Consider the following 72,089-nt stretch of genomic DNA (forward strand, 5'->3'; position numbering starts at 1 on the left):
TGAACCCAAAAGTCAGCATAGGATATACTAGGCACTACTTTAGAAAGGACTACCCTTATGAGTCTTTTCCCCTAAAAGTTGTGTAATTGGGCAAAATACATAGATGTTGGATCAAATGGGCAAAATACCATGAGTTTTTGGGCATACGGGCTTAACCCCTATGTATTATTTACAATTTGAGAGACTCTAAAACAATCTAACAATTACCTCATAGTTAGACTCTTGACCTCTGTTGCAGTAGTGGATATGAGCTGGATCACCAATTTGGTTCACAACAGCATATAGGAAAACAGCTGTTGAGGACTGGATGGACTCCAACTCGATCATTTTTTATCCTTACTCATTGTAGGGTACTTCTCTTTTTCTTTTCGTTTTTTTTTTTTTTTTTTTTTTTTTGGTGGGTGTGTGGGGGGAATCTATATCTTTTACATTGTCATGGATCTTGGATTGGATTTCGCAATAGTGAATGGTCATTTAATTTGCAACTAGGACTACTAAGAACTGTCGATGTATAACAACTTGAAGAGCTTATCAGCCCTTCTTGGGAATCTATACCTTGTTAACTTGTAACAAGCTGTGGCTGTCCAGGTTCATAGGATATCGAGCTAGGAAATAAGCCTATAATTTCAGAAGTCCTTTCCCTGAAACATGTCATTGCTCACCCTGCCATAGTGCCATCATTGTCAAAGCCCCAGCATGATCATTGGCAGTTCTTTGACTCATGAGAAGAAGATTGGCAGTGGTTTTGTCAGCTTGGAAGTTTCTGATAACCAAGAAAGATAGTCCAGGTTCATTGCATTGATTAGTGCTTCAATCACTCTGTGAATCAAATGGCAGATCCTAAATCAAAGAGTATCAGTTTCTTGTATCTGCTTTCAATTCAATATATTCTGTAAATCAAACAGTTATAGATATTCAATTGTAATCGGATTCTATTACCTTTTTGGGTACCTTGTAACTCCCTATTTAAAGGGCTCCTATTATCAATGATAACACACAATTCTATTCTCCTACAACACGTTATCAGCACGAGTTCTAACCCTAGCCGAAAAAAAAAGAAAAAAAAAAACCCTAAGCAGCCTCACCAAGAAAACTGCCTCAAGCAGCCTCACTGCCGCAAAGCCTGCAGCCTCCTACTGAAGCCTCTGCCGCCCTAGCCTCCTGCCACGCCTCCTGCAGCCCATCCTCCTACCGCAGCCCCGGCCTACTGCCCCAGCCAACTGCCGCACGACCTGTAGCCATCTGCCGCACGACCTGCCCTCCTGCACTGTTGCCGAACCTGCAGGCCAGCAGCCCACTGCAGCCCCTGCTGCCCCCTGCAGCAAGTCCGCCTCCTGCAGCCTGCATCCCTCCTGCTGCCTCTCTGCAGCCCGCGCTGCACACCAGCCCACAGCCCAGCACACCCCTGCTGCTCGCCCTGCGCGGAGCCCTGCAGCTCCGCGCACCAGCCTCACCACAGCCTCCTACCTGCTGCATCCTTCCTGCCAGCGACCAGCGCTCACTGCGCCCCTGCCCAGTCCGCCTGCCCACGCTTGCTACCTGCGCACGCTCCAGCCACCCATCTGCCGATTAGGAGGAAGAAGAACAGAGGAAAGAAAAGAAAAGAAGACGCGAGAAAAAAAAAACAGAAAGAAAGAAGAAGAAGACCGAAGGAAAAGAAAGAAGAAAAAAAAAAGAAAAAAAAAGGAGAGGGGACCCGGCCGGCCCAGAAAAAAAAAGGAAAAAGAAAGAAAAAAAAGAGAAAGAAAGGAGAAAAAAAAAACAGAGAGGAAAGCCCAAAGAACAGACGGCCCAGAAAGAAAAAAAAAAACACGCCTGCTCCAACACGCGCGTGTCCTTAAGCCAAGAACAATCACGTAAGTTTTTATAATTAAGGTTGCTGCTTTCTTGTATTTAAATTCCTTTTATTTTCTGCAAATATTAGAATATATGCTGCCAAATGGTTTTGAGTATTTAACAAAGCGGAATTGTGGGGATTCACGCTTAACGAACTAAAAGTGTTCGTATGAACTAAGAGTGTTCATAATTAAACGAACTAAGAGTGTTCGTGTGAACTAAGAGTGTTCGTGTGAACTAAGAGCGTTCACAATGCTTGGACTAAGAGCGTCCGTAAGCATCAAATTGTGACCATATTAAAACATCATGGTTTGGTCTAATCCAAAAGAGATTCTTGGAAATTGATTTCTTGGTAGATAGCTCGGAAATCTTATTATTTTAGTTTTCGTGGAAGTTTAGCTCCGAAACTAATATATCTTCTCTTCTTATTTTCAGGATGTCGAATGAACCTAGACTCGACTTTCCCATGCTTGACTCAACAGGCTCGGAGTACCATAGTTGGGTAACCGATGTTGAGAACCATCTCACTTCAAAGGGAATATTGCCCATAATCCAGGCACCTAACCCGGATCTTGTGTTCATCCCAACACTTGCAAAACATGCTTAAGCAGTCATCTTGATGCGACGTCATATGGACAAAGCACTCAGATTGGAGTATATGTCGATCAAGGATGCAAGAGAGCTCTGGGTAGCGCTAGAAGAGCGTTTTGGCAATGTCCAAGATTCCCTCCTCCCTGACTTGAAGGTTCAATGGAACAATCTGCGCTTTGCTGACTTCAAGTCTGTTGCTGAATATAATTCAGAAGCTCTTCGCATACAATCCATGTTGAGGTTTTGTGGAAAACCTATCACAGAGCAAGAGCTAATTGAGAAGACTCTCTCCACCTTCCCCGTTTCAGCCATTGTGATATCAAAGCAATACCGTACTGAAGTCAATGCTGGACGGATCACGAGGTTTCATCAGCTTATCAATATCATATCTGTAGCTGAGAAACATGATAACATACTCGTGAGGAATTATAATTCAAGACCCATTGGAACTAAGAGCGTTCATGAGGCGAATTATAATGCACCCAAAGGAGAGCGCAAGGAGCGGTACCCTAAGAATGGGGGACATGAGGGACGTATGGGCCCATATAACCGCCCTAACCAGGAAGGAAACCGCAAGTTTGGTGTGGATACACGTGGTGGTAATGCCACACGTGGGAGAGGGGGTCGGGGTATCCCTAGCCGTAATGGTGGCTCAATGGGTCGTGGTGGTGGCACCAACCCTCCTAGGGAACGCCCGCAACGTGCACAACGTGCACCTCAATTAAAGGGAGGCAACCACAATGATGAGTGTCATCGATGTGGATCAATTGAGCATTGGTTCAAGCAATGCAAGGCAAGCGAGGAACTAGCTTCAAGATACAGGGCATATAGGGACCTGAGGGAGCAAGAAGTGTACCTTGCAGAAGAAGAAGAAGATGGTGGAGATGTCAATCTCACCATAGAGGACTTCAAAGCTGAAGATGAATTGCACAGGGATGCAGCAGACTTTGATTAGATTAGTCCTTTTATTTTTCCAAGAACTTTTGTAATGGCAATTTGCCTTAGTCAATAAATGACAATTGTATTAACTCTTTCTTATGTGGCGAACCCAATAAAATGTGATGTCTAGGAAAGTCATTGAGATTATTGGTACTTAAGAGAGCCTCGCTCCACCAACATCTCTCTCTACTTTCCTGGTCATATTTGATTGGAGTTACCAAACGGATAGAGTGACTACAATGTGTCTTAGTTTGATTTTATTTTGGATTAGATTTTTGGAAACTTTGATGTAATCATTGGCTATTAATAAAGTGTCAATTTTTTTACTTAATGTCTTGGACATACCTTAATTCGAACTTTATTATATAAGAGCCAATGGTTTTCATGTGGAAACACATTATGAGAATGGACAGAGTTCCTTTGCATCACCTCTAATGACTACGGACATAAACGAGCATTAGAGAAACTTATGTGTCGCTCTAGTGGGTTGTATGCAACCACTATTTGAGTTATTGAATCCAACCATGTCATGAGAGACGACTTATGGGATTCTGACACATATAGGCTTTGACATGATGATCCGTGTATTAAAGACTTTACACGGACATCCATTTTCAGAACGAAGAAAAGTAAGAACCAAGAATTGGTTCGAGGAGCTGCACATGCGCCTCATGGCGCCATGATTGTGCAAAGACAGGCCATACATGGCTGGCGCCGCCTACCCCCTGCGGCAAATACATGGCATTGACGCCATAAACTCCTCTCTCTACTTCTCAAGTCTATTGTGACATTATGGCTTAACCAAAACCTTCATTGATTGATTATAAAGCCCATGTTTCGTTCTGTAAAGCCTGTTATTTAGGATTGAGACCATCCTATGCAAAGGAGATTGAGGAAATAATTCCATTCTTACAAAGAATCTAAGGGAATTCTATGGATTTGATCAACCAACTTGCGGACCGTATAGATGTTTTATGGTGTTGGTTGATACGCAAACACGCTGGTCACGTATTGTGCCATTATCGATCCACTCGTAATGCTGCTTATACTACACTCCTAGCACATAACATATGGCTACGGGCTCACTACCCAGATCTTCCCATTCAGTCAATTTGACTTGATAATGCTAGAGAGTTTACATCGACAATTTTCGATGACTATTGCATATCATTGGATATTGATATCAAGTATCATATTCCCATGTACACACCCAATTGGTCTCGCGGAAAAGCCACCATTAAACGACTACGATGGTAGCCCGGACATTGGTAATGCGCACCAATATTTCCGCTTGGGTTATGCAATATCGCATGCAGCTATGCTAATTTGTCTACGACTCATAGCAGCCACTCAACTTTTATTTGCGTTACAGCTAGTGACTGGGTTCGAGTCTAATATCTCGTATTTATGCATATTTGAGTGTGCGGTTCATGTGCCAATTGCGCCGCCACAGCGCATCAACATGAGTCATTGTAACGAATGCATATATATATAAGTCCGCTACGTAGAACCCTTGACAGGCGATCTCTATTTCGCTGGATTTGCGAATTGTCACTTTGATGAGACAGTCTTCCCGTCGTTAGGGGGAGATTAGAACGTCAATGTTCAACAGGAACGACAGGAATTGTCGTGGTCTGTCCCCACTATGTCTCATCTTGATCCCCTAAAAGTGACGAGATCACATATACCTGCTGCAAACATGCCTGCAAGGATTGATGTCCCCATAAGAGGACATGGTGTCACCCAGAGAAGATGGGTACGGCACCACCACCATGGATGGTGGTATGGTGACGCCACAAGGTGGCATAATGGCGTCATAGGCCATGGGTTCCGCTAGAGAGCGTAGGAGACTCATAGGTTCGATGGATTCTCGCCCTAAGAAGAGAGCGAGTTTGGCACAACTTGATCCATTGATCATTGATACTCAAAATCCGTCTCATGAGAATATTTTGGATTGTGGTTATGTCCAAGAGACATCATTAGGGGACGCCTCAATATTAGAACCAATTCCTGATAATATAGAGATCTCTACGAACTACACTAGTGTACATGAGGACGTGGAATTATTGAGACCAATGACATCGAACCTTACTCCGTTGAAGAATGCCAACGTAGAGAAAATTGGCCTAAATGGAAAGATGCGATCCAGGTTGAATTGGATTCACTAACAAAGAGGAAGGATTTCGGGCCTGAGATGCCAACACCTCCTAACATAAAACCTGTTGACATTAATGGGTCTTCGTTAGATAGCGTGACGAGAAAAAGAGATGGTAATCTCACCTTATGGCGCAAGGTTTCTCACAACGCCCTTGAATCGACTACGAGAAGACATATTCTCTCATAATGGATGTCACTGCACTCCACTACCTTGTCAGTTTGGTAGTTTCCAAATAACTGAACATGCAGCTTACAAATGTGGTCACTACATATCTTTATGGGGATCTAGATACGGAATATAATGAAGGTTCTTGTGAACTTCATTTACCCAAGTCAAGTGGCTCTAGACCACGGAGCGCGTTTGCAACGAGGTTGAAACGCTCACTAAAGTGACTACTTGATTGGGAAGGGATATGATGAACTATGCCCACGCGTTTCCATGACAAGTTCCGGATTTGCAATTGTCGTGGTTTATGTTGATAAACATAATTGGAACCCTTGTGAGTTAAGGAAAACCGCTGAACACCTGAAATCCGAGTTTGAGAGGAAGGACCTTGGGAGAACACGGTTTTGTATACCGTGTCAATAGATGCTTAGGCATTTTGATAAAGTCAAAGATGCACTCCCATGGTCGTCCGTAGTCTTGGCCCTAAAAGGGATCCGTTTCGTCCCAGGGATGATGACGAAGACGTGTTAATAACAGAAGTGCTTACTTATGTACAATAGGCGCATTATTGTACTTAACACAATACAAGACCGGACACCTCAATTGTTATGAACTTGTTGGCTAGATATAGCCCCGCGCCAACGCAACGCCATTAGATTGGTATAAAGACAATCTTTCGATATTTGAGATGTACGATTGATATGGGCTTGTTCTATCCCTACAGAGAAAAGAGATAACGGAAGTGTGGGATCGGACCCCACAAGGCAAAATGCCATCTTCCGTGCTCCTCCTCCCCTCCATCAAAATGACAACAGGCACTTCTAAATATTGAAGTGAACCAAATCCGATCTGAGGATAATGTAGCGGACTTATTTACTAAGTCGTTACCAAAATCCACCTTCGAGAAACATGTGAAGAGCATCAGATTAAGGAAGTTATCCGAACTCCCATGATTGTAGCAATCAGGGGGAGATATTGACATCAGGGGGAGGTATGATGTCTACATGTTAGATCTCGAAGAGTGAAGGACGTGTTGTGCTCTTTTTGTCCTTCGACCAGGGTTATTTTTGTCCCACAGGGTTTTTGTTACCTGGTAAGGTTTTTAACAAGGCAACAATCAAAGCGTCATCACCAAGTTTGAGCGGCACAAGGGGGAGTGTTGAAGGATGTCGACATAATGTGTGCCTCTACAAACTAGGGTTTAGAGTTGTAATAGGAATGTGTTATAGATATTCAATTGTAATCGGATTCTATTACCTTTTTGGGTACCTTGTAACTCCCTATTTAAAGGGCTCCTATTATCAATGATAACACACAATTCTATTCTCCTACAACAGTCCTTGTATAAATCTAGGCATTGTACTGTAAGGCAATTATCTAATTAAAACAGATTATTCCAATCTCTTCCTCTGTTCTTTATGGTATCAAGAGCCTGCTTTCTATAATTTTTTTCTCAATCCCCGGTACCATGGCCTCCTCATCCTCCACTGAGAATACTCCTTCTGTTACCAACTTCCTCACCATCAAACTTGACCGAACAAACTATCCCCTCTGGCTTGCTCAGATCACCCCCATTCTGAAAAGTAGAAAACTTTGGGGTTTTGTTGATGGTACCAATCCGTGTCCCCCTTGCAAGAGTATCAGTTTCTTGTATCTGCTTTCAATTCAATATATTCTGTAAATCAAACAGTTAGTTCTTACCTTAGATAGAATATAGTCCTTGTATAAATCTAGGCATTGCACTGTAAGGCAATTATCTAATTAAAACAGATTATTCCAATCTCTTCCTCTGTTCTTTAGTTTCCCAGGGGCAAGACAGATGTTGAAATACATTCATATAATGTGCTATTCAATCTTTATTTAAAGTCCAATTAATAATCTTTTATATAGTTCAAGGTATTGAAATGCATATGTCTCAGGCTGTCAGTTTAACTATATCGCCTTGAGTTCTCAAATTCTCAAGGTCAGCCATTGCTTTATCCTAAGATCTTGCCATTTGCTACAGAAAATATCTTGGAAATTAAAACTTCTGGTTCAAGGAGACTTAAAAGATCCTACTTGGCTACTTGAAAGTATCATTGGAAATTGCAGCATAGTCAAGCGAGTTTTCACAAGTCATCAAGTATATATCTATATATCTTCCGATATAAACACCCTACACAAGTACCCGACTAATTCATGAATTTAGGTGAGGCATCTCGGCCATTGAAGCTTGGTCAACTTTAGCTATACCTTCCAGTTCTGCAATTTGCAACCTGGAATGGCCCGGCTGTTGGATTAAAAAAAAAAAAAAAACATGTGTGTGTGTTTGTGTGTGTAATTTCGAAACTTAATTAATATCTATCACAGAGACCCCAATGTTCATACAGAATTTACATTTGTATCTACTGATCTATTTTCTTTTCAACAAACACATCAGAATTTTTGAAACGAGAAGCCAATGGAACATTACAGGAAGGCATGTAAGCTGGGGGTTCGAGTATGCTAGTTTCAGCGGTGTCCCCATTCTTCACTATGAATGCAGCTTCCATACCCAAAGTCAGGTGTCTCTCCATATGACAATGCCAAAACCAAACACCTAAGAAAAAAATTACACATGTTCGTATTCATGGCAATGTAATTAAGTTCTTAATATGAACATTGGGAGGAAGACATACATACCAGGATTATTCGCTATGAATCTGATCGCCAACCATCCATTTTTGGGAATTCCAAATGTAGTGACTTGAGGAGGATCAACAAGATTAAACCCTTTTGAGTCGGTCTCATTGTCATAATTTCCGAAACCATATCCAACGACATAAAACTTATATCCATGCATATGCAGTGGATGATTCACAGAGCCTCCTTGCACATCAGTCCCTTGGAACACAATCTCAACTGACTCATTATAACTCAACACCTTCACGTACCTTTGTTCCTTGTACTGTTAACACGGTATCATTCGAGTAAGTTTCGTCTGTAAAGTTATAATAAGTAGGCGGTTGGTCTGGAAAATCAGTTGAGTAAACCCCACTTATGTTCCTTCATCATCAATAATGAATGTCCAGATTAATTTGCGGTACAGTGTTAACTATTAGTATATATAAAGATATAAACTAAAAGCATGCATCTACCTATATTATAAGAATCAATCTATTGGACCGCACATGATAGAATTTTGTCAATTACTAAATTGTAGAACTAAAGTTATTTAGAGATTCAGAGATTGTCTAGCATGATATATTACTTCTAGGGTCCACTAGTTGTCTAGCAAAGAGAATATAGGGAAAGCGTTTGGGAGAACCTGTAATAAGCTTGCAAGAGATCTGTATTCCTCGGGTTCACCCAGCTAATGTTATTTACGCTTGTAGCGATTGGTATCTCTGTGCAGCTCAAGAAACCTGAATCTTCACAGTAAAGTGAATTCATGGAAGCTGTTATAAACATTCTGGTAGTAATGTCATTGTCTGGTGGGACATTTATTGGATATTCTGGGGAAGCTAAGCTTTTAATTTGGTAAGTGAAGTTTAATGCTGCTGCAAAGTCTGAGTACATAGGAAGGGTTTTGGGAAAGAGAGGTGATGTTGGATAAGTGTAGTTGCCATTAATTGTATTCCAAGATTGCAGTAACATCATGGCCAAATTCAGAAACTTTGGCATTATCACTGGAGAAATGTCTACCAGCCATGTAATAGCGCCCGAGAACCTGATCTGCTTTGAGTAAAACATCCATAGTTTGTCCAGGGCTTATGACTATGTAGGTTGTGTATATGGGTTTGATATAGGCTCCGTCTAGTCCGACAACAGTGAGGTTGTGTTGAGAAACTGCAAAGAAAAGGGATGAATCTATGTTTGCATTGACTATACGAAGAAGATAGGTCTTGGCATAATCCACTTTTCGACGATATGCTGTCCCTGCAATATGAACATTGAAATTTGAGCTATTAATTATCAAATAATCAAACCAAACAGTAGAGCAATTAACAGTCCATTTATTTAGCAAATATGCATACCCTTGGAGCATGGAAAAAGATCCCCCGGCTGCCCATTTATGGTGTATGCATCAGAACGGGGTAAAGATGTGGCTTCTTTCATAGCCTCATCAACCCTTACTTTCAAATCTCCTAAGTACCAGGATGCTGAATGCAAGGATCAACATGTCATATATAATGAAATTGTAACAAGAATAAGTAAATTGGAGAAAAAAATGATCTCATGGTTCATACATAATATAATGACCTCATCTTCATCGGGTTGAGGAAATGGATATGTGCTTCCAACAGTAGGCAAGATGACAATGGCCCCATGAACGCTAGCTCGTGTCCAGTCACTATGAGCATGCCACCATACTGTTCCTTCTTCCGTAGATAACAAGACCTGGTATGTGAAATTAGTCCCTGGTTGGATTGGACACTGTGTGATATACTCAGGACCATCTGACCATGGATTTCTTAGTTGCATTATTCCATGCCTGGAACATTGATCATTTTTGTGTTAAACGTACAGCATCTTAAAGTGCATGTACTGAATTGAAATTAAATTATCTATGGGTAAATGATTACCAGTGAATAGTGAGACCATAATATCCTTGATTATAAACATTTACATAGACCATATCCCCTTTATGAACTCGTATCTCCGGGCCTGGGAAAATGTCGTTTACAACAAACATGCTCTTTGTTTCGCATAATCTGGTGAAGTTTTTCTCCCTTAACTATATAATTAAATCAAGAAAAGAAAAGAACTAGTTAATACAAGAACAATGCATGGAATTAGAGAGTTTAAGGAATGGAACTAAGCACTTACTACAAAATCGTAGAAATGTACTTCGCCTTGAACCAGAGAGATCATCAAGAACTGCAGGACAAGAAAGATATCAACTAGAATAGCCGTCCTTTTCTTTTGGGATTTCATTATCACGTTTATATGCTCTTTTTAGCAAGTACTATGAATGTTTTGGACTTCCCCTCATAAGTAGTCTTTACGTTGCGGCGAAGCACATTCGCCGGATTCGAGCAGCCGCCGTCCGGTTCAGAATTCCTACGGGAATTGAAATTTTTTGCTTCCCTTTCTCTATCTCTCTCCGAAATAGCTGAGCGAGAGAGAGAGAGAGAGAGACAAGGCAAGTCGTTGTCCCAAGCGTTTAGCCGTCACTTTCTTCTTTGGAATTCTTGTGTATTTATTGGCGTCGTTTGGCAGATGGTGAGGAATTGGATGCTGATTCGAGAAAATAAGATGCTACGTACGGCCTTTGTTTTGATTCGGATCCAACAAGAAGAAAAAGAATCCAACATGAATAGTTTGAAAGGTTCTTTTTTGTTTCGTTAGATCAATAAATTATCAATTAGTAGGCTTAGGATTTGTTTATTGGGGGTGATCTTATTTTACTGGTTTTCACTTCTTTGCTAATGGCACGTTTACTTACTTGGAATGGAAATAATCATGAATCGGAGACAACTGGAATGGGAGAAGAAGGAATCGGTATTGATTCCGGAGGAGTTGATTCCTAAACTCATCTCCCCCCTTCGGAATCAAATTCCTAAGTATTTAGGAATCGATTCCTTATAAAGAGGTGGGACCTACACCCATTCCGATTCCTTCATGTGTTAGTAAACGCAGGAATACTTTTACCCGGAATCATTCCAATTCCTTTATGTGTTAGTAAACACAAAAATAAATTTACCCCATAATCATTCCCTCCCATTCCAAGTAAGTAAACATGCCCTAAGTTTCTAGGATACTGTTCAATCAGTCTAAGTGTAAGGGGAAATGTCTATTTACTCAAATTTGAACTACACTAACCCCATTTACCCAAACATCTTATAAGATTGCCCACTTATAAAACAAATTACATATTTTTTGCTCTAATACCCAATTAAGTTATTTTTTTATTAATTTTTGGGACAATTTTGTCCTCTCTCCCTTTGTTACTTAGAGAGAGACTTCACCGGACTCCAGTCGTCTGCAGCAGGAATCCGGTGACCAGCGGCGGGACTCCGATCACCGGTCACCGGTCACAGGAATCCTATCTCCGACGGCCGAAATCTAGCCACCGGTATCCAGTTTTATTGCCCCCCAATAAACTTTTTATTACCCTCCAATAACATCCAACAAACTTTTTATTGCCCCCTAATAAAAATTTATTGGGGGGTAATAAAAGCCTCCGACAAACTCTTTGCAAACTTCCAGCAACCTCTGGTTCGATGACCAGAGTCCGACGTCCTATTTTATTGCCCCCCAATAAACTTTTATTGTCCCCCAATAATACCTAATAAACATTTTATTGCCCCCCAATAAACTTTATTACCCCCCAATAATACACAATAAACATTTTATTGCCCCCAATCAACTTTATAAAAATTTATTGGGGGGTAATAAAAGTCTTCGGAACCTCTTTGGAAACCTTCGACAACGGGTGATCAGATTCTCGCGGCCAGTGATCGGATTTTGACGGCCGTCACGGGATTCCGGAGGTCGGTGACCAGAGTTCCGCGAAGTCTTCAATGACTTTTTAATTATTTAAAAGGCAAACTTGTCTTTTAATAATTAAATTGGATAAGTGGGCACACAAATCTTTTAATGGAAGTAAATAGGCATTTGTGGGGCCCAAATTGAGTAAATTGTCAAGAGCTAAGTCTAATTCAAGCAACGGACCCTAGATGGCTCTCCGCCTCTCTCTCTCTGGTAAACCCTAGCCACCATGGCTTGGGACTCTATTAATGGTGTACGACGCCAACACCAAGCACACCGTTTATCTCTGCCTCCCACTGACTTCTTGCGGTAACCCAACGTGGATTTTGTTGGATGAATTTTCATTCAGTTTTTCTCTCCACAAAGACACACTAAAGTGAATTCGAAACATACAACGGGGTTGTCATGGGTAGCCTCTCGAATTGGCTATCAGAATAGAACCTGGATGGTGTCCGGCCATGCAGGAAGCGACTAAAGGATCTAATTAGATCGGTGATGCACAAAGGACGGCTTCTAGCTGTTGCGAGACTAGATTTGCAGGCGATGATCAGATCGATGCAGACGATCCAATCATGGCACAAGCAAGGATTCCGTGCCCAGAGAAAGGCTGTGGACGTCTTGATCCTACCTGCAGGTAGGCCTGGCAATTCAGCCCATGACTCGTTAACCGCTCGCTAAAAACTCATTTATTTCCGCCCGATAACTTAACGTGTTAATGGGCTGCCAACCCGTTAGTTAACGGGCGGAAACGGGCTGCACGACGGAACTCATCGAGGCCGGTTAGAAGAGAAAAAAAAAAAAAAAAAAAAAATTTTTGAGACTTGTGAGCCCAATATGTATTAACTTTTGATAGTTCGATTTAATGAAAATCAACAATGAAAAAGAGTTTTAATGGGTAATGGGTTGGAAGAGGGTTTTAAAAAAATAAAAAATAAAAACTTTTTATTTTTTTATTTTTTAGAAGGGTTTTAATAGATAATGGGTGTGAAAAAGAGTTTAAAAAAATGCAAAAAAAAAAAAAATCATTTTTATGTTAGCGGGTCTTAACGGGTTTCAATGGCCAATTTATTGTTAACAAGTATTAACGGATTTTAGTGGGTAATTGATTAGAAAAGAATTTTAAAAATTTCAAAAAAAAAAAAATAAATAAAAAAAAAAAAATACCTTAGCGGTTTTAACCGGTTCCAACGGGTAACCCGCGAACCCATTGGGCTCAACCCGTTATCTTAACAGGTTGAGCCCGTTAAGACCACCAACCCTTTAAGTCCGCCCGTAACCCGCCCGTGACCGCACTGTTGCCAGGCCTACCTGCAGATGTGGCGACGTAGGGCTATGGGCTCCACGATTGGGTGGCGGCGATGCAGTTTTGCCCCCGACCAAGATGTGTTCAGTACCCAAAGAAGGAAAGAGAGAGCCTTGGCGCTCACATGTGCATGAGCGCAGGCGGCGGTTGGCGTGGCAGATAACAGAGTGCAAGGGGCGGCAGCAGTGTTGGCCGTGACTGGGATAAGGGGTGCCTAAGTGCAGGGTGCCCAGATCATTTTGAAGGCCCAACTCTAATTGGTGGCCCAATCCAACCTGGGTGCTAAAGTCAATTGGGCTTTGGGTGTCCAAAATAGATAAGAGTGCTTTTTGGACTTGGGCTTTTTGTGAACCAAATCAATGAGCCCTGGTTTTCTAGGATTTTGTATTTGGGATCCGGGAGTAGCTGGGTCAATCATCACACTTATGTTTTTTATGTCTGTAGTGAGTCTATGTATGTACTATGTTTACGTTTCATAGTTTAATAGGCTTGCTAGAAATAAGTGAGTGTTGAATGTTTAATGAGTGTACCTATATCTATGTACCACTGTGGTGGTACCACAACTTCTTGTATGTCTATTGCATTATACTAATAGCAGCGGAATGGTATGTATTGGCCATATTGTCTTGAGTTGAATGAGAAATCGTTTTGATTTGATTCAAAAATAAGCCTAATTCTAGCTAAAATATTATTCCCAACAATTTTTCCATAATTCTCTTCTTCTTTTTTTTTTTTTTCTCCAACACTTTTTTTTTCTTTTTCAATTTATGTTTTATTTTTTGACTGTTTTGCGCTCTCCCCCTTTAGAGAGAGAGAGAGAGAGATTTTGTAAATTCATAATTGAGGTTATTAGAAAGGGGAATTCAATTTTGAGGTTTTATGTAAAAGTTAGGAGAGGAGGTCCAAACAACAAATTTAGAGGTATGAATAGAAGCACTGTATTAGAAAATCATCATTTTACTATGTTTTTAGATTAAATGGGCTCATGGGAAAAAAAATTTCCTAGAATTAGACTTATGGGTCAAGGACCCTTGTTCTATTTTGATGGCGTTGAAATGAAGAATTAAGTCTTTTTCAACAGGGTAAAATGGAAGAAGATGGCACAAGTAGAGTCTCTGTGGAATGAAATGTTCTTTCCCTGTGCACCCTCCCATCAAAATTTTTGTTGAAATAATGTGCTATCCAATCTTTATATTAGGTCCATTTCATCATTTTTTTATAATCGGTTAATTAGTTACAAAGATAGCTCAATGTATGGAAATGTCTCGATCAGTTTATTTCATCTCGAGGAAAACTTCTTGTTCAAGGAGACTTACGATCCTAATTCAACAAAGTATCATTGGAAATTGCAGTAATCCTTGGAGCATTAAAACCATATATAGTCAATCGTGTTTCAGAAGTTATGAAGTATCTATGAACACCTACCCGAGAACCCAACAAATTCATGAATTTAGGTGAGGCATCTAGGGCATGGCCAGACATATATTGAAGCTTGGTCAACTTTAGCTATACCTTCAAGTTCTGCAATTTGCAACCTGGTGTGGTCCGGCTGTCGGATTATTGATTGATTTCTCAATCTTCTTATCTGAGACCGTTGCAGGTTCAGACAATATGGCATGGCAGTGTGCATGATAACTTGATAAGCCATGTACATATAGTTGGCCTCTGGAAATGTAGTTGGAGGCTCCTTCTATTAGGTGATGAATATATAGTAGCTCGCACAATTTCCAAACTTAATATGTGATAGAGATACCCCCAATGTTAATATATAACTCGCACAATTTACAATTGTATCTACTGATCTATTAACTTTTCAACAAACTCATCAGAATTTTCGATACGAGAAACCAATGGAACATTACAGGAAGGCATGTAAGCTGGGGGTTCGAGTATGCTAGTTTCAGCGGTGTCCCCATTCTTCACTATGAATGCAGCTTCCATACCCAAAGTCAGGTGTCTCTCCATATGACAATGCCAAAACCAAACACCTAAGAAAAAAATTACACATGTTCGTATTCATGGCAATGTAATTAAGTTCTTAATATGAACATTGGGAGGAAGACATACATACCAGGATTATTCGCTATGAATCTGATCGCCAACCATCCATTTTTGGGAATTCCAAATGTAGTGACATGAGGAGGATCAACAAGATTAAACCCTTTCGAGTCGGTCTCATTGTCATAATTTCCGAAACCATATCCAACGACATAAAACTTATATCCATGCATATGCAGTGGATGATTCACAGAGGCTCCTTGCACATCAGTCCCTTGGAACACAATCTCAACTGACTCATTATAACTCAACACCTTCACCTTTGTCCCTTGTACTGTTAACACGGTATCTTTTGATCAGTAAGTTTCGTCTGTAAAGTTATAATAAGTAGGCGGTTGGTCTGGAAAATCTGTTGAGTAAACCCCACTTATGTTCCTTCATCATCAATAATGAATGTCCAGATTAATTTCCGGTATTATTGTTAACTATTACTATATATAAACTAAAAGCATCTACTTTACTACATATATATCTATATTATAAGAATCTATTGGATTACACATGCATATCATGAGTTTTTCAATTAGTAAATGCTAGAACTAAAGTTCTAGAGATTGACCGCTTGTCTAACATATGATATATTACTTCTAGGGTTCACTAGTTGTCTAGAGTAGAAAAGAATACGTTGATTTAGGGTTTTCAATAATAATTCTATTCATCCACAAAGGGGTATATATACAAGGACAAGAGGAGTCGTCTAACTCTAATAGGAAACAGATATTCCTATAATTACATGATAACCTACCTAAATAGGAATCATAATTACATAAGATTTACAGCGATTCTACACTCCCCCTCAAGTTGGTGCATAGATATCTATCATGCCCAACTTGTCAACCGAGCTGTCGAATATCTTCCTGGACACTCCTTTAGTAAGAACATCAGCTAACTGCTCTTCTGAGTTTACAAATGGAAACCGAATAACCTTTCTGTCAAGATTTTCTTTGATAAAGTGACGGTCAACCTCCACATGCTTTGTTCTATCATGCTGAACTGGGTTATGTGCAATCTCAATTGCAGCTTTATTATCACAATGCAAATCCATAGGTTGTTTAAGCTTGTAACCTAGATCTTTCAGGACATTACGAATCCATAACATTTCACAGACTCCATGTGCCATACCTCGAAATTCAGCTTCTGCACTTGATCTGGCAACAACTTTCTGTTTCTTGCTACGCCAAGTGACAAGGTTCCCTCCTACAAACGTGAAGTACCCAGATGTAGACCGCCTGTCAGTTTTATCACCAGCCCAATCTGCATCTGTGTATCCCACAACTTCCAATTCATCTTTTTTCTCGAACAGTAATCCTTTACCTGGCGCCATCTTCAAATACCTCAAAATCCGAAAAACTGCATCCATATGTTCTTCACTAGGACAATGCATAAACTGACTGACAACACTCACAGCATAAGCAATATCAGGTCTAGTATGTGAAAGATAAATCAACCTTCCTACAAGACGTTGATACCTTCCCTTATCAGTTGGAACTTGATCATGACAAATGGCAAGTCTGTGATTCATCTCAATGGGTGTCTCAATTGGACTGCAGTCCAGCATCCCCGTTTCAGCCAGTAAGTCAAGAACATACTTCCTCTGTGACAGAGAAATTCCCTTCTTAGACCTCGCAACTTCAATACCCAGAAAATACTTCAGTTGTCCCAGATCCTTCATTTCAAACTCCTTTGACAGATACTTTTGCAACTCATTCATCTCTTTCGGATCATCCCCTGTAACAATCATGTCATCCACATACACAATAAGAGCTGTAATCTTGCCATTCTTCCGCTTGATAAACAAGGTATGGTCAGAATTGCTCTGTTTGTATCCAAAAGCTCTCATGGACTTTGAAAATCTTCCAAACCATGCTCTTGGAGATTGCTTCAGGCCATACAACGATTTCCGCAATTTACACACCTTGCCAGCTTCACTTGGATAATTCTTAACACCAGGAGGCACATCCATGTACACTTCTTCCTCTAAATTCCCATTAAGAAACGCATTCTTCACATCAAACTGGTGCAAGGGCCAATCTTTGTTTGCTGCAAGTGAGATTAGGATCCGAACAGTATTGATTTTTGCCACAGGTGCAAAAGTCTCCTCATAATCAATTCCATAACGTTGTGTGTATCCCTTGGCAACCAACCTAGCCTTGTATCTATCAATAGTTCCATCAGCATTGAGCTTCACAGTAAACACCCAACGACATCCTACAGTCTTCTTTCCAACCGGCATAGGTACTAACTCCCATGTTGCATTCTTCTGAAGAGCCTCCAATTCTTCATTCATCGCCCTTGTCCATTTCGGATCCTTCAATGCATCCTGCACGTTACTAGGAATAGATACAGTAGATAATTGATCAACAACAAGTGCATGTGACCCGGAAATCCTATGGTTAGATATAAAGTTAGCTATGGGGTATTTAGCTTTGGCTTTGATATCTGGTTCATATTGTTTTTTTGGGATTCCCTTGGTAACCCTTTGTGATTTCCTAGACTCAACACTTTCTAACCCAGAAGACTCATTAAAGTTTAGGGGTACCTGAGGTGGATCATTCTGAGCGGAATCTTCAGTTGGTGATGTAGAAGGGGAAATATCTTGTGTGTGAGCTTCAGATACGTCTGGATTTTGATTCAAATTCTCCAAACCGGTCATATCAGGAAACGATCGATCGTTAGTGGTGTCTGCTTCTGCCTCAGTCCCTGTTTGTTGCAACGATCGATCGTTCTCTCCAAACGATCGATCGTTTGTGTCGTCAGCGTCTGTCCCTGGAAACGATCGATCGTTTGTCTCTGGCGATCGATCGTTTTGTCCACTGGAAGTTTCTGTCTCTGGAAACGATCGATCGTTTGTCCCTGGCGATCGATCGTTTTTGGCTGTGGCAGAATTTCGTCCTTCAAATCGCTCCTCCAAATTTTCCAAGTCTTCAAAGACATCAAAATCACAAATAGGATTCCCTTCACAACCTTTCTCCCCCTGAAGGGAAGACCGAGAAGTTCCCCATGGGTAATATGGCTCAGATTCACGGAAGGAGACATCAAGAGAGAGGTGTACTGTGTTAGTGAGCGGGTCATAACATCTGTAGCCCTTCTGAAACTCGGCATAACCTACAAACATACACTTCTTCGCACGGGGATCAAGTTTGCTTCGGTGTGGCTTTGGTATATGAACATAAGCAGTGCAACCAAACACTCGGGGTTCCAAATTAGGCAGAGAGGGGATGGTCAAGAGTGTATGAAGCTTTTGATGAGGATTCTGAAACTCAATTACCCGGGAAGGAGTACGATTGATGAGGTATGCTGCAGACTTCACCGCTTCTCCCCAATAAGACCGAGGTACATTCATGCCAAACAATGAAGCCCGAACAACTTCCATCAACTGTCTGTTCTTCCGTTCTGCCAAACCATTCTGTTGAGGAGTATAAGAGTTGGAGGTTTGATGACGAATCCCCTGTGACCGGCAAAATTCAAACATAGGGCCATTCACAAACTCTCCACCATTGTCAGATTGAAACACTCTAATAGATTGTTGATACTGAGTAGTCACCATTTTGTGAAAATCAGTAAACAACCCAAATACTTCACTCTTATTCTTCAGTAATGACACCCACGTCATGCGAGTACAATCATCAATAAATGTGACATAATATCGAGCTCCAGAAAGAGAGGGAATCTTTGCAGGACCCCAGACATCAGAGTGGATTTTCATAAAAGGAACGGGACTTTTATTAAGACTTGGTGAATATGAAATACGGTGGCTCTTGGCTAGTTCACAAATGTCACAATGGAAATCTAAATCACTGACAACCGAAAACAAATGAGGCTGCAGTTTCTTAAGATAACTAAAAGATAGATGACCTAAACGGCGATGCCATAACCATACAGCTTCCTTTGCATGCTCTACCCCATTAATCTGATTAGCTTGCCCCAAAAGATGCTTCTGTTTTTCTCCAGACTCTGTCAGATCCAGGTAGTATAATTTTCCCCTTCTAACACCATAACCAAGAATCCGCCGAGTCAGAATGTCCTGAAACACACAGAAAGATGGATAGAAGGTCACAATACATGTAAGTGCCAAAATAATTTGACCAACAGATAGGAGATTATAGGCTAGTGAGGGAACAACTAGGACAGATTCCAGGGTTAGGGTATCAGATATAACAATAGAGCCTTCGCCAGTAACCGGAGTAGGAGTACCATCAGCAGTAGAGACAATATTTTGAGGGGAACGTCTAAGGTTTTTCACAAGACTAGGGTCATTGGTCATATGATCAGATGCACCTGTATCAATTATCCATGTATTATTCAAAGTAACCTTACCCTTCATACCTGACTGTGCTACATTAGCGGAGGCATTGTCTAGATGCTCTTCCTCTGTAGTAGCAATAGCCGCCTTGCCCGGATTCTTTCGCGGTTTCCTGGTGAAGTCCCACCAATCAGGGTAGCCAATCACTTCATAGCACCGCTCTTTGGTATGACCTAATTCCCCACAGACAACACATTTTTTGTTTGCGTATGGGTTTGGTTTGTCGTGAGGACGGCGTGGAGAAGGACCTGAGAAGCCTGGAGGAGGACCGGGTCGGCGTTGAACAGCCATCACAGAAGATTCAGTTTGCACAGAACGCCCCATAGCTTGTTTCTCTGATTGCACCTTGCAAATGTAAGCATAGCTCTGCTCCAAGGAGAATTTAGGCTCCTTGCGCAGGATTTCTCCACGCACCTGATCATACTCTTGGTCAAGTCCACTCAAAAACATGTGAACACGCATCCGGGACATTGCTGAAGTTTCTTGAACGACAGCTGCAACATTATCATGTTGAGAGGCCGCCCTTTGATCAATCTCCTGGAACATTGCCACTAACTCATTGTAGTAGGTCGGGATTGGCCTTCCATTCTGTTTTGCTTCAAAACACTTTTTGTTCAACTCAAAGATTCGGGTTTCATCAGAATCATCATAAAAGGTTTTCTCTACAGCTTCCCAAATATCTTTTGCAGTAGGAAGACGAATATACCGGTTCATAAGAGAGGACTCCATGGAGTCAATCAGCCAACTTTTCACCTTTTCATTGTCCGTGGCCCAAGCTTCATACTCTGCAGAATTCATGGCGGGTTCAGCCTTTACTCCGGTCAGATAGCCAACCTTTCCTCGTGCTCCAATGCGCATTCGCATAAGAGGAGCCCATATGGTGTAGTTGGATTCATTCAAGACAACACTTGTGGGGAAAGCAGAATTGTCTTGTTGGGTAGTGTAGTGGTGGTGGATGATCGGTGAGGATGACACCATTGTCTTCTCGGGATTTGACTGTGCGCCTTCAATTTCAGGTCCGGCCATTGAGGAGTTTGATTTCAATGGTGGTGGTACGCAGCGGTTTGTGGTGTGCTTTGGGATTCAGAATTCAGGATTCAGGATTCAGGATTCAAAGGATGCAGGCAAGTTCAAAGGATTGAACCTGCTTTGATACCAAGTAGAAAAGAATACGTTGATTTAGGGTTTTCAATAATAATTCTATTCATCCACAAAGGGGTATATATACAAGGACAAGAGGAGTCGTCTAACTCTAATAGGAAACAGATATTCCTATAATTACATGATAACCTACCTAAATAGGAATCATAATTACATAAGATTTACAGCGATTCTACATCTAGCAAAGATAATATATGGAAAGCGTTTGGGAAAACCTGTAGTAAGCTTGCAAGAGATCTGTGCTCCTCGGGTTCACCCAGCTAATGTTATTTACACTTGTAGCAACGGGTATCTCCACGCAGCTCAAGAAGCCTGAATCTTCACAGTAGAGTGAATTCATGGAAGCTGTTATAAACATTCTGGTTGTAATGTCATTGTCTGGTGGGACATTTATTGGATATTCTGGGGAGGCTAAGCTTTTAATTTGGTAAGTGAAGTTTAATGATGCTGCAAAGTCTAAGTACATAGGAAGGGTTTTGGGAAAAAGAGGAGATGTTGGATAAATATAGTTGCCATTGGATTCCAAGATTGCAGTAACATTGACATGGTCAAATTCAGAAACTTTGGCATTATCACTAGAGAAATGTCTACCAGCCATGTAATAGCGCCCAAGAACCTGATCTGCTTTGAGTAAAACATCCATAGTTTGTCCAGGGCTTATGAGTATGTAGGTTGTGTATATGGGTTTGATATAGACTCCGTCTAGTCCAACAACAGTGAGATTGTGTTGAGCAACTGCGAAGAAAAGGTATGCATCTATGTTTGCATTGACTATACGAAGAAGATACGTCTTGCCATAATCCACTTTTCGACAATATGTTGTCTCTGAAATATGAAAATTGAAACTTGAGCTATTATCTTCCACTACCGTAATCAGATAATCAAAACAAACAGTAGAGCAATTAGTCCATTTTTGTTAGCAAATTTGCATACCGTTGGAGCATGGACAAAGATCCCCTGGCTGGCCATTTATGGTGTATGCATCAGAATGGGGTAAACTGTAAAGATGTGGCTTCTTCCATAGCCTCATCAACCCTTGCTTTCAAATCTCCCGAGTACCAGGATGCTGCATGCAAGGATCAACATGTCATATATAATCAAATTGCAACAAGAGTAAGTTATTATCAGGGAAAAAAATGATCACATGTTTCATACATAATATAATGACCTCATCTTCATCGGGTTGAGGAAATGGATATGTGCTTCCAACAGTAGGCAAGATGACAATGGCGCCATGAACGCACGCTGGCTCGCGTCCAGTCACTATGAGCACGCCACCATACAGTTCCTTCTTCCGTAGGTAACAAGCCTTGTATGTGAAATTAGTCCCTGGTTGGATTGGACACTGTGATATACTCAGGACCATATGACCATGGATTTCTTAATTGCATTATTCCATGCCTGCAACAATGATCAATTTTGTGTTAAACAGCATCTTAAAATGCATATACTGTAACTGTATTGACAAGTATGTATGGGTAAATGGTTACCAGTGAATAGTGAGACCATAATATCCTTGATTATGAACATTTACATAGACCGTATCCCCTTTATGAACTCGTATCTCCGGCCCTGGGAAAATGTCGTTTACAACAAACATGCTCTTTGTTTCGCATAACCCGGTGAAGTTTTTCTCCCTTACCTCTATAATTAGATCAAGAAAAGAAAAGAACTAGTTAATACGAGCACACTGCATGGAATTAGAGAGTTTAAGTGGAATGGAACTAAGCACTTACTACAAAATCATAAAAATGTACTTCGCCTTGAACCAGAGAGATCATCAAGAACTGCAGGACAAGAAAAAGAACAACTAGAATATCCGTCTTCTTTTGGGATTTCATTATCACGTTATATGCTCTTTTTAGCAAGTACTTTGAATTTTTTGTAGTAGTCTTTATATAGCATACTGTTTGTAGATATATTTCCATCAAACCGTCATACAAGCCTAGCTATAAACATGCATGTTTGACTGTTTGTTGTCCTACTGTATTTTCTAGCTAGTTAGCTCCATAATTGGGCATGAAAAGACTGGGGAGTGATCGAGTGATGAAAGCAATGAAAGAAAGGTGGGTGGTAATTGGTGAGAGAGAGAGAGAGAGAGAGTGAGAGAGACTGTGCCTCTACATAGGATAATAATTTGAAGATGCTGGTTACTGATACTAATGCTTCAGTACTTCAATTTAGTCTGTTGCATTGTGCAGTACTGTAGGGTGCCTTTTAATATATAAGACTGCATATATTGTGCACCACGTCTTCGTCATCAATAGGATTCAAACTCAGAAACTTAATATTTGAAATAAATAGTTGGAGGTTGAGCCCAAGTGTGATGGGGATGCAAACTCAGATCTCAACATTTGAAAATAAATAGTTGGAAGTTGAGCACAAGTCCCTGAAAAAAATGTGGCTTTCTACCCAATGAAAACACCAGCATCCCCAGTTAATTAGGCACTCCACGTCACAAAAAGTGAATTCTCTTAGTGCGACATCAACATTTACCAAGCAAAATTGATAGATCAGCTAACAATATTGGAGTAGGGATCAAATTGATCAATATAAAGGTGTTGGAGTAGGGATTAAATTGATCAGTATAAAGATGTTGATAATATTGGAAGATCATGGATTGACATGATTTTCAGTAATAAATGGTAGAAAACTGAATTTAGTCCTATTTTTAATATGTACATGCTATAATCACAGGTCCAGCAAACCCTGATAATCAAATTATTATGAAATCTTATGTGATTTAAGGCATTCCATCCTCAGAGAGGAAGAATCGATATCTGATCAGTGAGGAACTCACATGATCCACCCAGCTTTTTCAACCAGACATGAGTGCAACGAAAAGGTGTAAGGAACAAAGAATAGTATATCTATTTCATAAGAAGCTAGCTAGAAGGCAATACTTACATGCATCTACATCCTTTGCCGTACAATTCGAGGTCATTTCCTTTTTCAAACTTTTCCCAGGAAAGACGAGGTGGGGGACAGATTCATCACTTGAGAACATGGCTCTGAAAGCCAATTTCACAAAACTGAAAACTACTATACGCAAAAGTTTATGTGCACAACTGAGTACCTATGGGGCATATCCTATTCATTTACCCTTTCAACCATCAATGAGATACAAATAGACTTGGAGCACCAGCCCTCAGATGTTCACACATCTGGGGGTGTTACATACTTTGGCTACGTCTTGTCTTCAAATGCACCTACAAAAGAGTGGAATTATGAATGAACATAACGTTTAACGATGATAACAATGGCCAATGAGACGGGAAGATGACATGGATAGATGTCACTGTCAATCTCACTAATCAAATGCTTCAATCAGTCCAATTCCTAGAACAAATCATCAAGCAAATATGATTATGTGCTTGATGACTCGATCATGATACATTGGTTTCCTAAACTGTATTTTTGAACATCCTTAACATGACAAGTCCCTCCTAAGTGTAGAGCTTTCAAGGGAAAAACAACAATGAAGCAACTGTGTAGGTATCTGTAATGTAAAACTTACCAAACCTTTTCCTAAGCATAAGGGGTTGAACGATATAACATGACCACATTACAAATTAATCAAATTTTAAAAAATACCATCAGTTGTCCTGGTCATTCACTGCTTGCCATATATATGAAGTGTGAATCTCTGCTATATCATCACAAAATTTTAATAGCAATTATAAACCATGATATGATATTGACTTCATATAGTTTCCCTCTTTCATAGTTAGCCATAATGAGCAGCCATTTAATTCTCCAAGGGGACTGAATGCATTAGTTTTACACCTTTTGTTGCTTTATTTGTTACAGATTCTTACTCTTCAGACCTAAGCATCTGTAGATTGTTTAGATAAAAGCAGGCTATAAATGACTTTATAGCTGTTACTTGTTTATCTCCTTGGTTAGGTACGGACACAGAACCATGAAGAGGTTCTACGAGGGAAACCTTGCAAGCCCGTATCCACTCTTAGTACACCAATCTCTTTCATCTCAAGTGATGAGGATTTACTAGTTTTGTCTAAAGTCTAAACACACTCTCCTACATCAGTGCATCTTTCAATTTTGGATAGGTGTACCAAACATTATGTTTCTTAATGTAATATAAAATAAACCTGTTGCTTCCAGAATGAAGAAAACAAAAAATCACTGCACAGACTTTGTCATAACTCTAATGCACTGACAAACACATGTTGATAACTAAAACAAATGTACGAGGGGCAACATGGGAACACTAATATTTACCTTAGAAGATAAAGCCGGTAAAGAAGCAAGTCACATTCGATCTCTTAGCTTTAGAATTACAAAAGCTGATTCCTGATCTCCTCCGAAAGTTTTAAGGAGGCGTTTTGCCTTTCCCCATGCTCAGCAGAGGTTCCAAGCTGCTACAGACTCCAGAAGCCCCACATCTCGGATCTTGGAATCCATCCAAAGCAGCATAAATTGATGGCCTACTTTCTCCTCTTACTATTTCAGTTTTACCATCTATGACATGAATGTCATGAACAGCTGGCTCTGTATCAAGCAATGGACTATGATAATGGCTTTCAAGATCCCCACCTTGCTGCAGCTGTCCTCCATCACTATAGAAACTTTTCTCAATCCCTATCTTAGCTTGGACTGCTTCAGTAGTCATTCCTGGGCACATTGCATTATCTGCGTATTGTTTTCCTTCCCATCCTGAAAGGACACTTTTCTCAACAACATCATGTCCATTGGAATGGATTTGTTTTTTGACAAATGAAGCGTCAAACTGAGAGGTACTGTCTGCAATATTTCCCACTTCCATATGATTAGATATAGTTTCATTAGTCCACGGCATCATCAGTTGTGAATCTATATTCGAAGAAAGTGCAGTTTGTCCCCATTCACGCAGCTTATCATTTGAATCACCATTACACTGTTCATTTCCTAAAGAATTCATCTGTCTATATGCTTCAACTTCCTTCTCCAAAAAATGATTCTCCTTCTCCCTCCTAAGAAGTATCTCTTTCAGAACATCCATCTCTTCTTCATCATAAACAAATTTCTCTTCAATCATCCTTTGGTACTGTCTCACTTCCATTTCTGTCGATGCTTTATCCTTCTGCAGACGACTTATCATGGCCATTGCTTCATCAGCAGCAGTTGCAGCAGCAGCTCGCTCTTTCTCCAGCTCTAAATAGAGAGCAGCACAAGCAGCTTTCTCTTTTTCGAGTGCTCCTTCCAACATCCTGATTGTATCACTTTCATTTTCAAAAATGGGAAGCTTTTCTTCACCGTAACTCACATCCAGACCTTTACTCTCAGCAGCTGATTCACTCAGCTTAGAAAGTCCACTTATTCCTTCCCCTCTATCATCTCCGGATGCTGTTTTGACATCATCACAAATGAAAAACGACACAAACTGAGTAAGTATTATCCCCAATATGGTACATCTATAATTAATCATGCAACGACTCCCAGTTTTTAAGTAATTTTCGAATTATCCTCTTTGATAATAAAAATGATAATAAATTTGTTAAACAATACATTCTAACAATTAAACTAGTAAGTTAAATCCAAACCTATAGAATAATGCACAGTCTATCAAATACATGAACTTAAGTAATCAAAACCACTAAACAAATTTATATCTTTCTCACTCACCTTGAGGCTCATCGTGTCTTGTAGCTACAGCAATTGAGCTTTCACCAGATATCTCTCTTGTACCTCTTTCATCAAGAGGAAAGGGGAATATACGAGGAGATTTTGAACTATCCCTCCTAGAACGCCGAATTCCAGTCCTTTTCTTCAGAATCACAATTCTCTTCCCCTTAGCATCATACCCACTTTCCTTATCAACCAGACTTTGCAATCTCGGGCTCGAAAACGGACTACAACATGACTCACCTTCCAATTCAAGAACACCATTCCCTCCATTCACATCCCTAATCAAATTCTGACTCAAGTTGCATGTTTGATCCTTAAACCGAATATCAAAAGGGAACCTACTCTTCACCAACTTCTGAGCAGCATAAATCTTGGCAACAGGCCACTCATTAAGCAACTTATGCAAGCAAAGATCACGATTTCTATACCCGAAAACCCCATTACAAGGACAAGGCAAATACACCCAGAAAACCTTCAACAACTTCGATACGAAAAACACAAAAGCTGATATGCATAGCAGGAAATAAGCAAGTAAAAGGTCAAGAAATGCTACTGTAAGACCACCAAAGCTCCATGATTGAACTTCCTGACAAGCCATCCTTCCTTAAACAGATCAAGATCGTAGAATTCAACAGAATTGTGGGTAATCAACTAAGAATCCTAGAAGCTTCTGATGATTTAGGCACAAGTTGTTCACCAGACAAAGTAGAAGAACAGTAAATTAAAAAAGCTTCAAGATGCTTCTAATTGTAAACAGTGGATCCTGATGATTAGAATTCTTTTGAGGTTAAAATAATCCAAGATTCTCTAGAACTTGTGGGCTTATGATCCCATATTAAGAAACCACCACGTAATTAATGATCCAATAACTAAATACAGGTCAATCATGTAATACAATAATACAAGCTTAGTCAATAAGGAAGCAAAGTAGAAGAAAAGTAAAAGGTGTCAACTTTTACAGAGAAGATTGAGGATTTAACTTTTGGGGAGCTGATATGGAAAACCCACCAAAGCCCTGGTTGGATTAGCTGAGACTACTGCAAGGTCGGAGCAAGGAGACGACTTTTGAGTTTCAAGAAGAAAGACAGAACATGGAACTTGATGAGTAGTATGATGTTACGGCGTCGTGTTGAAGTTGAAAGCCAACCGCTTTTTGGTTACGCGCACGTGATTTAACAACTGCGCGCCAACCGCCGCCGACCACATCATTAGCTCACACACATTGTCCTACAAATGCTACGACGTCGTGCTGAAAATAATACCCCCTGTTGTTGGGTTGGGGGTCAGGAAAATTAGGCTCCTCAAATTGAAAGGACTTGAAACCAACTTTGGTAGGTTGTTTGATCATCATCGTCAAGAATTGATATACACGAATGAGTTGGGATCTTCAAATCTGCTCAGTTGATTTCACTCAATTATGAATTATTAAATGACATATATAACATTTTATAAAATGACTATTAATGACAATAATTATACCAAAAAAATATTATATTTAATTTATCTAGACTTTCCAATTCAATAATATTATATTGCATTCTTTATTATTTTCCTTATATATTTTCATTTTCTAATTTCACTACATATTTATTAAAGCATTTATATATATATATATATATATATATATATTTAATAAGAATTAAAACTATAATCAAGATCATGCATGTGACATAAAAATTCCTATCATCATATATGTTGAACGCATATTGGTGAGGGATAACAAAAGAAATCATATTATGACCTAAATCCAAGCCTATCCATAAAAAACTATTAAATAATTAATCATGATGTAGAGAAAATAATTAAACATTAAGAAAAATTACTCTTCAGTTTTTTTTTTTTGCACATCCACAAGAGAAAAAAAAGAAGGAAAAAAAAACAATTCTTTTTTATTAGAAATTAATTTTTAAAGCCCAATACCTTGTGTTTGAGTTTTTTTATTATTGGATAGGAGATTTATGTAATCTGGTTAATAGATTGTTTGCAAATTATATGAGTGATGTTATTTCAGAAACTTGAGTGAGGTTTAGTGAGTAAATTTAGCATTTGAAAATTTGATAGGAGGTGTAAAAAGCAAAGATGTCAAGTGAGTAAATTTGGAGGTTCCAATAGAAAAAATCTACACGAATTCACAATAGAGATGCTAATTTTAATTGTCTACGGATTTAATTTTAATTATGATTGTAATCGCAGAATAAATGATCATTATCTTCAAAATAAATAAAAATGCCGGATCCGCAATATAAGACAAGTTTATAGGACAACAGTGAGAACTCTAGTCAACTAGTCAAAATAAAACATTTTCATTTTCTTTAGAAAACGAATCATTGTGAACTTCTAGAGTGGTTTATGGGTATATACTATATAGAATAGGTAGCGTCACTTGTGTACAAGGATCTATATCACAGTTATCACTCGCCATTGGTCCTCCTTATCCACTAGAAGCAGTGTTGAATGACTAAGCTGTTCTTTTTTCTTTGTTGGGATTGTTTCTCTCTTTGGCCTGATCTATGTTGATTAGTTTCGGAGGCTACCTTCCTTTTTTGTTCTTTTTCAAGTACTGGGCATGTTCGATCAGTGCTTTGGTTTGGCAGACAAAAGGATCTATATTAATAGTACAATAACCCATATGATATCCTTACAGTTTTGAGATTCATTATACTTCACTTCGAGATTGAAGACACTACCTCTTTACTTTGTAGGTCAAGGCGTGAATTTGGTCCGCACAAAATTGTCGGTGCGCGCTATCCTATTTCTTAGTGAAGGGTGGAGCTGCTTGTTCTTTTTGGTGGCGACCTCTTCGGTGTTCAATTCGTAGTGTAGATGGTGTTGCAAGGCAGATTGTATCCTACTTACATACATGGGTGATGGTCCTTTGGAGGCATCTACCATCGACTCAATTACCGGTTTTCCGACATCGATGACTCAAACTACTAGCCATCTTTTCTTTTTTAGGGTAACTACTAGCCATCTTTATCTTAGGAGCTGTTGACGTGTGAGTCATTATGTTGACATGTCAGTCATTATTAGTTGACGCGTGAGTCATCTAGAGAATATGTGTATTCAGTAGTTTCCTTATAGGAATTAGTTTCCTATACTAGATTGTACTAATGTGTAGTACAAGTATAGTACAATAGGGTTTTGTATATATATCCCTTACACAATTGTGAATTATATAGAAGAATTCTCACTCACAAATATTTTCTCAATATTTGACTTGGTATCAGAGCAAAGATCCGAGAGGACTTTGTCTCTTTGTTTTTCCCTTCATTCTTCTTTCCTCACACTCTAGGGTGAGATTGTTCCTTCCTCGAATTCGAGGGTTAGGATTGTTTTCTGGTTTTTAGAAGGTTTACTGTTGTTTCTTGACTAGTCGATTAATCCCTCTCGACTTGTCAACTTACCTTCTATCTCAATTCCGCTGCACGATTGTTTCTGTTGGTATTCCAATGGCTGGCCCTGATACTCCACTTCTCGAAGGAGGGAATACCAGCAATTCCAGTATTCAGAAAGTTGAAGTTTCTGTTCAAAATCCGGATTCTTCCTCAGGTTCATTCGGAGGAGCAAAATTGAATGGACCTGGGAATTACAGAACATGGAAGAAGATGATTTCAGCCCACCTTCGTGGAATCCACAAGATGGGTCATGTCACTGGTACCATTAAGGCACCGACGAATGATCAGAGTGAAGAATATGTCAAGTGGGAAGATGCTGATGGACTTGTACTGTCAATTCTGTACAAGGCCATGACTGATGAGGTGGTCCAATTGATCATTGGGTGTGATACGGCTGCAGAAGTTTGGAAGACGCTCAATGATCTCTATCTAAATGAATCTGACTTCTCTCAGATCTATGAGTTGTTGTGTAAGGCAACGAGGATGAAGCAGGATGGACAAGCGGTCTCAGTGTTCTACACTCAGCTGAAGAACGTTTGGGCTGAGATTGATCAGCGGCGACCAAACAAATTGAAGGATGCTGAGGATATAGCCTGGTATGTCAAGGAGAAGGAGTTGGAGCGTGTGCACCAGTTTCTCAGTGGATTAGATGCTAGACATGACAGTGCTAAGGGAGAGCTGCTACGTCGGCAAGAGTCTCCTTCCCTTATTGAGGCGTTTAACTACATCCGTAAGGATGAGTCTCAACAGGATAGCGCAAGGGGAGTTATTTCTGAAATCTCTAGCCTAACAATCCAAGCTAAGCCTTCACGGGTTCAAGGTCCACCTCCTGGCTTCACTGCACCACATTCAGGACTTCGTCCCATGACTCAGGCTCCTTCATCAGTAGCCAATTCTGGGTTGGTATGTCAGCATTGCAATCTACCTGGACATGTCAAGGAAACTTGCTATAAGCTGGTTGGGTATCCAGCTGGATATTTCAGCAAGCCTAAGCCAACAGGACCTCGAGGGAAAGGAAAGGCAGTTGTCCATCTAGTTCAGAATTCGGAGTACCTTGGTATTGTAGGGCAAGATCATACCACAGGCAGAGTTGACAATCCTTCAGTATCAATGGTTGGTAGAGGTACTAGTAAGATTGGTATTGCTTTAAAAGTTTCAAACTTTGTAGGTTCAGATACTTGGATTATTGATTCTGGTGCTTCTGATCATAGGACCTATGATAGGAAATACTTTATTAGTTTATCCACTCCTAGTGTGTCACATGTTATAAATGCCAATGGTGAGTCCTTCCCTATCCTAGGCGTTGGGTCCATAAGAGTCACACCCACCTTAGTTTTACATGATGTCTTATATGTGCCTGACTTGTCTCATCATCTAATCTCGGTTCCCCAGCTCAATACTCAATCCATGTGCTCTGTAACATTCTTTCCTATGTATGTTCTTTTTCAGGATCTTCTGACCAGGGAGGTAATCAGCAGGGGGTATCTGAGGGGAAGACTGTTTCATCTGGACCAAGCATATGCTGGGGAGAAGCCAAGGAAGACTGCATCAGTCGCTTTGACTTTGAATTCTAGAGAATTGAATGAAGTGTGGTTATGGCATAGACGCTTAGGGCATCCTTCTTTCAGTGTAATGCGTAAAACTATGCCCTCTTTATCTGTTGGCATTAATGAATCTTCCTTACATTGTGAAACTTGTGTTTTGGCAAAAAGTCATCGAGTCAGTTACCCATTGAGTCTTTCTAATAAAAGTTCCATTCCTTTTGAAATTATTCACTCTGATGTGTGGGGACCTTCCAAAGAACCCACTCTTTCTGGAATGCGTTATTTTGTTCTATTTATTGACGATTGTACTTGATTGTCATGGGTTGCATTGCTTAAGTCTAAGGATGCTGTATTCCCTACATTTCAAGCATTTCAAAAAATGATTCAAACACAATTTAATGGCCTTATCAAGGTTTTTCGTTCTGATAATGGGGGGGGGGGGGGGGGGGGGGGAGTTTGTCAATAGTGTTTTCCAGGAGCACTTCCAAGAACAATGCATAATTCATCAAACTACTTGTCCCCATACACCAGAGCAAAATGGTGTGTCAGAGCGTAAAAACCGTCATCTCTTAGACATAGCCCGAGCATTATTATTTGGTGCCCATATGCCCAAGTATCTATGGGGTGAAGCGGTCCAAACTGCATCCCACCTCATTAATCGTCTTCCTTCTAGTGTCCTTCAGGGGAGTATTCCCTTAGAAGTCTTGTCAACCCATGTCTCTATTCCTTCATTCCATAACCTACCTGCCAGAGTCTTTGGATGTGTTGCCTTTGTCCACATACCAAAAAATCAAAGGTCAAAGTTGGATGCCCGGGCTCTGAAGTGTGTCTTTGTAGGCTATGGTTCTCATCAAAAAGGATATAAGTGTTATCACCCACCTACACGGAAGTTCTACATCACCATGGACGTGTCTTTCTATGAAGACATGTGCTATTTCTCCCCCACCAACAACTCTCTTCAGGGGGAGAATGAATTTTTTGAAGAGATGTATGTTGGTGGAGCATTGAAGAAGAATCAAGATGCAGAAGAAGAAAGCACTGCTGACATTCCAGAGTTGACAGGGGGAGTTGACATGTCAATCCCTAGACTTGAAGTCGTTAATGACCAGTCGACAGGGGGAGTTGACCTATCAGTCAAAGAAATCTTACAGTCGACTAATCAAGCAGTCGACCTATCAAAAAAAGGGGGAGTTGATATGTCAATCCCCAGACAAGAAGACATCGACGTCGACCAATCGACTTCTGAAGTTGAAGAAGATTTTATACAGGCTTCCCCCTTACCTGATACTCCACCCCCTAATGCTGAAATCTCTGGTCAAGAAGCTCCAACTCAGGTATGTCCAGTATCTTCATCTGGTAATCCAGTAGAGTTTGTCTCTTCTACATATGTGTTACCTAGTAGAACCACCCGCGGTCAACCAGCAAAAAGGTATGAACCTTCCATAACTGCTTAAGCCAAATATCCAGTAGCTAACTTTGTGTCACACCATAGGTTATCCAAACCTTATGCATCATTTGTGAATCAAATATCCACTGTATCTGTACCTAACAAAGTGCAGGAGGCTATGGGAGACCCAAAGTGGGCCAAGGCAATGGAGGAAGAAATGGAGGCATTAGAGAAGAATCACACCTGGGAACTTGTACCACTACCTCGTGGAAAAAAGCCAGTTGGATGTAGGTGGGTCTTCACTGTGAAACATAATGCAGATGGCACAATAAGCAGATATAAGGCAAGGTTGGTGGCTAAAGGATTTACTCAGACGTACGGGATTGACTATGATGAGACTTTTGCTCCAGTAGCCAAGATGAATATTGTTCGAGTGTTATTGTCACTGGCAGCAAACCTGAATTGGCCACTCCATCAGTTTGATGTTAAGAATGCTTTCCTTCATGGAGAGCTAACTGAAGAAGTTTACATGAACTTACCTCCTGGTTATATACCTGACATACCAGGTGATATTGTGTGCAGGTTGAAAAAGTCTCTTTATGGACTGAAACAGTCACCCCGTGCATGGTTTGGCAGGTTTACTCAATCCATGAGACGCTTTGGATATAAGCAGAGCAATTCTGATCACACCTTGTTCCTGAAACACTAAAAGGGGAAGGTGACTGTGCTAATCATATATGTAGATGACATGGTGATTACAGGGAATGATCTAGCAGAAATTGAAAGCCTTGAGGAGAGGTTATCATCCGAATTTGAGATGAAGAATCTAGGTGACTTAAAGTATTTCTTGGGGATAGAGGTCACCAGGGGGAGAGATGGTATCTTCTTATGTCAGAGAAAGTATGTGCTGGACCTCTTGGCAGAAACAGGCATGTTAGATTGTTGCCCAATTGATACTCCAATTGAGCAAAACCACAAACTGGCAGAATACCCTGATCAAGTTCCAACTGACAAACCTCGGTACCAAAGGTTAGTGGGACGTCTGATTTACTTATCACATACTAGACCTGATGTAGCATATGCAGTTAGTGTTGTGAGTCAGTTTTTGCACAATCCAAGTGAAAGACACATGGATGCGGTAGTGAGGATCTTGAAGTATTTGAAGTCTGCACCAGGAAAAGGTTTAATGTTCTCAAAACATCAACACCTTGATGTTAGTGGGTATACAGATGCTGATTGGGCTGGTTGTATCACAGACCGGAAGTCTACATCTGGCTACTTTACCTTTGTGGGAGGAAACCTTGTTACCTGGAGGAGCAAGAAACAGAAGGTTATTGCAAGGTCAAGTGCTGAAGCTGAATATCGAGGTATGGCACATGGAGTGTGTGAACTCCTATGGTTACGTAATCTTCTCCGAGATTTGGGTTTTAAGCCTAAGTCAGCTATGCAGCTGTATTGTGACAACAAAGCTGCAATTGAAATCTCTCAGAATCCTGTGCAACATGATCGAACGAAGCATGTGGAAGTTGATCGACACTTCATTAAGGAAAAGCTAGACGCAAGGTTGATTACCTTTCCTTTTGTTCCTACTGAGGAACAATTAGCAGATATACTCACCAAAGCTGTATCCAGCAAGTTGTTTAATGACTCACTCGGCAAGTTGGGTCTTCGAGATGTTTATGCCCCAACTTGAGGGGGAGTGTTGACGTGTGAGTCATTATGTTGACATGTCAGTCATTATTAGTTGACGTGTGAGTCATCTAGAGAATATGTGTATTCAGTAGTTTCCTTATAGGAATTAGTTTCCTATACTAGATTGTACTAATGTGTAGTACAAGTATAGTACAATAGGGTTTTGTATATATATCCCTTACACAATTGTGAATTATATAGAAGAATTCTCACTCACAAATATTTTCTCAATATTTGACTGGAGCAACTTTGATTTTGGACTCAAGTTACTAGTATCAAGCATTGCCCTAGGAGAAACCATAGACTTAAGGCTCAAGATACCAAATTAAGGAAGAATCGTCGAATAGGATCATACATAACTAGGGCTGCACACGGATTGGGTTGGATCGGTTTTGACTCTAAATCGTCTCTATTCTAAAGTGAGCGGTTTAAGCATTTTGGACAACCGTTCATTAAAAAAAAAAACACTTAACCCGATCTAATCCAATCCAATTAAAGATAGTAAACGTACTTGAACCGCTACTTTCAACACGAAATCTGTATTGAACTCTTGTTACCTCAGTTGCAAACGGTTGGTGGTGTCAAGAATTGCTAAAGACCTTAATTTTGGGACTAGTGACCTTTTCTTTTCTTTAATAGGTGAAACTTTTCCGAAATCTTGAATTTAGGTTTTTTTTTTTTTGTTATTGATGGTTCTAACTTCTAAGTCTATTATGTACTTGCTATGTTAGTAAACAATTAAGGGGGGTATATTCATTTAAGAGTTTACAAGATTTTTTTGTATTTTGAAAGTCTATGGGTATTCAATTGAGATTTTAAACATTTAAAATCTTGATGTATTCAATTAAGATTTAAAATTATCCATTCAAATATGCAGATATTCAAAAGTATACGGATTTTTAAGGATTTCATTAAATGCTGGATTTTAGAGGATTTTATAATGCTTTTTATACATATCAACACTCAAAAACAATCCAACCACTTCCCAAGAAATTTTGATGGATTCTTTCTCACTCAAAAAATGAAGAACCTCTTCACCAAAAAAAAAATAAAAACAGCTCTCAATAGGTGACACTCATCCATTTGTTCTTAACCTATCTTCCCACTATCCTCCTCTGCCTCTGCCTCTGCTCTCATCTAATAATTTTATTATTTTTATCACTATAGCTCTGGAAGCCTTAATCCTTCTAGCTAATTAAACTCACTTTCAATGATATTGTTAAGATGATACATACACACATGTTTCTTTTTTTTGAATCAAACCCGAAGCCGGGTGTCGATATATATACATATATTCATCTAAAACTAGAATAGGCCGTTACATACACACATGTTTTTTTTTTTTAACAAAGAAGATAAATTATTGATCAAATACGATTAGAATCGTACAAAAGGGCATCCAGAATGAAGTCTGGAGCATGAGTAAACCATTCAGATTGAACATCTACATCAAAACTATGGCTAGCCAATTTGTGAGCTACACACATGTTTCTTTTGTAAATTAGATATGAAATAAATTATATCATTAGTTTACTACTTTATTTTTTGTGTAACATTTTGGTTGATTTTTTTTTTTTTAATCAACCCAAACATGGCGCCAATATATTCATCACAAACCAGAATAGGTCATTACATACCCTTCCGCTGTCATTTATAGACAAACAAGAAGCTAGTGGTAGTACCCACAAGTGGTACGTACATATAGTCATACTCATTGTACAATCAAATACGTAGAAATAGCGGATATCCTCATTCGGTACTACTCCAGAGACGCTAAAGAGACATAGAGTGCACATTGGTGCTTAGTTTCCTAATACAAGGAATTATTGTAATTTAGATCAAACTAAAAAAAAACATAGGGTTGAGCCTAGGCCCTAAACCCTAGCCCAAATAAACATTGGACTAGGGCAGAAACCCAGCCCAACAATTTGCAGCCTAACATGGTAGTCCTCAAGGAAATTCGCCCTAGGCCCATCAAACTGATTCGGGCCAGTCAGCTTGCTCCTCCCATCCCCCCGTCGTACAGTATCATCCGACAAGATCCGTCCGACCCACGTCGCCCGATCCACGTCTCTACGCTTTGCACTGCCACGCCATCCTCTTGGCGTTCCAAACCGCAATGACCTGCATCACCACGTAGCCCAAGCCACGCTGCCATGACCTGCATCACTACGGACCAAAACCATCCCCGATCCAGGCTGCCCCAAAACCCCACCGCCATCAATCGAGATCCCTGACGCCTGCGATCCAGGAAACCCATCGGTGGGGATCGTAATACCGGCCCGTACAGCCTGACCACCACCATCTGCACCATCCCAGTCGAACCAACTGAAAAGCCAGAGCGCATTCCTCCGACGAAGTCACCATAGGCAGTAGTTCTCCCGTCCGGCAGCAACCCTATGACGGCGGGAGGCCAGAGGCCATTTCAACATCCGGGCGTCGCCGGATGAGAACAAGAATTCGAACGGCGGAGGCCTTAGGGTTTCCCGAGGTGAGAGAGAAACCTAGAGAGAGAAACTCTTTTTTTTTTTACAATCTAACATTTTGGTTGATTAGTTTTCTCTTATTATTCATATATCATTATACACAACATAAAGAATGGTAGATTGCCATATATATATATACTTTTTTGTCACTGATATAGCATTATAATTGGATCCATACATCCATTGCTTTTAAAGAAGAAGAAAAAAAAATAAAAAATTAACCTACCAAAAACATCATAAGGACTTGTAAAATCTAAACAAATACTAGTAAATCAATCAGAGTCCATATAGAATTTAAACAATCCGTGGACTAAGTAAATCCAGGGATTATAAAAACTCAAACAAAATCTTTTAAAATCTGAATTGAATACACCCTCCTAAAGTTAGGTAATGTCATCCATATGCGAATAGTATATATTTGTTTTAGGGAATAAATATTTATAGATATGTTCAGGACTACGCTAAGTCACTATCAGGATATTACATACACCAGAGCAAAAGCTTCAGAAGCATAACTTTGCTTTTGCCTATTCGACCTAACGGGGAACAGATCCCTAGCAAATAACATTCATTCTAAGTTTCTAACAATACATGCTCATTTATTTCACTATTAACTACAACGAAAAAGGCTCACAAGTTTAAAAACTAGACAACTATTAGAAGAACCATCAAGCTTTCGCCTAAGAACGCAATTGTTTTACGATTGCTTGCCAATTCAACCAAATAGCCTGCCATGATGTCTAGGATCAAACTTGTCAACCTGAACATGCTAAATTTTACTTTTACCCTTCCCCACAATAGTAGAAGGGTTAGGAGTGGTTGCTGCTGGGCCAGAGACCCCAACACCATTATTCTTTGTCTTGTTACGACTACCTAGAGGCCTGCCTCGAGACTTCTTCTTGTCCAACACACACAAATCCTTCAAGAGCCCCTCTGCAGACCAAGTCAACCCTAAGTTCTCCTCTTCTAGCATTGCAAGGGCCAGTGATAGTGCATGGTGATTGCGCTTGGGCTACGGACCTTCCTCCTATTCTCTTGCCCGATGCGCCCCCATAACTCGGGTCACCGTCCCATTTGCTACTGCCACCACCGAATTCTCCTCCACAACAACCACCATAGCATTGGTTGCGTCACCTTGCTCCCTAGAAATCTTCTCCACCACTTCCCTTCCCTAGAACTCTCCACTCCTTTCGTCGATGTCTCCTCACTCTACTCTGATTCTTTGTTCAACCTCTTCTGATAAACCACTGGCTTCCTTCCCTTACCATCAATGCCCCGAAATATGGGTTCCAAAAGACCTAGAGATGATGGACTTGAGGAGTTGGCGCGAAAGACCAAAGACGGCAGTCTGGTCGCAACCCCTTTCACATCACCGTCGCTCCATTTATGTTGTCGTCCGGCCTGGAATCCGCCACCAACTGCATGGGGCACGCTGCACCCACGTGGTTCAGAGATCCACAATCCTGACACCGGCCCACAAGCTTCTCATATATAACAGAATGACAACTCTAGGGTTTCGGCATCTGAAACCCTAAACTTCCGATTCAACTCCACTGTCTCGTTCACGCACAAAGCATCTCACACCCGTGCCTGCCCCTCACATAAGCCACGCCGATCCACCTCCAGTACCATTCCAATCGTTTCTCCGATCAATGATACAGTTGCCGGCATGTGAAAAGCTGGTGGTAGTCCATGAATTCGGATCCAAATCCAGATGTGGTCTAAGGAGACACTAGAAATGAGAGATCTCTCATCGTAGTCATTTAGGACTACGTGAGCCCTGTTGAAAGTTCATGGACCTTCTTTTTTTATTCTTAGAATGTCCTCGGCATTGCTAGAGATGAAAAGATACCTCTCCTCTGGGCATTCATGCAACTGTAGCGTTCCATTCAGTCTCCACATCGATTGAAAAGCACCCATGAATGAGTAATGATTGAAAGCTCTGCAAGTATTAAGCCTTTCCACCATGTATGTGTTGTTAGCCACAAACTCCTCTCTTTTCTTCCTTAGGTCACCGAAATCCACAGGTTCATCCTCCCCTTGCAAAGACAAAGCCGAGGCCAACCAAGTAGTTATGGAGGCAAGGGCGCCCATTAGAAAGTCTTGGTGTGTTGCGCAAACCCTAGCCACGCCATAGATAAGGGCGACTAGAGCAAATACTTGTCTTCTCAACTCATTTTTCTCTTCAAGAATTGTAACGCATGAAGTCTTTTTTATCTTAATATATTATTATTGTTTTTTCATAAAATAACATAAAAATCAATCATGAAAAACATGTGAGTCAACTATTCAGTGTCACATAAAGAATGAAAAATTCTCATGTGTTGCCCTGAATCAGGTTAAGAAGTTAATCAAGTTTTTGACTCAAATAGTTACTTTTGAAAAATATAATACGTAGTGCACAAGAGTCCACGGCCAAAGTCTCGACCTTTCTAAGCCGCAAGAAGATCGCTTTCAATGGAGAGTATCTAAAGTTTAGATTCTAAACTCTTCCTCTGGAGTATATGCCTCTATTATAGCCCCTCCTCACTAGCCACTCACAGCCAAGCACATGGAGCAAGAACCGCCAATCTCTCTGGTTCAAACCCACATCCAAACCCAGTTGCCCACTTAGCATCATCAATACCTCCAAATGTCTCTAATAGCGGATTTTACACCTGGGTCTTCTCTATTCCCACACACCCCAAAACCCAAATCTTCAAACCGACAACTTATTAGGCATTCAAGCTGTTTCAATGTCAGGCACAGATTGCTGGTGAATGGGAAACAATGTGGGCTAGTTTCCCAGCTCTTCAGACCCCAAACCTTCAGGTAAGTTTAGTTGTAAATTTCCGTGTTTGATGTAAATGAAGGTCTAAATGCTATAAAGTTCACTGAAAAGGTGTTGAAAATGAAAACCCAGTTCATAATAAAGCCAATATTTGGAGTAGAGGCTCCAAGCTTCAGGCTTTGTCTTAGTCACAAGTACTTTCTCTATTGTTATTTTGTGTGCTCATAGCTTAATGTGTAAAGTTCAAGACTGCTCTGCATTGCATACTCATTATTGAAGCTCTGATGTTCAAAATATTCAAATTTTTTATATTTCCTGGTTTCGTTGATTGTTAATTAACTTTTTTACAAGCAGGATTAGAAGCTTTTCGAAGGAGGATACAGAAAATGAAAATGATGAGGCTGCAATGTCTAATGACATTTTGAATGGGCAAGATGGGATTTATGATGAGTTGCTTGGAAATGTTAAAGTTACTCAGACTACTACAGAAAGTTTATTTCTGGCTAAAATAGCAATTGCACTGGGAATAGCTGCAACAGTTACATTGATATCTATTAGCATCAAGGGTCCCACTCTTGGATCATCGAATGGGCTTCAGTTCTTGCCAGAAAGCTCATCCTCTTCAGCAATGGCGGCGGCCCCTGTTGGTTTCACTTTCAAAGCTTTTGGCTACAGCATTGTTCTTCCAGAATATGCACCAGGGTATATGATTTGTTTTGCCTCTTGCTTGTTGGAAAGTTACAGTTTTCTTTTACAGTTGCCTGATGGAACTGTTCTAACATATTTGGCTATAATCAATTGAAAAAATTGAGGTTTCTATCTCGGTTAAAAGTAAGTAGTAAATGGAATGTATCTTTGTTAGTTCCCTATTCTTCACAGTGCAAGTTGTGGTTCTTGGTGAGTTGGGGTAAAATAGAAAATATATATGCTAATTTTTCAAACTTTAGTTGTATCTTAATAGATAATCATCTGATGCATTGCAGGTGGATCTACTTTTGGTTGCTTATGGCTGCAGGGTTTGGGCTTTTCATCAGTGAAGAGGCTCTAAATATATGGGTCTGTCCTCTAATCCGATATTTCTGTTTCACAAGCTTAGATATTACCATGTTGAATTTATTACTGTTTGATTTCCATGGCTTCAATGCTACTTAAAACTTGTGAATACTCATTTAGAAGACAATATAGGTTGGCATATCTTTAGCCCGGAGGCTATCTTTGGATGGGACCTGGCAGTCATTTGCTGAATCTTTCTCGAGAAATGCTCCGTACATTGTATCTACAACTCTTTGGGTGTATTGGTAATTGACTAAACATGTGATCTTTAGCTATACAACAAATCATGGTTACCTTTTCTGATTCTGAAGAAAATTCTGTAGGGGTTAGTAACGCAATGGAGCTTTTCTATAAGATTGTAGGCATACCTCTTTAGAATTCTCTGGTTGACACGCAGTCTTTGTATTGGTAGACCTTGTCGGTTTTAAACGTGACACAATTTGTGTTCATATTTCAGGGGAGTATGCATTAGTGATCTAATACCTTTTTATATGGGGAAGCTTTTTAGACAATCCAGGGCGTCTGATGATATTTTTTCAAAGGTTAGTCCTGCTCCTACCTTCTTGCTTATGGGTTATTTTCATTATCATGCCTAAACATCAACGATATGTACACATTCTTTGCTCATTCTTGGTGCCAGGAATATGAATGGGGTGGGCTCACTAAACTTTTTCTAGGGAGTTTAGTAACTATCTCTTTTCTCGTTTTTCTCTTTTTAAGTTTTCATACTATTAGGAATTGTTAGTTTTATCTTATTGCATATCGTCTTATTCCTCAAACTGAAGGAGAAAAAAAAAAGAAGATTTTGTTTATAACTGCTACCTTCTTCACAGTGGTGAGAGCCAAAAAGCAATCAACCTTTGGCACTTCATGACTGATGAAATGATCTTTTGTTGCAGAGAACAACATAGAGGTTGACTCGTATGTGTGATCAGTTAATTATAATCAATACAGTTTCTATTGCTCATAATTAGAGGCCTTAAATAACTTCAAAAACACCCAAAGTCTGCACCCGTCATCCCTGAGCTACAACATGCAAACCCAAGTAAGTCATCCAACCATAACACTTAGCATTATGGATAGAGTTCCAACTGGTGACTGCAAACAGCAGAAGTGATTCTCTTGGGGAGAAATGTTTGGAACTCATGAAGAGATTCTGGAAAGAGTTAGGGATTGATTTCAACTTGTTTCCTTACAAATTTGTGGGGGTAGTTGTTGAGGAAGGCTGGATTGGGATGAGAGATAGCAGGAAGTATTGCTCTATTAATTGAACCTCAAAGGAAAGAAGGCTAAAGTTCTCGCGGTTGCATTGTGTTAACTGTCATTTGCATGCTTTGGATGGAAAGAAATAGAAAGATTTTTGTCTTTTTAAAGACTACAGAGGTGCCGTGATGGCGGCATAGAGTAAAGTTTTTGTCAACTTTATGGGCTTCTGTTTCGGTAGATGTCAGAGACTACAGACGTTCTTGTATTTTGCTTGACTGGAAGGCAGCTGTAGTTTTCAATCATTAGGGTGCTTTCTCTGCAGCTGTCTATTTGCATTTGGTGTTGCTTTCCAGTTTTTGCTGTTTGTTTCTCTCTGAGGTGTACCTTGTCTCCTTTTGTAGCATCATTTGTTGAGATTGATATACTGTTTCTTTTCCAAAAAAAGAAAAGGAAAAAGAACAGTCCTCTATTCTGGTTCTTATTATTATTTTTTTTCCAACATGCTATGTCTTTCTTTGGGATAGAACTAAGTTAATAACGTTTTTGGGCTGGGTTTAACAAACTTTTAGTTTATTTAAAAAAATTTATGGAAAATAGTGTGGACTACTAGGCGTACATGTTGCCGGCATCATTTAGAATAGCATGGATGTATGTTATAAAAACAACAAAATATTTCTGAGCACAGGCTACCAGGCTACCAGGCTACTTGGTACTGCCCAGGGTAGTGTAGCTCCACTTGTGTTGACTACCGATTTGAGTGTTAATTTAATGAACTTGATCTTGATGATGGATGCAGTTAGGGATTGGCAAAGAGAAAGCTTTAAGCATAACCCGTGCAGTGCAAAGATATGGCAACCTTATTGGTTTTGGTGAGTTGTAGAGCTTAGTTATTATAGATCAGTGTGGTTCTATCTTGAGTGTATGTATATAACTAGATATTGCTCAACCTAAAACTTTAAAACAGAAATTTGTTGCTTTCATGTATATACTTTGCTAGTTCTCATATGTATATACTTTGCTAGTTCTCATATGCAGTATACTGAATCCTAGTTGAACTCACTATTCTGCTACTATGCTGTAATGCTTTTGTGCATTTTAATTTGCAGTTGAACGCTTTTCCCTTGGAGTGAGAAATCCAACAGCTTTTCTAGCAGGGACCTTAGTAAGTTATCTTGAATACATGCACATAATCATTCTCGCTTATATTGAAACTCCCTTCTGTTTGTTATGAAATCTTGTTGAGAATACATGTCCTAGTCTGATCTTTTTGATTTGTGATTGTGAGCATGGTGGGACATGTACATGTTAATGATTGTGAATCTTTGTCTACAAGAGCATTGGGTGTGGCGTTTGAGTGTTAAATATTTCCATTTAGTTTTCTTTAGTTACTGCACTGTATGCTCCTAAAAGTTGGTGTATGCATTTGCTTGAGTTTCTTCATTTAAATACTGCGTCCTGATAACATGCTCAAATAAAATGGTATTTAAATGACTCTTTAAATAAAAAAATTACGTGATCAGTTGCTTGTTGGAAGTTCTATTTATGAATGGGGAGGGATTCTAAGAATTTTCCAAGTTCATGCACAAGTACCCATTACTTCTTGGGTCATAATTGCGGTTTAGCCATTATAGCTGTTTGTAATCCACAAAGGGGCACAAAACCTTCCACAAAGGCACAAACTTCAACTTGAGCTTTATTATCATATATGATCAGTGTTAACTTTTGATGAACAAAAAGGTCATATTGTTTGATGTCAAGTTATAACATTATGTGGTCAAACCGTAACTGCAGTGAAGCTATGTAAGACATCTGAACTGTTATGTTTAGTTACAGAAAAAAGGAAAAGACTAGAAAGTGAAAATGACAATCCATCCTGTAACTTGACAAATATTCTACTCCTCAAGTCATATACACACATGTACTCAAATATCACTCATTTACCGCTGATTGCTTATCATGCTTTTTTCTGAGTACAGGGTATATCTCCAGAGTGTTTCTTTGCTGGAGTTTGTTTGGGTGGCTTGATCACCCTTCCGATCCAGGTCAGTCCAGTGCTGTTACAAATTATGCTGCCTTGTAGTACATTCATAAGCTTGTGCTCAACTCTAGTGTAATCTGAATTTATTTGTATGCATTTGCACAATCTATGCTTAGCTAGGGAGAAGTCAAGTCATATGTAGCCACCTAGAATGCATCCACTTTTTAAACTGTGTAAAATTTTTGAAATTTCATGCGTTATTGGTTTTTGAAGGGTTTCCGTACGAAAGATGTTGGAAAATGTGACAACGGAGTAGTATAGACTTTGTATTTTGCGGCTATAAAGAAGAAATTGATAACCAACTTTCTTATTTGGCTACTAAATTTTAGTATTCTCTTTGCTTCATGACCTCAGTTCGGGATAGGATTCTTCTTGAGGGAGCGCCCTGTCTTTGCCCTAGCTACTGTTGCAACAGTTGTGGTATGCAGAGAAACTCGAAACCATATATGAAATCATAATTTTGTTTTTACATGAATCTAACATGGGAATTATCCAGGGCATTTGGACTATTTTCCCTTATGCAGTGGCTACATCAACAGCATTGTTCCTTTACCTTCGACAACGTTACTCAACGTCGTCAGAATAGGATCCCAGACAAAAGTTATTCATATTTGTATGTACAGAAAAGTTGCTGTGATTTGGTTATGGGAAAAGACCCAATAGTAAATTTTGAAATTTGACATCACTACATGTGTAACTTATCATTTAGACTTTTCTTGGAGTCCAGTTTTGAAAATGTAATCCAAATCCCCACATAATGCAAAAAGAATTTTAGAATTTAGCCATGGAGTGTGGATGATGAAGAGCAACAGCATTCAGATTGGTAAGTCATTCCATTGTCCATGGATATGAAAACTAGCTTGATCTATGCTCGTTGCTCAGCACGTCCTGATCTCAGGAATATTCTTTTATGTGTTTCATGTAATTGTAATACATACATAGATCTTGTAAGGATCAATTCGTTTTTTTTTTTTTTTTTTTCTTTGAGAACTTCATCTGGGTTTGAATCCTTGGTCCACTAGAGATCTGAAATTGTTGAACAGAGAACAAGATGTTTCTTTTGCCCCTTCGAGATGAACATCTCATGAAATATTATTTCATTCCTAACCAAAGGCATTCCTCATAACAATACTCACATAGTGGGGTAAGCAATGAGCTACACCATTTGCTTCCCCAAAAAAGATGACACACTCGAACTTCATTTAATCTGAGACAAATACATACTTATATATCCACAATGTGTCATATCTCCTGAGTTATCATGTTCCATAGCAGTGTGATACACACGAGGGAGACCACTCATTTTACTAATAAAATAATATGAGATGAACTTGTCCAACAAAATGCAGCTCAAAAGGAAAATTGTAGTGAGCAGGAGTCATCTTCATATGTCGCGAGATTGGAGATATGAAAGCTGAATGATATAGGCTTCTTTCAGCTCAGCCAAGACCTCTGCTATGGTTGGTCTTTTTGATGCATCTCTTTCTACGGACCTTACAGCAACTAGGGCTGCCTTTCTCATGCTTTCAACGTCAAACGTTCCCTCTAGGCTCTCATCCACTATTTCATAAGCACCTGCTTGTAAGTAAGGCTTGGCCTGCACATGTAAATCGAAGAAGGCGCAGAATAAGACTAACAATGAAAATATATTTTCACGATCAAAACCATTCATTTTCAGTCTCATATTAACATCATGCATCTAGGAAAACAATCAATGAAGTTAAGGTAGTTTACTCAGCTATCTCTCATCAAACGATGATCTAGAAACTGAAGGGTAGTAAACCATGAAAGTACTTTGCAGGATGGGAAGAAGAATGAGCAAAGTTGGACGCATTTCTCTTACCAAGGCAGGAAATTTTACGAAAACGATAGAAGTGTGCTTACCCATAACACCAAATTAAAGGAGTCTGGAGTTCCTGAGTGACTCAATGGTTCCCTTCCACAAATGAGCTCCAGAAGAACTACTCCGAAGCTATAGACATCGCTTTTCTCAGTAAGCTGTTGTGTTGAGTAATATCTGCTCATTGAGTTACAAGTATAAATATAGCCATAAGTAAATGAAGAAAGTGATCCTTCAGAATCAACAATATATATTATGTAATGTTTTAAAGACATACTCAGGATCAAGATAGCCAGCAGTTCCCTTGACAACAGTGGTGACGTGAGTTGCATCTGCCTGCATTACTTGCTTAGAGAGGCCAAAATCACAAACCTTAGCATTCATCTGCTTGTCCAAAAGTATGTTACTGCATTTTATATCACGGTGTATGATTCGTGGTTCATTTCCATTGTGTAGATAGTCCAATCCTTCAAAAGAAAACAGAGTTATAATTCATATAGAGCTGTCAGAAAATTAATACTATAAGAACCTAAGGAAAAGAAAAGAAAGAAGGATTAATATGGATGAGTAGCTGAAACAAGCACACCTTTTGCAGCATCAACAGCAATTTTCAGTCGGCGAACCCAGCTCAGTGAAACTTTTTTACTCTTTGGACCTGAAGTAGAATTTCTTCATAAATTATAGAATGGGAACACCCCTTGGAGTACTATATTGGACGAATATAAAGGGTAACTTTGCAGCAAGGAATTAAAAGTTCTTTAATAGGTGCACAATTAATGTTTAAACATACCATAAAGGTGGTCAGCCAACGAACCACAATGAAGATACTCGTAAACAAGTATTTGCTGCTTTGATTCATGGCAGAATCCTTCCAAGCACACAAGATTTTGATGGCGAATTCGAGACAAGAGATGCACCTATAACAATAAGAGGCAAGGATAAGGAAGCAACACTGCAAGAAATTCATATTTCTCATGCATCTTTGCCAAATGTTGCACTTCCATATAGACTCAGAAGTTATTAAGGGCGAATGAGTGTCATAATAATTTCTCTTCATATGCTAATAGAATCAGAATAGGAAACCTCATTGACAAAGGAATCAGCCCCAAGTTGGCTTTTATCAAATCGCACTTTCACAGCCACCATTCTTCCATTGGGAAGTTTTCCAAGGTAAACTGAACCAAAACTTCCACGGCCTAAAAGTTGCTTGAAATTGTTGGTGGCTGCTTTAATTTCTTTGTGGCTAAAAACCTTTGCTGAATTCCAGTTACGCATATCTAACATTGCCCCTAAACAGCCAAAAAGAAAGTAAATGTAAGATCCAAGTAGTGTCCACTGAAGTCTCACATACATAATCGAAATGTCTACTTACTCTCCATTGATGTGACATCAGTTCTTCTTTTCTTCACATACAACATTACAGAAATGGAGGCAAGTATCAGAAGGGCGAGTAAGGCTCCTCCAATAGCACCGAGTATAACTGCTATATTACTGTGCTTCGTGTGTTTCTTTCCGGGAAAGATAGTAACTTGTGGTGCCTCAATAGAAGAGTTGTCTGAGCCTGAGAAATCATTGCATGTCATTGTTGAGAAAGATAGGCACAGATTTCCGGATGCTCTGCACAAATTTGGTGCGTCAGAAATAGAGGAAAATAATGTACAGACAATGACAATTCTAATTTCAATATTACCTAATTTCCAAGCTTTCTCTGTTCAAAGACTGGGGAAGAACACCTTGCAGTTTGTTATTTTCTACATTCCTGATGAATGCATGAGTGTATATAACTGAGTGAAACAAATGATCTTATCCAAACGGTAATCGGAAGATTTACAATTCATCTCCTCGTTAATATATCTTAAACTTGTTCTTCCAACGTTAGACTTACAACAAGTGAAGATCCTCCAACTCTCCCAAACTATCCGGAACCATTCCCTGTAAAGTATTGTTTTGCAAGTCCCTATAAGGAAGAGAGAAATGAAACTACAAGTATCAGCTTTTGGATCCGAAGCTACCTTAGTTATTAGAATGCTGTTGTAGAGAATTAAACTTACAGAATTTGAAGGCTAACCAAGCTGTCCAACTCAGTTCCAAAGGAAGTTAACTGATTGAAGCTCAGATTCCTGAAAGTTTTAAGCAATGTAAATCTTGATGTCTTGGCAAAGGAAAGAAAATAACTTGAGGCCATGAAGGAAGAGGACTAGTTTATTACAGTTTCTCAAGACGTGTCAAGCTACCCAGATTCTGTAGTTCACCGGTAAGCGATGTGTTATGCAAATCCCTGGAGCATAAACATATGCAAACATAATTTATTAATTTTGACACTTTAATGATTAAGACTATTAACACCAGTCCTAACTCCTAAGCAGTCTCAACGGCTCACAGTGTTTTAAGATCCAGCAAGTCACCAATGGCTGGACTAATTGACCTCAAGTTGATGTCTGAAAGCTTCCTGAACACACAAACAGTTAGACCATATCAGAGATCTCTAGGAAAAATACAAGACACCATATTCTCCAATGAGAGATAAAATGCACATTATGTTCCTTTTGACCATACAATGAGGTAACTATGTTTCCTTCACATTCAACTTGATCCCATTTTGTCGGAGAGCAAGGGTCACCTTGCCATCCCAAATCTAAACCAATTGACTGTTGGATAACCTGAAGGGCTGAACCTGCAACATCATGTAGGAAGCGAATAAGTGTAGTCAGTTACAGAAATTAGATTGGACCTTCATTAAATAGTATGCAAATCAAAACTGTTACCTGTAGTGGAGGAGGCTTCTTCTGGAATATCAAGAATTTCATACACCTCAATTGCATTGATTTGAGGATAGAAGCTGATGCTCTTAAGTGTGATGTTCAAGCTCTTTATTCCTCTCTGCGTGAAGTATAGTGCACTAACTTCTGAGCTTCTTACAGTATAATTCGATTGTGCAACATCACCATTAATCAAGATGTCGAATGAAGGAAACACAGGTAGAATCCCAGCAAAGTAGAGGACAATGTAGTAGTCTGCCAAGGTGTCAAGAGATAAGTTATATGTCAAGGCATCCCTCCGTGCCAAAACTCTTGCAGTTTGAAGGATATCAGCTGGGAGACTCTCCTTTAACCCCAAAAAATTGAAGGTAATAAGTTGAGTCTTAAAACCAGTTGACACATGAAATGGTGCAAAGCTTTGATCAGCATCCCATATACGATCATATGGATCCAACGGATACCTGAATATAAATAAACCAGTGACCAAAGCTCCTACAAAAGGTTCAAAGGTATATCAATAGTAAAGAGGTCTAAAGTAACTCTAAACTCTACATACCTCAAGGATCCATTTGTGTTGCCACAATCTATTCGATAACTTTTCCTCAGTGACTTATGTGGGAAATCTTCCATGCCACTTGTGTAAGCTCCTTGGGGAAGTGGCCTAACTTCAATTGAAGTAATTACAGGAGTCCCTCTATCTGGTATATTATGCAAACAAAAAGAGACTGTGTCCTTATCAACTGGCCATAAAAACTCTTCTATCCAAGGATCGGTTTTTCTGAGATCTATAGTACTAACAATGGCTGTGCCAAGAGATACAGAGAATGATGGGGGTTTCCCAAGTCCATCATAGTCTTTGTACACAAATTGAGCTCTAACAAGAACCAAAAATGACACATTACTCACTGGTAGCCTATAACAGTTGTGAGATTGGAGAATTGGGAAAAACCGAACCGGGACAGTAAATGAGGAGGTCCCCTCAATGTAACTGATGGTAGTGGTGTTGCCTGTGGCTATGAATTCATTGTCTCGAATCCATGAGATATTGGATGAATCGGTGTAATTCATAGTTCCACCACAAGTTAAGCTCAAGAAACCTGTTACATATGCATGAATAAGCAACATTGGACTGCATGAAAGAATACTATAAACCAAAACTCTGTACTTGAAATGCATACCATCTTGATCAGAGAAAGCAACTACCCAAAATCCAAGGAACAGAAAGAAGCCAACCCAAAAACACAGAAGGTCCATAAATGGATCAGCACCAAGAAAGTTAACAATCTTGAGAAACCAGAGAAACCCAAAAGCATTGATACAAGAAAGAAACTAAATAGACTTAACTTAGTTTGTATACCCAACTGGTCCATCATTAAAAGTTAGAGGATCGGAGGATCAAAAAGGGTGAAGAATTCAAAAGATATTGGAAGAAAAATGATTATTCTTTGGTGGGGGAGACAAATTGATGAGTTGGTAATGAATAAGAAGGGTAACTATATTACATTGAAGCTGTAAAAAGGAGAAAAACAAAACTGTGATTGAGGTCCATGGCACAATGTGATGATGAAGGCGTGGTGAGGGAGGCATATATAACTAATCATATGCTTTATGCTTATATACTAGGGTGATAAAACAATAATTTCTTTCCACCATGCACGAATAGTGCTAATGGTTAGCACCGTAGTAGCTGTTGAAAAGCAGCTTTTGAAGAAGTTGACCACTTTCAGTTGAAGAAAACCAGTAAAGAGCATGACCTGAATCTGGGTATATACCAAAGTATTAATTTGGAATAAATAAAATTAAACGTGGAATATCGTTATTAGAGGGTAATAGTAGGGAATGCTCTCATGCTAGATTAGTGTCAGAATGCGTATAATACACTATAAATGTTTTCTTGGTAAGACACATATCTGACGAGAACATCATCAAATATTTGATGATCATAGATGCCCCTTCTGCAGGTTTTAGCAAGCATAAAATGGTTTGAGGTTGGCCCCATCAACAAGCAACACTGAAATGAAATAGGTCAAATGCTTGAAATGCAAGGTGGTTTAGTGGAAGATGATTATGCATAGGATGCTTAATGGAGGGTGCATCAAAGCAATGATCTTTATTTTCTAGTTCTCTTTTTGTATTGCTTTGCTTGCAGATTCAATTTCATTCTGCTCCAAATGCTATCTTTAGTGAAAAGGAAAGGTGCTTTGTGACTTTGTGGTGGGAACCAAATCGATCATTCGGGACCTATAGTGACATAAAGATGAACCAATACCTCATGTTGCTCATGCATCGATCATGTCTATATGTTCCATTAATATACATGTTTAATATTTGCAGATCCAAGGATGGTAAGCCCTTCATGCCACATAGAGGTGGAAAATAAGAACTGCATTAGGGCCATTACGTATCCGCTTTGGCCATCTGGAAATCCTACGATCTTCAATTTTTAGTCTATGGGGAGATCAAAAAACTTTCAAGCCTCAAACTCGACGTCCTCCATAATCTCGATCTGTTGCAATGCCATGGTCTTTCGAATGAAAAATACTCCATGTCTCACATGCCTCAACTATGAGTTTTGAGGAATTCAGATCCATGAGATCGATAAAGGGTATGGATTCCCTTCATCGGATGGAATGGCATTGGATTGAAGCCATACAAACGAGCCAGGCACCGACTTGACTGAGTTAAATTCAAGGGGATGATGTGCTAGTAGGCTTGATCCGATGGAGTTGCCATGTATGAGCATTACTCGGGAGAAAAAGAAACTTACGCTGAGCAAATTAGATTAAGCAAAAGAAACATGCTAGCTTCCTACACCGACTGCACTTTGTGAACTTGGCTAGAATATATGCACATTTTCAGGGCAACCTGCCAATGTCTCTTTAATTTTAAATAATGAACCTTTATCCCGTAAAATAGGTTGAGTTCGTGCTTAATGCCATATCCTAGCTAAGCATAGTGCATACTTTTGCACTTGTCCTTGTTGAACAGAAGGCTTCAATCACCTCCACCGCTATAAAATATGGGACTTATTTACCAACACAGCGGTAGTGCACGAATTAAGCCTCACTGTTATTTTCATTAGCTCCTTCCCATTATCCGTATCTACAAACTAAGAGATATATATTGTCAATCCCTTTGACATGAGATATCAAGTTTCTACTTCAAGCTGTTCCTAACTATATTGTTCAATTTGTTCCATCAACTAACAAAAGAGTTGAACATCGGTTAGCTAATCATAATTTTAAGAATAATGTAAAATGTAATTGGTTTACTCATGCAGGGGCAAAGGCACATATATACCACATGGGTCCGTGCCCCACCTCATTTTTTTTAAAATTCTTTTTAAAATTATTTTGTGATATTTTACATTTAATAAACTTAATTTTATTTTTATTTTTTTACGTTTTTCTTTTCCTAAAATAAGCATAATAAGAGCATCTTTAGCAGACTCTCTATTTTCGCTCCTTAGCTATTTTGTAGAGCATGTTTAGCTTTTTATCTATTTTAGTAGCTGCACCAGACTCCTAAGTAAGTGGCTCTCTATTATAATTTTTAGCTATCTCGCTCCTAAATATAGAGAGCGAGATGAGGCTCTATATAATTTAAAACATTCATTTTTAGTTATTTTATGTAATTTATAAATACATTTAAACTATTTAATCTTCATTTAAAAAATAAATATAAATCCAAAATTAGCTAAAATAGAGAATACTGATACAGACGTATTTCTAAAGTGACTAGCCAAAATGACTTTTTAGCTATTTTGGCTAAAATTTGACTCAAAAAGGCTAGCATTGCTAAAGATGCTCTAAGTGCTTTATTTATTAGACTTATGTAATTATTCTCTCATTGAGTTACTTCCGAAAAACAAATTTTGATAACTAATGCTAGAAGTAATGATAAACTAATTTTCATTCATGTTCTTAATATATACTAGTCTCATATCCGCGTGCCCGCGCTATGCACATAAGAAAAATTAATATATAAAAAATTTCATTTTGTCTTGATTAGAAAAATATCGAGATAATGAAATTATCTATGAGTTCCCACTTGCGAAGATATGCTTAGAAGAAGATGAATGAGTGGAAAATCAGAGATTTAGAGACGGAATTGGAGACTGTACGAGGAGGATCGCTAATCAAATGCATATCCCTCATTCTCCATAAGCTCAACAGAACGGCGTTGCGTGTGTTAAACCTCATTTAAAATGGTAACTAGATAGTTATTTGGACATTCAAGGTCTTTAATTATCTTGTGGCTTCCATCCGTATGCAGCTCATGTATTCTTAAGAAAGTCTAAATGATAATGTCTTCATTACTACTTCAATGTTTAACAATTCATAATCTCTAAATATGAATTACCTTATTTGGCCTCCTTAACTTGGAAATTATGAATTTCTTGGTAGAAAAAAAAATGAAGGAATTGATTGTCTGAATTCCTCACTTCAATTTCCATCAAAACAATTTTCATCCATGTGTAACGATGTATTCTTAAGAAAGCCTACATGATAATGTCCTCGTTACTACTTCAATGTTTAACCGATGTGTTTTGGATGAAGGAAAAAAAGATGAAATTTAAATGAAAATGAAAAATTCATATTTCTAAACATGAATTAACTCATTTGGCCTTTTAAACTTGGAAATTATTATTTTTTGCGGAAAAAAAAATGAAGGAATTGATTGTCTGAATTACTCACTTTAATTTCCTTCAGAATATGTGTCATTTCAAATTTTCTTGTAGGAGTTTTTCTTATTTCTTTATAGTTTCCAAAACAATATATATTTTTTTCTTTAATTATTTAATTTGTTTTAAACTTTCTTAGTTTATTGCGAAACTCAAAAAGTGCTTCTTTATCAAGCACTTGAGGTAAGGAAGTTGAACCAATCACAAGCATCCGATTAGTCTCTCATTCAACAGCTTGCTTTTCTTTGATAAATTGTCTTTTTAGCCACCCAATCAACTCATTTCCACCTTCCATGTCACCCTGTGAAAAAATTGAGTCAACTTTATCAATAAAGATTATTGTCGGCTGCTTACATTTAGCAACTCCAAAAGTGCAAAAATCAAATTCTCACCATATTCAATTTTCAATGATGAAGCATCAATATTTTAAAATGTAGTTTTTGCTTCGCTAGCAATTTTTTGGGCAAACATCAATTTCCCGGTAGACAAACAGTAAAAGATTATTCTGAGGATACACACAATTCGAAGAGCGATCATAAATGTCTGCCATAAAAAAATACCATAAGGACATATCCCCACAACTTCTTTAGGATAATAAGATTTCACAATGTCATTCCATCTAACAACCAGATACTTGTCCATACTCTCTTTACAGATACGCTCAATATGGAATTGGTCCAAATTCTTCAACTTTTAAGGGAGCTCCCTATTACCATCACGAAAATTATCCACACATCTTTCTCGCAGAATATCCATCAAGAACTTCGAAGAATATGTTTTCCAGAAATGAAAAAGTGAAACCAATCCATTTGAATCATGTAAGACCAGACTCATGGACAATAAACGACCATCAAACCACTGTCGATTAGTCCCTTGTATAACCGCAATTGCTTCCTCCTCCTCTTGAAACGATACATATCCAAATAAAATCTCAGAGATTTTGACACTAATAACACCATCAAATCTTGAAAAAAAATCACAAAATCTTTGCTCTGTAGTACCCTCCCACAAACCAAGCACAACTAATTCATAAACCTTTCCATTCGGCTTAAGAATAACAGGGCAATCATTACACTAAAACTGCTGGAATTTTTTTTGGGTAAAAACGAGGAGAGGACAATACCATGTTCTCCCTTGGAAATTTATTAATAAATAAGATATTACAAACGGGGTGGAGGGTTAAGCCAAGTCCAAACCTAGAAGATTACAAAAATTCTAGCACAATATGATGGAACATTCTAGAAACGAGCCATAGAACATAAACAGTATTATAGAAATTGAGTAGATTCTTATACTGTTGAATAAGAGATATTTACAAAGGAGCCAAGAAATAGGTACTAGAAATGATGAGTCTAGAACCACAAACTGCCAGCATACTTAGATCAAGGGAAGCGAAAGCCTTCCCACCAAATATGTAATCTATGACCACCTCACCAAGATCTGATATTATTTCTTTGACTACATTGGAAAGGTGGCTATCTTGATTAACCTTCAATTCCCTCAAAACATCAGCTAGAGTAAACTCAATATCTGGCGCTGCTTGGTATGGAGTACAAAGACCAGATTTAATCAACAACCTAAATACTCCACATGTGAGAGGGCTTGGAGGAGAAGGAGGGCTTGCAAAAGGGCTTGGAGGAGGAGGAACATTAGTGCTAAAAAAAGAGTACTCCCTCATTAAATTTTCAGTACACAACATTGCTAAGGGGGCTCTCTTGAACATATTGAGAGCCGTCATGGTCTCTCAGGGTTCAGAAGGTCAACTTTCTTAGTTTATTACACATTCCAAATTCTAAAAAGATAAAACCAGACAATTAAAATTGAAATTAATGGAATTTTAATTGATAGAGTTCTAGATTCCATCATTTCAAAATTTCCTAAGAATTTAAAAGTGTCTCATCCAAACGCAGCGTTATTGAAAGAAACATGTAATGTTAATACTATGATATACCCTCACAATTATTAAGTTGTGCATATTGGAAAGAAGATGAATGATGGGCAATTCACAATTGTGTATTTGTATCCTTGATGAACACAAGATACAAGGACAAACTGCAAACAAAGACATAAATCAAATGGCTAGCATTCAAGAATTGCTTCACAAAGGACTAACATTTTAGAACCTTTAAGCAAATACATAAATCAAGGGACTAACATGCTAGAACCTTTAACCAAAGGACTGACTATTTTAAGTATCAAATATATGCTTCCAACAAAAGAATTTTGTGTAGCAAATGACCTCGACAGAAATTAACACTCAAGTGTGTCAAATTTTTCTAAGAATCTCTTAAATCCAACACATGTCAATGAGCAGTAAGTCTTTAAACCAAATAACTTTGCAAGAACAATACAACAAATGACTTGATCACATGTCACCAAACATCAAACTATTTACTATCTTCTGAATTTGAATCATATATATGTCACCAAACAAATCGGTACAACATATTCTTAGATTGCTCAAAGTAGACTGAAGTCAAACAAATGCCACCTAAAGATCTAATGTAGCAAATGCTTTATATTTCTCAATATCACAAGTATGTTAAAGAAACTAGAATTACCGGAGATGTGATTTCAACACCAAGAAAATTGAAATTACCTTTAATGAGATTCTTTCGAATAAATTGACACGGTAATGCTTTAACATGTTATTAGCTAAGTAACATAATAGTGTTGAGAGAAGGAAATATATGATAGAGGAGTATATATATGTTATTAGCTAAGTACCACCATCTGAACATATTGCAACCGCAAGACAATTGCATGCAAGGTGGGTGGTTATTGGCGCAGAAGAAACTATTACTTTAAAGAAGAAGGAAGGTTGGTTGCTATTGTGATATAGAATGGTAGATTGTGAAGGGAGATTGACTCTTGCACTTGACATTAGATTGAAAAAAAAGTTACAAGCATGAAAATCAGTACTACTACTTGGGGGGTTCTGATCATCGTGTAATAATGAGTAGAATGATCGAGGACTCATGAAACCCTCAGGATAATAAAAAACATTGTCAACCATGATCAATCACCCCTCAATCAAACCAACACAACCCCATCTACTCATAAGTGACAGACACAACTGGTAAACCTTCTTTTCACCTAGACTATAAAAGAAAAGATATATGTTAGATAAGGCATGAGAACCAATCATAAACCATGGAAGTGAAATAACTCCAATGGCTCGCCAACACTAGCATATTGCATGAGACTAAAATTGATCTGAAATGGGCAGCCATTATTGAATCAATCACAACATATCTTCTGATAATTTTTTAGACCACATGCTATTGTTGTTGCTGCAAATCTCCTTTTTGGCCCATCTTATCCTAGTTTGCACAGGTGTAATCAACTTGGGGAACATTTTAATCAATCTAGATGAAATTGTAGTAGTGATCACCAGCTTGTGGCGTAATAAGATTGTTCTTGACAGACGAGGGTGTATGCATGTATGACATGGAAGCATCTGTTGGTAACCAAGGCCATCTTATCCTTCCGTTGCCAGCTATAGACAAAATAAGAAGATGTGGTATATAGAAATAGGTCCACTCATTGAACATCCGATGCTCACTAAAACTAGGAAGCCTAGAACAAAACACAAAGGGTGCACAAAAAGGGCATAGCTTCCTAAAAGCAATAGGAAATTATTGGAAAAAAAAAACAACTTAAACCTAACTGAAACCATAGCAACCCAGTGAAGCCCAAAGAGGAAGAGCCTTGGCCTAAAGCCCAAACAGGACTGGCCCATGCCCAGACTCAATCACAACTCTGTTCGCACACTGATCACACATACAGCACAGCCAACGATCCCTGCGCTGCCACTCTAAGCCTCCATCAACGAAAACACCACCTCGACCATCTGAAAGTCCCAAACGCTAGACATTCCCAGTAGATCGAAACCAGACTGGTTTGAGTCAACTCGAAACAACAAATATCGCATAACCATTACAAGTTGACGTCGCACATGGAATCGATCAGAATTAAGAATCAAATCCATGTCATGTCGTCATAGACCGTCCCAAGAGGTTGTAATCAAAACCACTGCGCCTCAGGAGTCACACCGAAAAAAACCGCGCCAAACAATCCTGTCAAACTTCGAGCGCTGAACTCTTAAGAAGCCACTACCAAGCACTAGCACCAATCGCCGGTCTAGCAGCAGACCAACAACATCGGCGAGGCTAAAGGCTAGCCCAGACGCCGGGCCGCCGTCAAACGAGAAAGATCTTGTAGATGTCGACCTCGGTCTTAGGGCGCGTAGCAATTGTGTTCAGATACAAATACATAGTTTTCCATGAGTCTCCCTTTCGTAAGTGGAAGGTTGTAAATTCGACTCAGCGATTGAGTTGTTTATTTGATAAAAATAAAAATTAAAAATTAAAAAAACGACATTGAAGATGAAGCCTAGTCTTGTAAATTTTTCATGTAATTTTCGTTGGATCGGGTTCGGGTAAAATAAGACCCGGCCCAATTGTACCAAAAACCCTAATTCGGACTCTTATAGCCTCCTCCTCCTCGTCCTCTATCAGACTCACAGTGAGAGAGAGAGAGAGAGAGAGAGAGACGAAAAATGGTATCGGGGTCAGGAATATGCGCGAAGAAGGTGGTGGTGGACGCTCGGCATCACATGCTGGGGCGATTGGCGTCGATCGTGGCGAAGGAGCTTCTCAACGGGCAGAAGGTGGTGGTTGTCCGCTGCGAGGAGATTGCCATCTCCGGCGGCCTCGTCCGGCAGAAGATGAAGTACATGCGGTTCCTCCGTAAGCGCATGAACACCAAGCCCTCCCACGGCCCCATCCACTTCCGCGCTCCCGCCAAAATCTTCTGGCGAACCGTCCGAGGGATGATTCCGCATAAGACTAAGCGCGGAGCTAATGCACTTGCTCGGTTGAAGGCTTACGAGGGAGTCCCACCCCCCTTTGATAAGATGAAGAGGATGGTCATTCCTGATGCTCTCAAGTCAGTATTTTAGACCTTTTCGTTTCGCTTCGCTTCCAATTGTTTGATGATGAATTGTTTCACTGAAATTGAAATGTGATTTTAGGGTGTTGAGGCTTCAGAGTGGTCACAAGTACTGCTTGCTGGGTAAGCTGTCGTCCGAGGTTGGATGGAACCACTATGATACCATCAGGGTAAGACTGAACTCAACTTCATGCTTTTGTTTTATCTCTCTGTATATTCGAATGCGAACGGAGACATACTGATTGTTTATTCGTTTGACAAAACATTGTGTGACATTGAATCAAAACAAATGAACTCTCAATCTGTACACCAAGCTTAGTTCTCTACTATTGTTTTTCTCCAAGATGAGAAAGAAAACTCTGAGCAATTTGAACATAACTGGAAACTGGAATAGGTTCTAACCTGCAGGCTTCAAAAGGCTTAATTGAGCTAGTGTTGTAGGGTTGATGTACTCTGCTAGCATTCGTTACCATTTAGACTTATCATTATCCATGTATCTTCAGAACACTACACTTATTGGTTTTCTGTCCTTTACATATTGCGTTCTTTCACTGAGATGGGTTTGACTTGCTTTAGAACTTCTCTTAAGCTTGACAACTGGCATGCTTTGTAAGGATCCTTACTCCTTGTCTGGCTGGGTGTGGGTTCATAGATGTATAAATCTACTGGCAGATTGGCATTTTTGTTTATCCGCTTTTCGAATACACAGTCACATCATGATGTTCTTGAATTTAAATTGCATATCTGGCTTTTCAACTTGTTTTTATATCTTGTTCACAGGAGCTAGAAAAGAAGCGAAAAGAGAGGTCTCAGTTGGCTTACGAGAGGAAGAAGCAGCTAAACAAACTCAAGGTGAAGGTTGAAAAGGCTGCGGAGGAGAAGCTTGGCGCCCAGCTTGAAATCATTGCTCCTGTTAAGTACTAAATTCTAGGGACTAGTTAGTATGATAGAGTTTTGGCTGATGTTACATCCTAATGAATTACCTACACATTTCTTGTCTTGTTTGTTCAATCAATGAATGGGATCATAAATTTTGATGAATTTTCAATGGTCATCTGGTTTATTTTGTCATGATTTTGGCTTTATTTTCGCCTGATCGCTTCCTCTGTTGTGACTCCTTGCTCTCATACCTTCCATCTTAGTAAATTGCGAGTTGGTGAGCTGTAAATTTAGTGGTTGAGGTCTGTTCTTAATTTTCTGATATGGAAGAAATAAACTAGCAGCAACTTTATACACTATTAGTCTGATTTTTTTAATTAGTGGCACAAAACTTATTGCACAATTACTATCATCTTTCAATCTATGCTGTTATAGAAAATTTGCCCTCCCATTTTCCATCATCTTTGTCCCCTACTGATGGGATCCATTATACGCATCATTGGAATTTAAATCATACAAAATTGTTTGTTTTGTTGGAGTCATTGTGTTGTTTCTAAATCATTGCATTAGTGAAATACAATGGGTTGTTTTAAAGCTCATGCTTATGATGAGTTAGAATGAAATCAGAGCATAAACCGTTAGGTAGTGTTTGTTTCATAGGACTATGATGCCCAACCTTAATTTCTATAGGAGTCCAGGACTACCATAACTTGGCTTAAGCTAGATTAGTACTAACTCACGTTTGGTGCTGCGTGGGACCAAGGAGCAGACCAGCATGATGTCCCAAAATAATGGCCTCCAAGTAGCTGCCGTGTTCTCTCTCTCTCTCAAATGACTTTTACATTGCCAGAAATAGAATTCCACAGAAATCAAACAACTTGAGCAATAGAATTCCCAACACATTTCTCACTGCTCCTCCCTAGCTTCTGCTGATCTTAGTAGAAACAACTTGGTTGGGAAAATTCCGAAGCAATCGGAGGCAATTTCTGGTGTGTAGCGACAAAACCCAACCGGAGGTCAATTTCTGGTGTTTAGCCACAAACACCCAACCTGAAAACACCTCAAATCAAACAAGGTAACAGGGAAGAAGCCATCCAATTTCTCTCTCAAATTGGGTCCTTTTGATCTAGATTTTAAGGACGTCTTTGTTGGGTTTTAGGCATCTGGTAATCACCTCTAAGTTAAAGTTGGAATCTTTATTGGGATTACAGTAGCTTTGTTTAGGATTTTGAATTGAAATGGCTTTTGTGATGCAAGAGATTGGCTTTTGTGAGGACCAATCTTCTGGTTTTGATCTCATCTGCTCCTATGATTACCCAAGGTTGCAAGTCTGCGTCTTTTTCTACTCTAGAGAGTGTCCACAGAGAAATAAGGAATCCATGAGAAGAAGAGAAGAAATTGAAAACCCAAACGATCCAGACGGGGCTGATGAATTGCATGTAAGGAGCTGAAAATGACGACGCGAGGCTGAAGCGAAGAATGGGTTTCCACAGTCCGATGTGTTTTGGTGTCACTCTGGAAGAAGGGGTTGAGTGTGTTTTTGGGACTCCAGAGTCTCATTTAATAGAGTCCCGAGTGATGCCAAACACGGGATAAGTCTTGTTATATGAGATAAGCCTGTCCTATCCCATCCAGTCCGGTGTAACAAACATACCTTACAGTGTTGCCATTGAGGACTAAAAGAAAAGACAAGGCATTACCATCATATATGCTGATTACTATATCGTATTCTGTGTCCTTCCCCATGCCATTTGATCCAAGGACTAAAATATCGAATATCGAGGAAATATCGATAGTCTAAAAAATAGAAATTTTGATGGAAATTTCGATCTAAGCAAATTTTCAAAAAAAATGATGGAAATTTTTAATGAATTTTCATGAAATGTTTACATGATCAGTTACCTATAATATTTTTTAAAAAAGTATTTGATAAACTTAATTGTATAATGATTGTAGTAATTTGGAGTATAATAAGATACACTGACATGACAAAAATATGAAATTCTACATGAGAAATCTCAAAAATGATTTAAATAGGAGATTAGAAGTTAGGTATTAATTATAATAATATTTTACAATGAAATAGATATGTTAAAAAAAACATTGGTCTTCAAATAAATAGAAAAAGAAGTAGAAAATGGTCCATAGAAATACATAGAAAAGTTTTTTTTTTAATAGAGCCAAATGTTTACTAATTAGAATATTTATAAGCATGGAGGGAAAAGACTCAAAGAGAGATACATGATCCTATAAGTTTTTAAAGTTTTTCTCTTTAGATGTTACTCAGTTTAGTCAGATTGGATAAGGACAAGAGCTAGTTTTCACGAGCCACATATGGTGAGAGGTGGCGATAATCTCCGAATTCCGGGAGAATATCAGGAATTTCGCGAAAATTTTGAATATTTCAAGAAATATCGTGAAAGTTTCAAATATTTTCGGAAATATCTCGAAATTTCAAAAATTTCTCACGATATTCTCTTCGTAAGTCAACGATATATCGAGACCCTAAAAAAACGGAAATATCGTGGAAATTTTGAGGATATTATCGATTTTTCAGTACTTGATTTGATCTCTCTCAATAATTCCCAACACCAATGGTTAACCTCAGGAGTTGGGGGCTTCGTTTGGATGTCTGGAATGAGTGGATTTGTGGGTTTTGATAAGCTCGTGCGGTTTTAACTTGTCATCTTACCAAACCTTCAATTAGAAACTCATATAACTCAAAAGCAGTTTGTTGCTGTGACAAAGTATTACAAACATTCAAGTCAACAAAACCACATTCATCATTCAACATACCTGACATTTACATCTTAATGACAGAAATTAATCTGTATCAACAAACATTAACCTTACTATATAGATCTAATCAATCTAGGTCAAAATAACAAACGTAATTCAGGATGTTGATAACCAATAGCAAGACCTAGCAAGAACTTGAAATTCCAGATAATGCCCCAAAGAACAGTCACCATCCACAAACTGCATATCCCCATAAGATTAGCCATCCCCCAAGCCAACTGACTACAATCCCATAAAACTGCCATGAATGTGGCAAGTATACGTGTAACCTGGAAGCATGAATGGTCTCGAGTCATTTAAAATGTAATAGAGGCTAAATACGCAGGTTATGGTATTCTCCCACCCTCCCAAACATATCCCAAAAGAAAGAAATTGACAAATACATATTATGACTTACATTGATTCTCACCTCAACAGGCCAGAGTTTGATGGAGAGTAGCATCGCTTCAGAACTAGAACACGCGTTAGGGCAATCATCACAAGAGTAGCCTAATGAAGTGTCAGCACATGAATAAGCTGACATGTTCATGAACTGCATTTCGGATGATTCACGAGTCAGAAACTTGAAGTCAATGGCATAAGGTGAAGCAGGGACAGCAGGGGATGCTTTCTTTCCAAGAAAATCAAACCATTCTGTACAAATTCAAATGAAAGCATTACAACTTATAGATAAACATAAAGTTAAGTAACAAAAAACACTAATTGCTACACATTCAAATTAGCAGGTCACCTTCAAAACTTTTAGCACCGGCACCAACCAGGTCTACGGATCGGAATTTAACATCCTTGCAGGAGTTGGGTAGTCCTTGTCCAAAAGTGTCACTTATGTAATAGTCAATCCCAGCCACAGTCATATTGCCACTAACCTGAAAAGACAAACAAATGTAAATTTTGATAATGAGATAAATCAAGATACCGGAAAGGTTACTAAATAAATATTTGCATTGAGATATTTATTTAATAAGAAAGAAAGACCAAGATCTAGAACCCAAAAAGGGAATAGCAGCAAGCTCAACAGAGCATAAACACAACAAAAGAAAAAAAAAAAGGGAAAAAACCCAACAACCAAGAGCTAGAACCCAACAAGGGAATAGCAGAAAGCTCAATAGAGCACAAACACAACAAAACAAAAAAAAGGAAAAAAAAAAAAAACATGAGCACATTGGATGCTTTGACGCAAGTAGGAAAGGATCTCTAAGTGATCTACTCATATATACCTAAAAACTGAACGGTTAAGATGTGAATATGTGATCGAAAAATGGTCAAAATATGGAAATCTGTTCTTTAAACTAAGTTAAGGACCTCTTTAACATAGAAGGCCTGTATAGGAATTTGCTTAGGAACGGAGGTCCGTTCCTTAGCTAAGAAACGGATTTCCATATTTTAACTATTTTTTTTTATCACATATTCATATCTTAATCGTTCACTTTTTAGGTCCTAATGTATAGATCACTTCTGCAAGTTTTCAGCCAATTTGATGATCGTTAAGGTATCAAACTCGATTAAATCAATGAACAAACCGAATATGTCCAACATGAACTGTTCGTGTTTATAATGGTAAATTGCAGTTTTGGACTCCTTAACGATCATCAATTTGGCTAAAAATTTGCAGAAGTGATCTATACATTAGGACCTAAAAATTGAACGGTTAAGATGTGAATATGTGATCAAAAAATGGTCAAAATATTGAAATCCGTTCCTTAGCTAAGAAACGGACCTCCGTTCCTGAGAAGCCCTTATATATATAGACACGCACACACACACACATATATATATATATGACCATGTAAGTAACCAGCTAGAACGAACTCACCAAGAGTACTAATCAATCTACATATATACCTTCACAGAAGGAGAACCGTAAGGGCAATTCAGAACTACCCCATCACTCTGCTTCGCACAGACTTCATACAGGGCACATACAGTACCCTTCAGAATGCACAACCTGCAGCTTAATTTGAACCAAATTAGTTCACTTCGATCAACAACAAACATTTCATATTTTCATAGATAAAATAAGTACGTAGTGGAATGAGGATCAGTACATGTACATATTTATTCGAATTGTTACCTGAAGCAACAAGAAAGCAGTAAAGAAACTCATAAACGACGCCATTCTCTTTGGATTTGACGGGAACTGAGGACACTAGAGTTGCCGAAATTCTCAAAGCTCTCCCCGAAAGGAAAGTTCTGGGGTTTTGCGGGTCAAGGGCAATGACCAAAATATCAAAGATCATGGAAATATCAATAGTTCAAAAAAAAGAAATTTCGAAGGAAATATCCAGAAAATATCAAATATCGATGGAAATTTTATCAAAATTTTGGATAAAAGTTGTATGATCAGCTAAAAGTACACTAAAAATAACATATCGAAAATATGTTAAAATTAATATCGGTGCTTATAAAAAACAGAAATTTCGAGGACATCGTGGATATTTTAGTCACTGGTCAAGGGAAATTCTAAAGTGTTCACCTTTATATGGATCCAACGGCCATCACTAATCCACTTCTACAAACAAAAATAACTGTGTCCACAGGTGAAACTAGGGGTCATCATCATTTGGCCGGCGGATCAATGAGCCGATGGAGGCCCGGCCCGCATGAAGGCTTGGCCCGCATCTAGACCCATGAAAGGCTTGACCCGTTTTGCTAAGGGTCTGGATTTGTTTATAGGTTTCAAGCCCGGCTCGCCAAAGACTCGAGGAAGCCTGCTCGGCTCAGCCTGTAAGCCCTAAACCTATTCACTTTGTAGAGTAAAGTCCTATTGTTAAGTAAGCCAGGTCATCATTTGACCCGCGGATCAATGAGTCGATGAAGGCCCGACCCTTATTTAAGCCCCAGAAAGGCCCGACCCACGAGAGGTCCATCACGTATGCATAAGTATGCTAGACGTATTGGATGTTCTATAAGACATTAAGATCTTCATCTTCATTGTCGTTTTTCTGTACTATCTTAAATTAAGGGGCAAAAAAAAAATGAAAGAGAAGAGAGATGTTACCTTGGGAGATTAGGTATAATAAAGAGCAATTAGGAATTTTTTTTGGTAAGTAGAGCTATTAGGAATTTGGGAAAACATGACAAAGGTTTTTTTTTTTTTTTTTTTGTCTGTATACGTAATAAGTTTATAATTAGGAAATGTAAGATATTGCTTGTATTGACGGAAAAGGAAAACATAATATAAAAGATATCGCGTCGTTCAATTCTTAATTATCAACTATGTCATATATATAGACATAGGGGGGTTCTAAGAAATTTCTGAAGCACAATTTTTGAGTTTCTAGTTTTCGCTAGCACAATATTATATACATCAGAAAGGTCACTCCAACAAACAAACAAAGATCTTCTAGTTACAAATTTCTTGATCAATATGTACTCACCAATCCCAAATGGTTCGCCTTCTTCTTGCAATTTTTTTTTTTTTGGTCATTCCCCAGCTTCTTTATAAGGTTGATTCCTGTGCAGACTAGAATGAGATGGGCACTAGTTGTCAACAGAAGCTTCCATGTCATATGTGCATACACCAGTCTGTTAAGAACGATCTTACTGCGCCACAAGCTGATGATCACGACTACAATTTCCTCTACATTGATTACAATCTTCTCCAACTTGATTATTCCTGTGCCAACTAGGATACGATGGGCCAAAAATGAGATTTGCAGTAGCAGGTGGCCGGTCTAAAGAATTTCCAGAAGATATGTTGCAATTAATTCAACAAAGGCTGCCCATTTCAGATAAATTTCAGTTTCGTGCAGTATGCCGGTGTTGCCGAGCCACTAGAGTTGTTTCACTTCCATGGCTTGTGATCGGTTCTCACCCCTTATCTAACACAGACCCTTTCTTTTATAGTAAAAGAAGGTTTACCAATCGTGTCCCCCACTTATGAGTAGATGGGGTTGTGTTGGTTCGATTGATGGGCGGTTGATCATGGTTGACAATGTTCTTTGGCGTCCCGAGGGATTCATGAGTCCACGATCATTCTACTTATTATTACACGATGATCAGAGCCCCCCAAGTAGGTAGTACTAGTTTTCATACCAGTAACTTTTTTTTTTTTAATCCAATGTCAGGTGCAAGAGTCAATCTCCCTTCGTAATCCACCATTCCGTGTCGCAACAGCAACCAACCTTCCTTCTTCGGCAAAGTAATAGCCTTTTTTGCGCCAACAACCACCCCACCTTGCAATTGTCTTATGGCTACAATATGTTCAAATGGTGGTTTGGCCTTTTGTAGGCGTACCGATAAATCATGGATCTTCATTTATCAGGCTAGACAACTCGTTTTTGATGACATAGAAATAGTAGACTGGAAATTATATGTTGCACCAACGTGGTCTAATGAGGACGCATCACAGTTTTTGATGGTGTTTGAGATCCAAGATGGTGATGGGTGCCCTCCTACCTATATTGTTGAAAGATTGGAAATCCGTCTACCAATGGTGGCACCTCCATTAAGACAAGTCAATTGTATTAGTGAACTAAAGATTACATGTCACAACATTCACTTGGAAAAATATTCTACATCAAAGAACTTGTTCATGATTCTTCGTGAGAACAATTTTGTAGTCGATAATGATCCGCTAATTCCTTGGTCTGTGATTATAGGTGATACAGATTTCATCATTCCACCCAAGACTCGAGGGTTTCGAGTGTTTAAACTGGTGCAAAATGCTCGTGGACATCCTGAATGGTTAGAGATATTTGACCTTAGTGATCGAGTACTGTTTGTGAGTGGGGCCGCCAACATATTCATGGATGCCAATGCCGGCAATGGCCTATACTATGATTATCTTCTGTTGGAGAGGAAAGATCCCACATTGGAAAAGTGAGAAATAAAATATAACTTATAAGTGGGTGGATCACACCCAATTGTATCGAGGCCTTTTGTGATTAAAACCCAACACCTAATGGATGGTTAAGGTGGGACAGTATCGGTACAATGGTGGGTCACAAGCCACGCTTGTCGCTATTTAACATGGTATTAGAGCGGGTCTCTCTCCAGTTGCGTCTCCAATTGTCATGGGTCCGAATTTGGGTTCCTTATATTGCCATCGGAATATTCCGATTGGATTATTACCAAGTGTCCGATGTGGGCCTTGGATTGCTATATTGGCCAAGTCTATCGGAGACTTGTGTCCCAATTTCCAATGTGGGAATTGGATTGTTAATTAATTTCACGTGAAAACCTAGAGTTAGGTTGGCACGTGAGGGGGCGTGTTGGAGAGGAAAGATCCCACATTGGAAAAGTGACAAATAAAATATTGTTTTAGAGAAACGGGAATTGAGAGAAAATCGCTGTGTGTTCTCATTGATAATAGAGGCCTCTTTATATAGAGGATTACAATGCATAGAATCTGAATCATACAAGGAAAGATAATCATACATTGAATAGGAATCTCTAGATTCTTCTAAATAAACCCTATTACCACAGGTCAAGTAACCTAGAGTTTGGGCCAGACACAAAATAGAGATTTACTTGAACATTCCCCCTTGTGTCGCCCAAACGCGGTGCTTCTCTCGTTGCCTCGCTAAAAACCTTGCCGAATAACAAAAACCCAGTGGGACAAAAATAACTTCGGTCGAAGGGAAAAAAGAGTACAATACACCCTTCACGTTTCGAGATGAACACGTAGACATCTCCCCCTGATGTCTGCGCCTCCCCTGATCAGACTACGATCATGGGATTTTAGATAACCTTCGCAAGCCAATTCTTGCCACATGTTTCTCGAACGTGGATTTGGGCAATGACTTAGTAAACAAGTCTGTCACATTGTCCTCAGATCGAACCTGGTTCACTTTGATCTTGAAGAGCTTCTGTTGTTGCTGATTATAGAAGAACTTAGGCGATATGTGTTTGGTGTTGTCACCTTTGATGTAACCTTGCTTCATTTTCTCAATGCAAGCAGCATTATCCTCATAAATGCTTATGGGCTCATCTGTGGTAGACTTCAGACCACAATTACTTCGAATATGCGTAATAATGGATCGAAGCCATATACATTCACGAACCGCTTCGTGAAGAGCAATAATATCTGCATGATTCGAAGAAGTAGCGACTAAGGTCTGTTTTGCAGACCTCCAAGATATCACGGTTTTTCCCATGGTGAATACATAAACAGTTTGGGAATGACCTTTGTGCGGGTCAGAGAGGTACCCAGCATCAGCAAAACCTTCCAAAACACTTATGTTGTTTTGGGATGGGTAGAGGGAACGCAGACCACCATGTGTGGCGTCCCTGGCAATTGATGGGTCCGAATCCATCATCTCTCTGTAGGGATAGAACAAGCCCATATCGATCGCACCACTTAGGTATTGAAAGATATCTTTAACACCAGTCCAATGGTGTCGTGTTGGTGCAGAGCTATATATAGCTAACAAGTTCACAGCGAATGAGATGTCCGGTCTTGTGCATTGTGCTAAGTACAATAATGCGCCTATTGCACTTAGGTAAGGCACTTCTGCCTCTAGCACTTCTTCATCGTCATCTTTTGGACGGAATGGATCTTTCTTTGGATCAAGACTACGGACGACCATTGGCGTGCTTGAAGGCTTAATTTTGTCAGTGTTAAAACGCCTAAGCATCTTTTGGGTATACGCTGATTGATGAATCAGAATACCATCTTTACGGTGCTCAAGTTCCAAACCGAGGCAAAACCGTGTTTTCCCAAGATCTTTCATCTCAAACTCGGATTTTAAGTGTTCAGCGGTTTCCCTTAACTCTTTAAGGGTGCCAATTATATTCATGTGATCGACATAAACCGCTACTATTGCAAATCCGGAACTTGTCCTTTTTATGAACACACATGGGCATAGTTCATTGTTGACATATCCCTTACCAATCAAGTATTCACTTAGACGGTTATACCACATTCGTCCGGATTGTTTCAATCCATATAGTGAGAGTTTCAATCTTATAGCAAACGCGCTCCGTGGTTTAGAGCCACTTGATTTGGGTAACTAAATTCCATCTGGAACCTTCATGTATATCTCTGTATCTAGATCCCCATATAGATACGCAGTAACCACATCCATAAGCTGCATGTTCAGTTTTTCAGAAACTACCAAACTGACAAGGTAGCGTAACGTAATAACGTCCATTACGGGAGAATAAGTCTCCTCGTAGTCGATTCCAGGGCATTGTGAGAAGCCTTGCGCCACAAGTCGAGCTTTGTACCTTACAATCTCGTTTTTCTCATTACGCTTTCTAACGGATACCCATTTATGACCAACTGGTTTGGTGTTAGGCGGTATTGGTACAACTTTTCCAAATACCTTTCTTTTCGCTAGAGAATCAAGTTCTGCCTGGATCGCATCTTTCCATTTTGGCCAATCAGCTCTACGTTGGCATTCATCAACGGAGCGTGATTCGATGTCATCGGTCTCAATAATCTCACGCGCTACGGAATACGCGAATACATCATCAACGATGATGGAGCTTCTTTCCCACGTCCCATGTACACTAGTGTAATTTACAGAGATCTCTACGTTCTCAGGGATAGGTTCTGACATTGAGGCATCCCCCAATGATGTCTCTTGGATATAACCATAATCCGGAACATTCTCATGGGACGGATTTTGAGTATCGATGATCAAAGGATTTGTTTGTGCCTCATTCGCTCTCTTTCTAGGGCGAGTATCCTTCGAACCAATCGGTCTACCACTCTTTCTCGCGGACCTGCGGCCATAGACGCCACATCACTGCCATCCTGAGCAATGGCGCCATATCCTGGTGTCACAGGAGTGGCGTTATGTCCAATAATTGGGACGTCAATCCTTGCAAGCACATTTGCAGCAGGTATGTGTGATCTCGTCACTTTGGCAACATCAGAAAAAGCATCAGGCAGAGTATCTGCTACTTTCTAGAGCTCGATTATTCGTCGCACTTCAAGTTCGGACTATGCTGTACAGGGATCGAGATGAGACATAGTGGGGATAGACCACGACAATTCATGTCGTTCCTGTTGAATATCTATGTTCTCATCTCCCCCTAACGATGGGAAGACTGTCTCATCAAAGTGACAATCCGCAAATCTAGCGGTAAAGAGATCGCCTGTCAAGGGTTCAAGATAGCGGACGATAGCTGGAGATTCATAACCAACATAGATGCCCATTCATCGTTGTGGAACAAGCTTAGTTCACTGTGGCGGCGTAATAGGCACATAAATGGCACACCCAAAAATGTATAAGTGCGAGATATCAAGCTCGTACCCAGTCACTAGCTGTGACGCAGAGTAAGATTGGGTGGCAGTGGGTCGTAGACGAATTAGCGTTGCTGCATGCAATATTGCATATCCCCAAGCAGAAACAGGGAGACTGGTGCGCATAACCAATGTCTGTGCTATCATCAGTAGTCGTTTGATAGCGGCTTCCGCGAGACCATTTTGGGTATGAACATGGGGAACTGGATGCTCTACATCAATCCCCAGTGACATGCAATAGTCATCGAAAGTTTTCGATGTAAACTCCCCAGCATTATCAAGTCGAATTGACTTAATAGGATGGTCATGGTAGTGAGCCCATAGACGGATAATCTGGGCGAGGAGTTTAGCATAAGCAGCATTGCGAGTGGACAACAGCGCGACATGTGACCAGTGTGTCGACGCATCAACCAATACCATAAAGTATTTAAAAGGTCCGCATGATAGTTGAATTGGTCCACAGATATCCCCTTGGATTCTTTGTAAGAACGGAATGATTATTTTAGGATCCTTTGTGTAGGACGGTCTCGGTCCTAATTTCCCGAAGGAACAGGCTTTGCAAAATGAGCGAGGGGCCTTTGAAGTAACCAATGAGGATTTTGGTTGGACCTGAGCGTCTGTTGCGCTATTAGAAGCAAAATGTGTGACTACATCACCCATCATGGCGTTGGAACCATGGAAAGTGGCATCCATGGCGTCTTGGCCATGGGGAGAAACACTCATGGCGTCATGACCATGGGTGGTGCCATTTGTGGCATCGTCACAAGGGACTGGGGTGGCCCTATGGCGGCCTAGGACGACTGCAGCGCCAGAAGCTGCGGTGGCGGCCGTCTTAATAAGTCCAGGAATCAATTTTCGATTCTTGCTTTCTCTCACTCTAAAGAATGGATGTTCGTTTGAAGTCTTTAGTATACGGATCATCATATCACGACCAGGATGTCCTAGTCGGTCATGCCAAAGCCAGTATGTGTTTGAATCCAAGAGATCTTCTCTTATCACATTATTGGATTCAATTGGTCGAATTGTAGTGACGTAAAGTCCACTAGATTGACACATAAGCTTCTCTAAGATGCGCTTCCGTCCGTAATCATTAGAGGTAATGTAAAGGAACTCTTTTCTGTTCTCGGTATGCGTTTTCGCATGAAATCCGTTGGCTCTTATATCTTTAAAACTCAATAAGGTTCGATTTGCCTTAGGAGCGTAGAGAGCTTCTACGACTTTAACCAAGGTGCCATTTGGTAATAGGAATTGGGCCATTCCATGTCCTTGAACTAAACCTGATGACCCAGTCATCGTAGTCACAGAGGAATATGTAGGCAACATCTCTAAGAATAATTGCCTATGGCGTAGAATGGTGTGTGTAGTCGCACTATCCGCAAGACATTGTAGTTCTCCAGAATCCATTCCTAAAAGAAAAGCTCGTAATTAAAAAAAGAAGTCATGAAGAAAAGAACTCAACTTTTATTAATAAGCCAAACGGAATTACATTATTGTTTATTAACCAAAGAAAATCTAATCCAATAAACTAGCTAATGGAAAACAATGGCAGTCGTCTAACTTCTTTCGGTAATTTCAATGTAAATGTGACCAGGTGAGTAGAGAGATGTCGGTGGAGCGAGGCTCACTTAAATACCACTAATCTCAAAACCTTCCTAGACATCACACTTACATTGAGTACGCCTACTTTGAAGAAAGACTAAACCATTGGCATCTACTACAAAAATAATATGGCAATTGCCTACATCTCTTGGAAATAAAAGGACTTAATCAAAATCGCTAGTTTCTTGGCCCTTGAAGTCGTCCACCCTAAGAGCG

At 39.4% G+C, this 72,089-nt stretch overlaps 4 protein-coding genes and 2 pseudogenes across 4 annotated transcripts; 2 read left to right on the forward strand and 4 right to left on the reverse strand.

Moving 5' to 3' along the window:
• Nucleotides 1-8,011: 8,011 nt before the first annotated feature.
• LOC133735964 (laccase-15-like) lies at nt 8,012-10,798 on the reverse strand (annotated as a pseudogene).
• A 4,319-nt stretch (nt 10,799-15,117) lies between these two features.
• LOC133735965 (laccase-14-like) lies at nt 15,118-24,012 on the reverse strand (annotated as a pseudogene).
• LOC133735966 (uncharacterized) lies at nt 23,816-27,707 on the reverse strand. The gene is made up of 3 exons (XM_062163403.1): nt 26,593-27,707; nt 25,210-26,313; nt 23,816-24,176 (listed from the first exon to the last, which is right to left on the reverse strand). Exons 1-2 carry the CDS (start codon nt 27,191-27,193, stop codon nt 25,301-25,303), a joined length of 1,614 nt encoding a protein of 537 aa, XP_062019387.1. The 5' UTR covers nt 27,194-27,707; the 3' UTR covers nt 23,816-24,176; nt 25,210-25,300.
• An 11,825-nt stretch (nt 27,708-39,532) lies between these two features.
• LOC133736859 (uncharacterized) lies at nt 39,533-44,947 on the forward strand. The gene is made up of 10 exons (XM_062164452.1): nt 39,533-39,910; nt 40,224-40,571; nt 40,853-40,925; nt 41,055-41,167; nt 41,380-41,464; nt 42,925-42,997; nt 43,235-43,290; nt 44,105-44,170; nt 44,521-44,586; nt 44,663-44,947. Exons 1-10 carry the CDS (start codon nt 39,732-39,734, stop codon nt 44,750-44,752), a joined length of 1,149 nt encoding a protein of 382 aa, XP_062020436.1. The 5' UTR covers nt 39,533-39,731; the 3' UTR covers nt 44,753-44,947.
• Nucleotides 44,948-45,246: 299 nt separating this feature from the next.
• LOC133736858 (probable LRR receptor-like serine/threonine-protein kinase At5g48740) lies at nt 45,247-50,688 on the reverse strand. Its single transcript, XM_062164450.1, has 16 exons — nt 49,944-50,688; nt 49,322-49,862; nt 48,772-49,226; nt 48,563-48,680; nt 48,387-48,455; nt 48,216-48,284; nt 48,058-48,126; nt 47,892-47,963; nt 47,697-47,765; nt 47,379-47,623; nt 47,090-47,295; nt 46,797-46,923; nt 46,593-46,661; nt 46,284-46,473; nt 46,051-46,183; nt 45,247-45,763 (listed from the first exon to the last, which is right to left on the reverse strand). The coding sequence occupies exons 1-16, from the start codon at nt 50,017-50,019 to the stop codon at nt 45,551-45,553; spliced, it is 2,721 nt and encodes a 906-aa protein (XP_062020434.1). The 5' UTR covers nt 50,020-50,688; the 3' UTR covers nt 45,247-45,550.
• Nucleotides 50,689-57,966: 7,278 nt separating this feature from the next.
• LOC133738565 (large ribosomal subunit protein uL13w-like) lies at nt 57,967-59,473 on the forward strand. Its single transcript, XM_062166121.1, has 3 exons — nt 57,967-58,399; nt 58,485-58,572; nt 59,183-59,473. The coding sequence occupies exons 1-3, from the start codon at nt 58,011-58,013 to the stop codon at nt 59,324-59,326; spliced, it is 621 nt and encodes a 206-aa protein (XP_062022105.1). The 5' UTR covers nt 57,967-58,010; the 3' UTR covers nt 59,327-59,473.
• The last annotated feature ends 12,616 nt before the right edge of the window (nt 59,474-72,089 follow it).

This window comes from Rosa rugosa, chromosome 3 (assembly GCF_958449725.1).
Source record: "Rosa rugosa chromosome 3, drRosRugo1.1, whole genome shotgun sequence".
NCBI lineage: Eukaryota > Viridiplantae > Streptophyta > Magnoliopsida > Rosales > Rosaceae > Rosa > Rosa rugosa.

Excerpts from the sequence above, each read along its gene's own strand:
- LOC133735966 (XM_062163403.1), bottom strand. The coding sequence starts at position 27,193 with ATGGCTTGTCAGGAAGTTCAATCATGGAGCTTTGGTGGTCTTACAGTA. Across the intron at positions 26,314-26,592 it reads AAGACACGATGAGCCTCAAG|CATCCGGAGATGATAGAGGG; the intron begins GTGAGTGAGAAA and ends ATGTCAAAACAG.
- LOC133736859 (XM_062164452.1), top strand. The coding sequence starts at position 39,732 with ATGTCTCTAATAGCGGATTTTACACCTGGGTCTTCTCTATTCCCACAC. Across the intron at positions 41,168-41,379 it reads ACAACTCTTTGGGTGTATTG|GGGAGTATGCATTAGTGATC; the intron begins GTAATTGACTAA and ends TTCATATTTCAG. Across the intron at positions 42,998-43,234 it reads TGGCAACCTTATTGGTTTTG|TTGAACGCTTTTCCCTTGGA; the intron begins GTGAGTTGTAGA and ends TTTAATTTGCAG.
- LOC133736858 (XM_062164450.1), bottom strand. The coding sequence starts at position 50,019 with ATGGACCTTCTGTGTTTTTGGGTTGGCTTCTTTCTGTTCCTTGGATTT. Across the intron at positions 47,296-47,378 it reads TGATGTCACATCAATGGAGA|GGGCAATGTTAGATATGCGT; the intron begins GTAAGTAGACAT and ends TTGGCTGTTTAG. Across the intron at positions 46,184-46,283 it reads GCTGGCTATCTTGATCCTGA|ATATTACTCAACACAACAGC; the intron begins GTATGTCTTTAA and ends CTCAATGAGCAG.
- LOC133738565 (XM_062166121.1), top strand. The coding sequence starts at position 58,011 with ATGGTATCGGGGTCAGGAATATGCGCGAAGAAGGTGGTGGTGGACGCT. Across the intron at positions 58,400-58,484 it reads GTCATTCCTGATGCTCTCAA|GGTGTTGAGGCTTCAGAGTG; the intron begins GTCAGTATTTTA and ends ATGTGATTTTAG. Across the intron at positions 58,573-59,182 it reads ACCACTATGATACCATCAGG|GAGCTAGAAAAGAAGCGAAA; the intron begins GTAAGACTGAAC and ends TCTTGTTCACAG.